Here is a 51,700-nt window from a genome sequence, read left to right on the forward strand (position 1 = left end):
ATTGGTCATTCACGTGGCAATGATCTCCATTTACTGCTAAAACAGTGAGAGTCCCTTCTAAGTCCTAGCCAACAAAAGATGCAAATAGAAAGAGCAGCATCAAAGATCAGTTTAATTTTTCAGAAAGTATCAATTTCATTCTCCTCCGATCGAGTTCAACCCTATGGACGAAGGCGAGGAGCCTTGGCTGCCGTACTCTTAGTTGCTCTGATTGATTTAAATCAACTTTATTTTGAGAATTTCATGAGTTATTGGAAATTGTAATATTTTGACAAATTCAAAAACTTAAACTAAATTCGATATGGTTGTAATATGTGGACGTATGCTTTTGGAATGATGACATAGTAAATCTATGAACTTCTTATGGGGAAATTGTCTTTTAATACAACAGTTGACGTAAATACTCCTTCCTAATTCCCCTTTTGTTTGTTCTTTTTCGAAAAGTGTTATGTTTGTAGGACGGAAGAACTACTATGTTCCTGTAAATAGTTCTCAAAGATTTTCCCACAATCAAAAGAGCTCAATTACATTTCTTAATTGGTGCAAAAATCTTATGAAAATATTTAAAACAATATATACGTTTCACAAAATGCACATTTTTCTAGAAGAGACAAACAAAATAGAGCAGAAGGAGTACTATATAAGTTACTAATAATCCAATACTACATAAGCTTTTGGATATTTTCCTTGAATTTAAAGTCAAGCTGACCATTACAACCACAATCACAATTACAATCTTGATAGACATGAGTTCTTCATAAGGAATGTCCTAGGAATTTCTCAAGGATTGGTGATAAGCATCATGTTCTTGAATTCTTCGAAATCAAGCACCCCATCCGAGTTCGTATCATACCTCTTGATCATGCTCCTGCAATCCCCGCCACAATGCTCGTTCCAAAACCCTAATTGTGACAGAACGCTTTGAAGCTCCTCGCAGGAAATGACTCCATCACCATTCAAATCGTACACCTCGAAAGCCTTGGCAAGATCACTCTCCAAATCATCATTTTCCTCTCCCGCTTCACATTGATCATCACCTATGTTTTGCTTGAGGATGGCATCATAGAAGAACAAAAAGTCAAGACGGTCGAGACTCGTTTTCCCCACCAATAATTTGAGCTCGTCTCGGCCAGTGTTATGCACCCCAATTCGCCCAAGAAGCCAACTGAGCTCGTCAAGGCTCACTAAACCATCACCATTTAGGTCCAGCTTTTCGAATATCCGGTGTAAGTCATTGGTATTGAGAGGAGACATGACCGTGGTGAAATATATATATATCGAAGAAATCAAGCGATAAGTATTTGATCGATTGTTGCAGCTTCAACTTATGGATATAGAATAATAGAACTAGAAAAGGATGTGTAGATATATAAATCTATACAGAGAGGGAATTTATGTTGGCCTTTCTTACACGGGTTTGAAGTTGGAAATCAACTTGAGAATGTTCTTGTGGCTTGGGAAGCTTTGTGGAAGCAGACTTGTACGTGAGAAGAACGTAGATAGATTTGTACCACACTGCAGCTTTCTTTCCTTCTTTGAGATCTCTAACTTTTCAAATGGGGTTAAGAAAGTTTCTGTTCTGTTGTGAAATACTAGTATATATAGTATATACTATCTAACAATGTTAGTACCGTCCCGTTTAAAAAGTCAAACAAAAATACGTGTAAGTTTCCAAAGACTCATTCTCATAAGTGATTTTTTTTTAAAAAAAAAGTCTTAAAAGTTATAAAACTGAGAATTAAGTGTCAATATTGAGGCTAAGTTCCGCTAAGATTGGACTTTTTCTTGTTCTATTTTTATTCAAATTTTTTTCACGTTTGTTAGTTTTGCGCCTAACTTTTGTGGATTATTGATTCGTCTCCTCAAAACGAATCGTAAAAGTAAAAAATTGTGACTTTTATCTAAATATTTTTTAGAATATCCAAGATAAAACCCAAAAAATCAAAGTTATGGGCAAAACTAACAAACGTGAAAAAAAATTCAATAAGAACAAAATAAGAAAAAATCCAAAAATCTTAGCGGAACTTAGTCTGAAAATCAAAGATCACTTTAATTATAAGAAAACATGCATTAAAGATTAGAATTCCAAACCCTATTAACAAACTGAAATCCGAAATTGACTAATACTATAACGGAAGGAAAGAGTACTAAATCGATCTTCAACTGTATTCCATCAAGAAAAAAAGGTGGAAGCTACCTTCCAATTTCCTAAGCCGCCAAAGCTACAAAAGGATAAGAATCCAATCGCACTTGGTGTAACACGCTATTCTTCCCGTCAACCCAAGCGGTTGGTCATATGGTCTTAAGATTTAAGGGTTTGCTAAATATAATGTTTCGGCTTTGATTTTTCTTGCTGAAAACTCTAAGGCCATCTCATCTCCACGCGAGTAAGTGTTTGAAACGATTGTATGAATTAGTCCGAGCTTTCGCGAAAACTGGTTTGTGACATCGTGTATGACCCAAACAAAAACAAAAAAAAAAAACACACGCTTAAATGGTCAACTTTTTAAGTTAGAAAAAACCACATTTCACACCCTTCGTCCTGAATTTACTTTACAGTTTAACCCTTCAATTCCAATAGCTTAGGCCCATAGTTATGACCCTTTCGTTCATCTGGTAATTTCAGGGAATGTGACTCTATTCTTGCGAGGTCGCTTGTACTTTTCCCATATGACGTACTTGTTGAATAAGCCTTTGTTGTTACCAGTCCACGTCAATAATAGTAGAATAAATTATAGCATGATTAGAACAAAAGAGGAATTTTCAAGTGAGGGATCCCTCATTTTAACAAAATGAGGGATTTTCATTTTCCAATCAAATTTTGAAAATCCGAACCGTTCAATGTGTGCAGAACGTAATTTTAAGGGTCCTTGTGAGAAATCAGCAAAAAAAATGACCGGGAAGGGCGTCATCCGAGCAGTTTTTTTTAACTGTTCAATGAGAACTGTTCGGATGAAGCCCTTCCCGGTCATTTTTTTTGCTGATTTCACACAAAGGACCCTTAAAATCACGTTCTGATAACTTTGAGCGGCTCGGATCATCAAAATTCAATCGGGAAGGGGAGTCCCGCATTTTAATAAAATGAGAGATCCCTCACCGGAACCTAACTCTAGAACAAAAACATAAAAGAATTCAATAGCCTACTCATTTTTCGAAGAACCACTCCTAAGGAAGTTTTTTTTTTCCCTCCCGGTAGACTAGAATTGCATTAAACATAATTACTCCGAAGAGTACATCTTTGGGGTATTGAACCCCGTAGCATCTGCATGAAACAAATGATAAGTGGATGGTTGTCGATGTTGTTACTAGTTAGCAGAAAGAAGTTGTACAGTGCTATCATTTCAACATCCAAAGAATCCAACTTTAGGCTTTGTTCGGTTTAGATTTTGAGAAATTTTTTTTAAGATAATGAATGAAGAGATAGATAAAAAAAATGATAGTAATAATAGAGAAGAAAATTTATTTGCGACGGGAGGGAGAGATGGTGAATACCCATTTCATTGATTTTGCCAAACCAATTTTCACTTGATTTGCCTGGTAAAATTTGAGTTGGAATGGTTATCTTTTTTTTCTTTTTAAACATAGACAATCTCATGCTCGTATAAAATAAAAAATTATTCGGAAGCTACAAATGTCCAAATCCCGGAGCTCTCCGTCCCTCCGTTGGGTACGAAGACCTCAACATTCGGGGCATCCGTGTAGGTTGGGTAGATACTCACAAGTACATTAAAAGTTTCACACAGTGGGCAGACGCAAAAAGAGTTGAAGACGACAACGGTAATTTGACCAGCCTCACCGTCCTCTCCTTTGAGCAAACTCATTGAGGGAGCAGAAATACCCACGGAGGGCAGACACATAGGGCGGAAAAGGTTCCACGCATGTACCGAAACTCTCTGAAACCGGAGAGGAACAAGAAACAACAGAACGTATTAAAAATTTAAAACAGGAAAATAAAGCTCTGGTCACCCGGGAGGCATTTTGTTGGGGTGACACCAGAATGCAACTAAACCCTCCAATCCCCACTCTCACACTCAAACAGCTGAACCAAATCCGCGCCCAAATCCTAACATCAACCAAACCCACAACCCTAAACTCACTCCTACGCTCTCTCGCTCACTCAAAACACCCTCAAAACGCCCTAACCCTCTTCACCCACATGCTCCAAAACCCTTCTTCCCACGACTACTCCACCTTCACGCACGCCCTCAAGGCATGCTCCTCCCTCCGCGCCCTCTGGACGGGCCTCCAAATCCACGCCCGCGCCGTGAAGTCCGGCCACCTCGCCGACATCTTCATTCAGAACTCAATGATTCATTTCTATTTCCGCGAAAGCGAAATCGTTGGTGGTTGCAGAGTGTTCGACGAGATTGTGTGCCCCGATGTTGTTTCGTGGACATCGATCGTTTCGGGGCTTTTTAAGGCTGGGTTTGAGAGGGAAAGCATTGTTAGGTTCTGTGACATGGATGTGGAGCCTAATGCTGCTTCACTTGTTAGTGTTTTATCTGCTTGTTCTAGGTTAAGAGCTGTTACGCTTGGTAAAGCCGTTCATGGGTATTGTTTAAAGAATTTGGTTGAAGATAATATTATCTTGGATAATGCAGTTTTGGATTTTTATTTGAAGTGTGGGTCTTTAAGGAGCGCTCGGTACCTGTTTGTTGCGAAAATGTCTGATAGGGATGTAATTTCTTGGACTATAATGGTGAGTGGTTTTGCGAATAGGGGGTTTTGCGATGAGGCGGTTAGTCTTTTTGGGGATATGTTGGATAGAGGACAGGTTGAGCCGAATGAGGCTACGATAGTCAGTGTCTTGTCAGCATGTTCTTCGCTTTCTGCCTTAAGTTGGGGTCGATGGGTGCACACCTATGTCAGCACACGACATGATCTTATGGTGGATGGCAATGTGGGGAATGCTTTGATCAACATGTATAGCAAGGGTGGCGATATGGGTATGGCAGTTAGGGTATTTGACGCGGTTATACGCAAGGATGTAGTGTCGTGGAGTACTGTTATTAGCGGAATGGCCATGAATGGCTTTGGCGTGCATGCTTTGCCCCTGTTCTCGCTCATGTTAGTTCGTGGGGTATGTCCGGACGATGTAACGTTTCTTGGGTTATTATCTGCTTGTAGTCATGGGGGAATGATTGATCAAGGGTTGATGTTGTTCAAAGCCATGACTGATGTATATGGAATTGTGCCGCAAATGCAGCACTATGCTTGTGTTGTCGATATGTACAGTCGAGCAGGGCTGTTGAAGGAAGGGGAGGATTTCATTCAAAAAATGCCCGTGCAAGCAGATGGAACAGTTTGGGGTGCATTGCTTAATGCTTGCAGAGTTCATGGGAATGAGGAGATGTTTGGGCGGATCTCACGTCATATTTCAACTGCTGAAGCTGTGAGCATTGGAACTTATGCTTTGTTGTCCAACACATACGCTAGTTCCAGGAGGTGGGAAGATGCGAGTGAGGTTAGGGATGTGATGAGAAGTATGGGGTTGAAGAAGATGGCTGGATATAGCTGGATTGAGGCTGAGACATCCATCCCAACGTAATGACTTCGACAAGCGCATGACAAATGTGCGTTGTTCTTCTTATTGTTTATGGTAACAAAGCAAATGTGAGTACTGTGAAAATAGGCAATTGATGCGTTGTGTCTACACTCCGATACTGCCTGGTTTTAGTGTTCCCTTTCTGCAACATGCTCTGAGGTTTAGAAAAACTGCTTCATGTTTTTCTCAGGTCATCTATTGTTTGGTATTCGTCGCCAAAACTCGCTTGGTGGCTCACCTCCCAGCTAGAAGAATGAACTCCAGGATAAGGTAAAGAAACATATTCTCTTGTTCTCTCTCTTCCTTATTCTCTCCTCGGGGTGGGGGAGATGTTCTTATGGCTGATCCTTCACCGATTGCGTATTACAAATTTGTTTAGGACTAACTAATTCAATCGTCAGTACACACTTGTAAGGGCACTAGGATCGCTATCAGATACCCTCCACACCTTTAGATGCAAATTATACAATAGAACTGTTAATTCTATTTTTTTTTTTAAAGTAGAGTATGTGCAAAGATTAAAAAACTAAAAAAAAAAAATCTGAAATGTAAGGAAGAGGGAAATGATTATTCCGATGACTCTCATTATCCTTTTTTTTTTTTGAAAGTAGAGTAAGCACAAAGACTAAAAAACTAAAAGGATCTGAAATGTAAGGAAGAGGGAAATGATCATTCGAATGGCTCTCATTTGCATCTTTAGAGCATTTCTGTACTCTGTCTCAATGCTTGCTATCCCAGTGCTTTTCTTTTTAACTCTTCGATACAAACAAACTCCCATTGTAAATCTGTCTGATTAAGACTTGTAGTGTTTGACATGACATGGTCACAGCTTGGCTATGGAACTTGATGATGAAGATGGTTATAAAGTCGCTGTTTGCTTTTACGTGCAACCTTGCCTGGCAATGTGATAATTCAGGTAAGATATTCAACTGTGAAACCTTGTTTTTTGCTGTAACAATGCGTTTTGTATGCAAGAGTCTTCAACAAAATATGTATTTGCACTTTCAGTTGTATGGAGTCACCACCACTGCAAGGCATAAAGCCCTTCTCAGGTTATGATCCTAGCTCGGGATATGACTTCAGAGTTCAGATAGAATCAACTACAGGAATCAAATTAGGTTGCAAATCATGACGATGGAACCACCAGTGAGTTATGTAAAGTTTTAGCAAATGGTTGGGAACTTTGTGGGACTGGTTAACAAACGGGGTATTGCCACAAGACGAGAATGAAGCAAGAAATTCTTTAAGACTAGCTTATAGGTATGTAATCTTTGGTGAACCAACTGGTATTGAAGAAGTCTTTTGGGGGTATTAATGAGGCATTTTGAGAATACAAGGGAAGAGGGAGATTATGAGAGAGGTTCACGGAGGTGATTGCGGGAAGATCAGACTTCAGAGTCAAGGAAGACTGAAAAGCAAAATAATTCATCTTGTTCACCACGGCCCAAAAGCTATGGAGAGGGCTTTCAGGAACTTGGACAAGGCTGATTATCTCTAAGATGACAAATCATGACCACTTTTTAGTGGTTGGGCTTCTTCTCTGTGGTCAGGTGGACATCTAGATCGGTTTCTTGTTAAAGGCTAGTGGGGTTCAAGGGCCTGAGGACATCTAGATCGCGTCAGTATTTCAGTGCTCTTGTACATATTTCAACCTCCACTTAACTAAACATAATCTTAAAGCTGTGAGTATGGAGATTGACACCTTGTGCCTGAACATTTTCACTTTGACTGTGAGTTTTCCAAACATGTGTGAAGGGCTCGACTATTGGTTTTGATTTTGATTGTGGTAATATGTTAAGTGTTGCGGAATGGGTGACTGGATGGTTTACAATGATCGTATTCACAAATCCATAGTTGCCATGCGGTCCCTTTGGCTCCACAGAAAGGTTTGATGTCTCAAATTCTTGTATTAAACAGAAGAAAACAACCTGCTGAAATCCTTGTTCCTGGATCCCAAGAAGGGGACATGGGTATTAAGGCAAACAGAGGTATAATGAGTGCTGATTCTAGTGAAGGTTTAGTAAAGATTCTCATTGATGGAGCTTGGCATAAGGACACTCTTCGTGCAGCAAGAGCTTGTGTTGCCACCATCCTCTTCTTCCCTTGGGAAAATTTTTGGTTTTTCTCTTGCTGGCTGTTGCTGCACGAAGAGTGTCCTTATGCCAAGGACCATCAATAAGAATCTTTATATCCAACTCAGAATCAATTGACAATGAATGAAGAGGTTCCAAATGTTATTAAGTGATCACCCATTCCACTCCAAAGCAACGTGAGACTTTATTTCCTTAATAAAAGCTTGTTTGGAAGCTGTTCAATGGTGTGTTCGAGTGCAGATTTTTCTAAAGTTGCAATCTTAACGGATAGCCTCCTCTTAGTTCGATCACTGCGGGAGAAAATTGTTTTGGAAAATTGGTCATAGTTTGTTATATAAGACATGCTATCGGCTTGTAATAGTTTACTTTTGTTTTCAAAAAATTACTCAAGTAGATGGAACGATTCTTGTAAAAAAAAAAGGATGGAACGATGGTCAAGCTTGCTCATAACCTTGCCATTGTTTTTTTTTTTGGGTAGATAAACCTTGCCATTGTTGCCAAGCTGTTCAATGAAGTTTATGGTGTTCTCAAAGAAAAAAAACCCCTCAACTTCGTTGGGCTAATTTTTCCCATGGGTGTGCAAATCTGGATATATATATATATATATGCTTTTGCAGCCATGTGATTCACATGGGTTGCACAAATATTATTTCACTAATATTGAACGGTGTTTTCAGACGTATATAGACTCTCTATCCCATTTTGGGTGCGGGTCCAAGGACGGGGCTCTTCTTCAAAATTTTCAGCTTTAGCATTCCGATTCCATTTCGGGCCTCCTTTAATAACCGAAATAATCTGTATAGTCGTTTATATATTTCAGCCGCGGTTCTATTTCATTTATATATTTTTCACTATCCATGTGTAGCCACTTGGCTTAAGATCCATCAATTTTTTTTTCTTTATTTATCTTTTTACTCATGCGGTATGTCACTTTTAGACTGTATATATTCGTTTGCCTATTTTTAAAAAAAAATTCAATCTGATTTTAAAAAAAGATCCATATTATAGAGCTCGTTGAAAATTTTAATTTTAAAATAATCTTAAAAACTACTCCTGTATCTCCGAGTCCTGCCTCCTCAAACCCCTCCCAAGTCCCAACCCAACGGATAAACCTCCCTTCCCTTCCCTCCCTCCCTCAACCTTCCATCCCAAGCAATGTCCATTCTCGACTCCTCCTGCACCTCTTCTCTCTCCAAAACCCTCTCTCTCCTCTCTCCCATCCCTAAACCCCCTCCCCCTCGTTTCTCTCTCCACAAAACCTCCTCCCACTCCCACTCCCTCTCCCTCTCCGCCGCCCACCGCCAACGAAGCCTTCTCCGCTCCCTCTCCCGCCTCCGCACCGGGGAAATCGAAGACTCCGAAGAGGAGGAATTCGAAGACTCCGACGGCGACGGCGACGGCGACGATGAGGAGATTGACGATGCTTTTGCAATCGACGTGGAAAAGCTCGAAGAAGAAGCCAAGCTTGTCGTCCGAGAGTATTCGGATTCTCTGTCTCGCGAATTGAGAATAGGTGTGAATGAATAGGACCCTCCATGTCAACTATCTGTTTTAAAAAGTTTTATTCTTTGACGTCGTTCTAGGTCTTGGAAGATAGAAAAGGGATGTAAAGAATTGAGTGAAGGCTCGGGTCTATGGTGGTTCGAGTGGAGAGTGGGGGGAGGTTTGAGGGATTTTCTTATTCGAATTTAGGGCTGCAAACGATTGCCAAGCTGTTCGAGAGCAGTTTGAGGCTTGGCTTGTCGTGGGCTCGGTTTTAAGTTCTTTTAGTAAACGAGCCGAGTTCGAGTTAGTTGTACCTCGGTTCGAGTAGAAAGCTTTTGTTTTTTTGTTATGTTTTTTTTGACGTAGTTCTGGCTTTTGGAAGATACAAAAGGAATGTAAGAAATTGAGTGAAGATTCGAGTCTCTGGTGATTTGAGTGTGAGGGAGGTTTGACTGTCTTTCTTACTCAATTTTGGGGCTGCAAACGATTACCGAGCTGTTTGAGAGCAGTTTGAGGCCTGGCTCGTTCTCGTTATGTGCTCGGTATCAAGTTTGTTTAGTAAACGAGTCGAGTTTGAATTAGTTGTAGCTCGGTTTGGTAGTAAAATCTTGATTGTTTGTGAAGGTTTGGCTCGTTTATGGAGGCTCTTGTAGTCAACGAACCAAGCTCGAACACCTCGATAATCTACGATCCGAGTTTGAGTTGTAGCTCGGTTCGAGTAGAAAATCTTGGCTTGTTTGTAAAGGTTATGTTCGTTTATAGAGGCTCGTGTAGTCAATGAACCAAGCCCGAACACCTTGATAATATACAAGCGGAGTTCGAGTTTTGTAGCTCGGTTTGATTATAAAATCTTGGCTTGTTTGTAAAGGTTCGTCTCGTTTATATAGGCTTGTGTAGCTAACATACCAAGCTCAAACACCTCGATAATCTACGATCCGAGTTTGAGTTAGTTGTTGCTTGGTTTGTTTGTAAAGTTGGGGCTCGTTTACAGAGGCTTGTGTAACGGACCAAGCTCAAACACCTCGACAATATACGAGCCGAGCTCGGGCCCAATTATTTGAACGAGCCGAGCTCGAGCCCAATTATTTGAACGAGCCGAGCTCGAGCCCAATTATTTGAACTTGCCTAGTAATGACTGTATATGCTTTCTTGCATGTGTAGTTTTGTGAAACTACATATTATGATGGGGTAATGTATTTGAGGTTTGGATGATATTAATTAGCGGATGAATTTCACAAGAAGGAGTTAAGTGTACATTTTAGATAAAATATAGGATGTCTAGTTATATATGGCTTGTGAAAATTTAGTGGAAGATGGATTAGAGGTAGAAGGGATGTACATTGTGCGAATTATTATATCTAAAATTACTCTTATTACATCGATCGTAATTTACATGTTCCCATTTGATTTCAATAGGTTCGTAACTTTATCACCTTATTGAACTGGTATATCATGTAAATGCCCACGTGTCCACGCGTTCATTTCCAAATTTTGGATGCATATCCCTCAATCCGATGTAAAGTCTTTCAGAGTCTTGACATTTGGAGCCAATACCCATTCCATAGTCCATGTAATGGAGGAGTTGCACTAGAAAACACGAGCAATAGAGCAACTGGAAATGAAAAAGATGGAAATTTTGTCAAACTTCTATTGTTGAATCATTTTCATTTTCTTATGAATATGAATCTTTCAAAACTCATTTGGTAGTTTAAACTTTAACGTTGTGGTACGTTTTCAGGCAACTTGTGATGACAGTGTCTGAAAACACTTTTGCCAAATTGGGTTGTTGTCTTGTAGTTCATTTGTCAGGAAGGAAATGTAGTTTTCAAGTTGCCCTCAATTTTTTTGGGTCAGCTCATGTTTCGCTTCTTGTTGCTGAAAGGCACAGTTGCAAATAATGTTAGTTAACATAATTTTCCTACTCAAACTTTCTTTCTTTTCAAAGTTTTCCTTTGTATTTTTTCGCTTTTACTTTGGTTTAACATGGAAAACCACAGTTGATCTAGAATTTTATGCTTCATCTAATGCTGTGTAAAGGGTATTGTTTTTTTTCTAGTGGGAACATATTCCAACATAAAGGAGTACAATTGATCTCTGTCTTCACACTTATGTTTTCCTCTTTGGTGTGCTTAATGAAGAACCCATTTATCAATAAGGACTACTAAGAATGTAGAGAAGTTTATTTGTTTCCCTATTGGCCTTCTATGCTCCTCTTTAGTAATTATGTATTGTTAATTCATACGAAGAAAATAGACGTTTTCCTTAAGTTTTCTGTCTTTTTGTATTGTTTATTTTTCTCCTTTTTGAGATGTTTTTACACTATTGACATTTTTAAGAAATGATTTCAGAAGATGAAACAACTGATCGAAAACAAACTCGTGGAAGGCAGAGGAGGCAAAAGAGTGCCACTAGAAATGTCGGTAATGATTATTTATTGGATTGTTTCTGCAAGTGGCTGTTGATTTTGTATGTTGTTTAGACTGTTAATGGTTTCTCAGTAGTACTGGGTTCTTTCATATGGATACTATGTATTTTCAGTGTAGTACTGAGTTCTTTCATATGGATATTACATTTTTAGTGATGCATATTTCAGTTCAAGCATTATATTTCTGCATGGTATACATAATATTGTGTAGAATTATATTATTTGTATGTGTTTGGCTCCCTTATAAAGGATAGCTTAGCCACACGTGGTTGAGAGTATAAGTAATTAAGTTACCCTTCTCTCTAATGGCTTAAGCATGTAGTTGAGCGGGTGGGAAACAATTTGACATGGCAGCTGAAAGAGTGTCTGATAATTTAAGTTACTCATAGATTAGATGGTGGTACATAATTAAACATGGAATTAGAGTTCAGGTTGTGGAAGGCATTTGATTCCAGTCACTTCGTTGGCATTGCAAGTTGACGACCCATGTATTGTCCCTTTCTGGGGATTGCCGCTTTTTGTTGTGTTGTACGTTAAGATGATTGAATCTCCACCTCAAGGTGGTGCATGGTATTCAGAAAGAAAGTTAAAAATCCTAAAAAGACCGAAAGATAAAATAAATAATGCCAAGAACTCTACATTCACAAAACAACTTTTAAGTTTGGATGACTTGGGACAATTAGGTAATATTAGTTTCTTGGTGATGAAGTTGAGGGGATTTGCATAAATTTTCTTCACCTTGTGGGTTCGGTTTTGCTATGAATCAGAGGTTATTGGGACTAGTATTTCGATTGGCTGGGAGAAGTGTTGAGCAGTCTGGCAAAGTCTTTATTGTAAACTGGATAATAGGTATGCATTCTATTTGTTAGAAAAGTCAGGGGCCTTCCCAGGCTTAAGCTATAGAATTCTTTTTCCTGATGTTCTGATTCTTTCCCTCCACACAATCTTTCTGGAACTTCGTCGTATAATGTACTTCATTGTGTCGTCTCTTACACAGAATATGGATGATCCGTGTAATTAACAATCGACTTCTTCACAAATTTGTTCGTCAAGAAAGTTTTGAGAAATTGAGAATAAATTTTTGAACTTCTTCAGTGCGGTTAGTTTTGTTGATTTAGATATTTAGGAATGCATAATCCAATCTTGAAAATTACATATCTTGATTTATTCTGATGAAATTAAACTGGATCTCTTTTCTGACACTTTTGGTGGGAACAAAGTAAAGTTCCCTGCTTTGTGGTGCTGACTCACTGGACATTTGTTAAATCCTATACGCAGATTCCGGATAATCTCCTTCAGAAAGTGACAATCATAGGAAGGCCAAATGTTGGTAAATCAGCATTGTTTAATCGGCTTGTTGGGGTATTTCATAGTCATTTGGACCTTGTTCTTTTGCTTTACATTCATCAAGCATGCGTGTTCACTTGTTACAAAAGTTCTCCTGGTTATGTGGTCTTCTCTTCCTGTCTTGTATGCTATATCTTTCAGGGTAACAAAGCAATCGTTGTGGATGAACCTGGGGTCACTAGGGATCGCTTGTACGGTAGATCCGTCTGGGGAGTGTATGAATTTATGGTAGTAGATACTGGAGGTGTTCTCAGCATCGCTAAGTCACAGACTGATGTTATGGAAGAGTTAGCCATCACCACCACCATTGGCATGGAGGGGATTCCACTAATGACCAGGGAGGCGGCTATTGCGAGGATGCCCTCAATGATTGAGAAGCAGGCTATTGTGGCTGTGGAAGAGGCATCAGTCATTTTATTTCTTGTTGATGGCCAGGTATGGTACATTAATTGTAGGCTGTCTGAACGTAATATGCAATAATCTTTTTTTTTTTTGTTGTTAAAGACAGTTACTATTTGTCAGATTATATATGTCCTTCCTCTCCTTGTATTTTATTTGATGACAACAAATTCAGTTTAGTAGTAAGGGATTGTTGTTTTCCTAATGTTTAAACTGTGGGAGTATTTTGCAGCTTTGGAACATTTACTGGATGGTACATCATGCATGTCTACTTGTTCTTGAGGATATCCTTGGCCCACAGATCTATCCTCAGTCTATAGGTCCATACCACCACGGCCTTGTTCGTTTGGGGTTTTGAGGGAGGTTTTTAAGAGTAATGAGTGGAGAGAGATAGATAGAGAAAATTTATTGGTGACCGTGTGTAAGGGTATTGAGGGGGATTATAGTGTTTTTCATAAATTAAGCCTAGATTTGTGGAACAAAGCTTCACTTATGCCAGAGTTTTTGACATTTCTCATCATAGGGTTGTTCTTTAGCTTGATTGCATTAATTGGCTTTCTTTGTTGAACATATCCATGGTCCATCCTCTTTATTGGCTTTCTTCTGGTTGCTCTTTCTCTGGTCGTCTTTTGTTTTTTGTGGTAGATTTTGGATACCTATGTCTCCTCTTTTGGCTTTGTTATATGTTTTCTGACCATCAATTCCACTGCCTTTCCCCTTCATGCAAGCTCGGGCATTGCTTATGCTACTTCGCTAAGCTCAATGAATTGATTTTACAAGAACCACTTCCCATTGAACTTGGGTATATTTTCAGTGTCTTTGTATAAGAGTTCAGCAACAAATAGATTGCTATTGGGCCTTTTTAGTTATTTTGAAACCTATTTCTAAATTCAAGCAACAATCAAATAGCATTATTATTTTTTTAAATATAGAGAACTGATCAGTTACCTATATCCATCTGTCATGTCTTTTTTGTCAAGTTTCTGCTTTCATGATTGAAGGTGTACTTCTATTTCGAAGGTACAATGACAAAAAACTTTTGCAGGCAGGTCTAACAGCAGCAGATGTGGAAATAGCCGACTGGCTGCGGAAGCATTACTCGCACAAATGTGTTATTCTTGCCGTGAACAAATGTGAATCTCCGTGTAAAGGATTCATGCAAGCATCCGATTTTTGGTCCTTGGGGTCAGTTGTTCTTGTTCTCTCCTTTCTCTACCCTTAAGTAAAAGTTTGTGAACCTTTTTTCCAAGAAATTAAGATACGTACAACGTTCTCTGAACATACGATATTGGACCATTTACGGCTTTGATGTTAAACTGTAGTTAATAGCTATCTTGTTTGATATCTATGCTTGTCATGCGAATGTAGCAGTTATGTGCTCAATGTGCCGGAGATGAGATAGATATCATGGTGTGGTAGTGTGGTCCATGGTATGCTCTGCTTATATTCCAGGCAACTAGTTTCTCTTGAGGATAACATGTAGGGAAAAGAGAACAACACGACTTTTGAGTTGACGCATAAGATACGGTTTAGTATTTCTCTTTATCTGAGGAGAATCAAGCCTGTGTTTATGAGTTTAGCATACAACAAATTCTTCTTGGTGTTTTATTAAGACTTTTTTTTTTCTTCCCTCTATTAAAAGGAAAAAGAAAAGAAAAGAGAGGAGAGAGCAAAATATCACCAAGTTAAGCATTTCTCAATCTCAACCTGATATGGTAACCTCCGGAGATAAGATAGTACCTTGAATTTTATGTCCCATTACTTATCTCTTACTGAATCCAAGATTTGCTAACTATTGAGGTTTGATTGTAAGTTTATACATTGGGACTCTTTACTTTTAAACTCAACTTATATAGGAGTAATTGACTCAAAGTTTCACTCACAGGTGACCTTGTATAACAAAGCAGAAAATACAGAAAATACCCATGAGTCCTCAAAGAAACGCAGAAAATCTTATCAAAAGCATCTAAACCAGAAAATTACTAAATCATAGAGCTTTCTAAAAGCAATCATAAAGTCCAAAATTACTTCTGCTTCTTATTTGACGAATTTCCATTTTTTTGTCACATTTTGAAACTTTACTTTTCTCTCTCTTTTGGGATGCATGACTCATTTGACACTATTTTAAATTTCATTTAGGGCCTTTTTATTGGTACAGGATTTTAGTTTCCTCCTAGCCGTGTTTGGTGCATTACATATCCTTTCATACAGGATGCCTTGCCTTTTGTATTAATCCTTCGAGTTTTTTGCTTGTAGAATGGTTTTTCTCTGAAACATTGAGGTAATTCAACTATAAGTTAAGAAATGGCTTGAATAGTGAAATGCAAAACAATCTTGAATTTTAGTATCCCGGGGAACTCGTTTATTATGGTTGTTTTTCTATCTATTGTATTATGAGAAAGCTAAGTTGGCTTAGGTACTATGATGAAATAGCAATTTCATGTTACTTTTGCAAGTTTACGATCAATTCCACCTATACTATGGAAATGGTTTCAAGTTTTGTTGTGATGCTGAGGGGCATTGCTCTACAAATGTGATCCAATTTTTTCCTTAATTACAGATGTATTTTTTTTGAATCCTCAACTTTGTCTATTTCCAGATATGTATTAACAGTATTATCCCAGTTTTTCTAATTCGCTGATGCAAGTAGCTAAAATAATTCGGTTGTAAGAGAAGTGGATGATGAATGGTATTTGGTGATTACTGATTAGATGCATGACCTGAAGGCTGTCTGGTTATTCATCTGTCTGTCTTAATCAACAGTGCAATTTATTTTACCCCCCACTAGGTTTCAACCAATGCCTATATCTGCTCTTACGGGAACTGGAACAGGAGAGCTTCTTGATCTTGTTTGTTCAGGACTGACCAAAATTGAGGTAATTGGTTTCTGAAAATTTGCTTTCAGTTTCATGCATAACAGTACTGCTTTATTGAATGACTTTCTCTTATTTGCACAATTCCTGACCAATGATTCTGAGCTAAGAAGCACGGATATGGATACGGGATACGGACACGATATGATATGGATACGCGGATACGTGATTTTTTCAAAAAGAAAGATACGATACGTTAGGGGATACGTTGAATGTAAAAGTAAATAAAAAATATATTATATATAATTTTTAATTTCTAAAATTTCATTAATGATTAAAGTTTTTCATTACACAAGTTCACCATTTCACATGCCGAGAGAGATATATTCACGTATAGTTATATATATAATTGTGTCTATATAGTTATATATATATTTACATACACACAACGAGAGAGAGAGAGAGAGAGAGAGAGAGAGAGAGAGAGAGAGAGAGAGATTTACAAGGTTGTTGAGAGAGGATATTGTCGGTGTGTTTCTGGTGTCGATTGGTGGGTAAAAAGAAAAATATAGTCCTACTTGCAATTTTGACCCATATATTTTAAGTAATAACATATTTACCCTCGTATCCGAAACATATCCGAGCATATCCAACACGTACCCGCGCGTATCCAAAACATATCGGATACGTATCCGGAGTGTATCCGCACGTATCTGAAACATATTGGGATACCCAAAAATAATTCTAAAAGCAGGATACTTTAAAAAGCGTATTGGATACGTATCCGGAGAGTATCCGAGAGTATCGGTATCCGATACGGATACGATATGTGATACGGAGGCCAAAAATAGAGTATCCGTGCTTCATAGATTCTGAGGGCTGCATTATGATTTGTTTGTTTCCATATCTTTTGTTGCATCTGTTTTGACTAATATCACAGTGACGAAGAGTATCCTTATACCATTACCAAGATACTGAATATGTGCACGGTCATTCTGGGAAGATATTTTGGATAGTTGGGACAGATTACACAAGGGGTTTGATGTGTGGTTAATAGGAGCTGAACGAGGGAGATTGAAGAAGACCTTTTTTTTTTTTAGCAAAAGAAAATTCCATTATCATAAAGATAAAACATGAAATCGGTACAGCAGGAAAAGAAAAGCAGAGAAAGAGCTTCAAAGAGTACACAAGACTCTTCTAATGCTGGTACTCCCAAAATCTCAACCTATCCCTCATGCTCTCTTTTTTTAATAATGTAAACACAAATAAGAATACTAGAGGTTGACCAGATGCCAACAAAATATCCTAAAGCAACCAAAATCCTTCCATATCTGCAAAAGCGCCTAAAATCACTCCATTTCAACATCTCCCCAATGCCCCTTTTCGGATGACCATTGCATCCGCTCTGGATTCCCTGCCCTCTGCTGTCTTCGCTTGATCAACGACACCAAAAACCTTTACCGGTATATGCTGGTAGCTTCACCACCGCTCCAGCTGCCTTCCGAAACCTCCCCATTTCTGCCGCCAACCACCAAACGTTGCTGGAGCCCGCCCACTCCATGTCCCTGTGCTTCTGAAACCTTTCTCTGAAAACTGAATCACGGAAACCATCATCCTCCATTCAACTGTAAACCCATCACCGCCAAAAAAGCAGCCAGCATCCGTCAGCTCTGGTTTAGATCTCAGTCTAACCCTTTGCTTTCCATCACCTGATCACTAGCGCCATATCCATACTGGACCTAACCACCCACACTGCTGATTTGCACTGCCACCGCAGCAACACCCTCGCCATGGTTTGCAATATCGGTGTCATGGAAGGGTATCGGCCGATATGTAATGGTATCGGTGGTACTGAGTCTCATTATATTGCGATGCGAAGGAAAATCACATGACTAGCGGTGTGGCGTAACGATATCGGTCATTACACAACGACTGTAGTTAAAAAAATATTTCCGATAACACATGCCACAATGTGGTTACCAGTACATACAAAAAATATGTTGGGAACATGAACCGATACTAGTAGGAGTAAATGGTAGATCATGAAATAAGTCAGCGCGTGTCTGCATTTGTATGTATATGAGTAGAATTTCTGAATGAATTGCCATTGTGGACAAGTTGCTTTTCTTATTAGGAATTAGGACTTTAGGAGACCAAAGATTAGACTACATGTTTCACATGTTAAAAGAACCAATGAGATTATTGAAGCCAATGGATGTGATTCCAAGTAAAATTGAATTAACGTAAGTTGAATTCATCTATAGTAAATTCAAACTGGGCCTCATTTGTTTGAGATGGGTTGGCCATGTCCTATGAAAAGTTAAAAACAACTAATATATGATACGTGTGCGGAAAGTTGTTTACATATTATGGCATGTACTCTAGGTTAACTATGGAACTTTGCTAGTCATGCGTTGTTTCATTTTGTAGAGTATGTTGTTTACCGCCCTTCAACTTTTCAGTACTCTTGATAATCATGTAAAATATGTATCATTAATCGTGCGACTTAGTTGCAGGCTCCTTCTGTGATCTGTAAAGGAGACTAGGGAGACAAATTCACTCCAAAATCTCGCTCCCGCACTCCTAAGTCAGAATCTCCTAGGAACCTTGCTCGGTCGCTCCCATTGAGAAAATAGCACAACCCAACTAGGATAGAACCTCTCAAACATGTGGACCCCTGAAGAAATAAGTAAAGATCCACCAAGCAAGAGAAAATATGAGGTGTGATAAGATACTAGAAAAACATATACTTCATATTGAGAAGATAGTAGAAAAACATGTAATGAACTCAAGTACTTTATCCATGGGAATAAAGCATTTGCAATTGACTCTATTTTTGCGGGGATCGCCTAAATGATAAGCTTCTATGATCGGCTATTGATGAACTGATTGAGTTTCACCGAGCTTGGGTCCTATGTAAGACAAGATTAGTTAACTTATATTCGTTGTCTTATTCCTAAACGCACCCTGGCACTCCTAAATGAGGAGCTTCTATGATTTACTGCTCCCCCACCCTCACCACTCTCCTGCTTTGTGCAACTAAGACCGTTTATTATAATCATTGTCTTATTCACAGGACTCGGAGGATCTTGTTGACGAAAATTATGTTCCTGCTATTGCTATTGTTGGCCGACCAAATGTTGGTAAAAGTAGCATTTTGAATGCTTTAGTTGGAGAGGACAGGACAATTGTCAGTCCAGTAAGCGGTACTACTCGTGATGCTATTGATACAGAATTTACTGGACCAGATGGGCAGGTTTGATAAGTTCCAAAACACAAATTGCTCTTATATTTTAATTATGATTTTTTTTTTGTCAAGTGTTAGGTTCTGAGCGATTGGAAATAGCATTGGCTGAAGAAAGTAAATATTTGATTTGGGACTATTACACTGATTATTCGTAGTAAATTTGTTTATCAATGTACCGCCATGCTGCTCAAATTGTTAAGCATTATTTTCCTAGATTTAGCTGCATTATGTTCATTATCTCATATACATTTTAGTTTTACCTTGTAAGTTTGTTTAAATTGCGAGTTACTTTCCTTCCGGGGAAAGCTAGTGACTCATCCTCCCCCTACTCAAATGCAGGCCTCTAGGACTGCCTGAAAAGGTGGAGTTGTAGATGTTACTTTCAATTTTACATCATTCCAGTAGTTCTCTGTTAAGAATGCTTACTCTTTTATCAACTTGGCTATCTTGAATCTGAGTTGGCGGTTGTGCTCGGTTCTCTGTGACTTGAGCAAGGTGAATTCTGACACGACAAGTAAACACATTTTTCTTTTGATGATCGTAGTTTAGAAAAAATTGTGTTCTGGACTGTCTGATCCTCAAGAAGTTAAGAGCTACTGAAGTACGAGTTGAAGACAAGTAGATGCAATGAGAAAAGAAAATAATAAAAAGTCTCCTCATTGTAGGGCTTTTTTAGATTTTGAATTGAGAATGAAATATGAAGAGACAAGACAGATGGCTCAGTGCTAATAGTGAGAACTGCCAAAGGTTAAATCTGGAGAAACTTGATGGTTGGGCCTCTGTTCTCTAGTGCTCCAACAAATTGAAATGTCTTTTAGTAATAAGCTAAGATGGACTAGGTTGAAAACTGGTGGTTGCTGCCATTTCTGTTTTGAAAAGAAAAGAACAAAAACTCCTAATTGTAGGGTTTTCAATGAGGAGTTTTTTGAGTTGTAGAATTGATGATTAAATATGAAGATGAGGTAGAAGGCCTAACGGAAGGTAGAAAGGCATGCTACTTGCTAAAGCTTAAGGGTTTGTTAAAGTACCATTGATGTCAGGAAAGTCTACATCTGTAGTGAGTATGAACTCCATTAGTTGGCTAATCTCTCTTGCTGCAAATTTTGAATATCCACAACAGTTTAATTTGATGAATGCCTTCCTCAAAGGGTGCTTGGAGGAGGAGGTCGATATGGATAATCCACCTGATTTCTCAGTTCTCACAACTAACAGAAAAGGATGCAAAGCTTAATACAGCCCTTATGGGTTAAGGCAATCCACTAGAGCCTGTTTGATTAAGTTTTTCAAAGCTATACAGAATCTAGCTGCAGCCCTATATAGTGGAAATAAAAAGGCTAATGTTTAACTCCTGATATAAATATTGGTTAGATTGTGGTCAGTCGATGATATAGAGTTATGCAACGAATAAAGACCTAAACTGGCTGAAGAGTTTGAGATAACAGATCTCGAGAGAGATCTGTTTTAGGAAATGAAGTTGCTTTGTCTAGGACGATTCCTGACCTATTGACGGAGGCAAGAGCGGTGGGTTGTGATCCTGTTGATAACCTGTTAAGTAAGAAGTCAAACCGATTCAAATGTGGTCGGAATTTGATATCCGGCTTCACATCAGCGTGACAGGAATAGTTCATTGGCTATATAAGTGAGTTTTCATCCACCAACTGTAACGGCATTGTCCACTTCGGGCTAGGGCAGCTAGGCTCTCTTGGCTTCAAAGTGCGTTACCACTCGGAAGCGCTATGAACTTTCTTATTATACCCCAAGAACTTTTCCTACCTAGTTGATGTGGGATGGGGTGTTAAGGATAGCTGCATCAGTAGTCTTATGTTAAGCATAAGCCTTAAATGCAAATGAAATACCCCTTTGCTCCCATCCGCAAAATGAAACAAAAGCCAAGGCCAATAAGCATTTTTAACTGAAGTGTGAACACGAGTTTTATAGTTATTACTGGCAGTAAGGTTTTAACTCAAGAACCTAGGATATAAGGACCGATGGGAGATGATAATGTTCTAGTAGCGTGCCTGCGCACTCTTGCAGCAATTTTTTATTATTATTTCAGTGGTTTTGGTGGTGGAACAGAACAAGGAATTGCTTCTTGTTAGTTTGAATCCTTGTAATGGTATCTTGTCAGTGTTATCTTTCCTCATAGAGGAAGCTAGTCAAGTTCTTTGTGCCTTATTTGATTGAGCACTGCATTAGTAGAACGATGACATTTTTTGTGAACAATCCTAATTTGCGACCAAAGCGTGACCTTTTTCATTACTACAGTTTCTAGTTTTGTTCTCCCACTCTTTATCGGGGTGGTTCTATTCTTTTCTTGGATTTTATATCGGCACCACTACAAGCTAACCCAACCAATTAGCATACACAGTTATAGACTTAGAGGTCTTTTGACAAGCTTTTGAACATTTGAGTGAGGCATTTAATTTCTTATCGCATTGATGCTTAGTGGAATCATTTACTCTAGTTGATTGCACGCTTCAGGGAGCGGACTACTACCAAAATTACGTACTTACACTTCTTGGGTGGGTTATCAATGTCCCATGATTATAATCTGATCACTGCTAAAAAATATAAAGTTCATGTTGCAGTTAGTTCTTGGTTTCCTTTTGCATGCTTGATGTTGTGAAAATCTGACATGTCGACGTGTTTCTGTTTTCTGGCAGAAATTCCGGCTTATTGACACTGCTGGAATCAGAAAAAGGGCTTCAGTAGCTTCATCTGGTAGCACGACAGAGGCTCTATCTGTTAATCGGGCCTTTCGTGCCGTTCGTCGCTCTGATGTTGTTGCACTTGTAATAGAAGCCATGGCCTGTATTACAGAACAGGTGATATGTCTTGAGCTTTTAAATAGATAGAATGTTTCTTGAGAACCAGGTTTGAGTGCTTGGGTTTTGAGGTAGATTGGAGAGTGAGCTGAAATTGTGAGGTATATATCCTAAACTGCAATTGATCTTTTGATAGCCGACTCAACATTCTGTTAAAGTTTGTCGTCGGCAAAAGGTTTAACTACTTGCGTTAGATGGGAAAATGAAACTACGTGGATGATGTCTAGATGGATGCTGTCAATGTGTTTCGGTGTGTTGGCTTTCCTTCTTCCTATCTTCTTTTTGCCAATAATGACATTGGTAAAGTTAACTGTTTTCCTGAATAGGATTGGAGGATTGCTGAAAGGATAGAAAGAGAAGGGAAAGGTTGCCTGATTGTTGTGAACAAGTGGGATACTATACCAAACAAAAACCATGAAACCGCGACACATTACGAGCAAGATGTTAGGGAGAAACTCCGCAATCTTGTATGGGCACCTATTGTCTACGCAACTGCAATAGCTGGTCATAGCATTGAGAAGTATGCTTATATCCGACGTGATCTTTTTTGTGCATCATTGACCGTTCATACATTATTTTCTTGAGCCTGTGATCCTGTTTTAGTTCTTACCTTATTTAACATATGACATGGTTGAAAAACTACCCCATAGAAACTACGAGATGTAATTGCATCACTTGTTTTCGTCAGATGTAGAGCTATGTCTCCGGTAATGCAGCTCTCTCCGGTAGGTGGACCGATAATGCATACACAACACTTCACTTGCTCTATATATTGTGGTACTATGACTATATGATTCTATAGGTTCACTTTATGAGGATGCGCTTGTTTGAAGAACTAGAAAGCAAAGAACGCAGAGTATGATTTTAGAATTATTCATGTGAAACACATTTCTAGGAGCATTATGACCATTTTTTTTCCACATTTTCTCTTGCCGAAACTACGGTCTCTAGATCTTATAAAATATCATTTGGTTTTGTTTCTACTAAAGCACATGGTAAAGTAATCTCTGGTGCTTTGGATTACTAAATAGTAAATTCACCGTTTTAAAATGACAATGTTTGGAAGTATGGTCCAAACCTCATGTCCCTAGGGTATTGACTATTTCAATAAAGTAGGAAAACATAGATCAGAACTTTTTTGGTGGTTACGTGACATTCTCGAACTCTTACTCATTTGCTATTAAGGTTAGGGTCTTTTGATCTTTCAGTGGATGTACTTGTGCGCTAATGCTTTTATAAAGCAATCTAAGTCTAAGATGAAAACAGTTTGTCTTTCTTCGGTCAGAGACACAAGTTTCTTGCTTACGCTCTAATTGTCGTTAGCCATAAGGAAGCCTTTTTTTCTCTTGGTGCAGGATTGAAATGATGTTTTTATTCTTTAACTATGTTTGTGCAGTATCATTGTTGCAGCTAGTATTGTTGAAAAAGAAAGATCAAGAAGGCTAAGCACTGCAATATTGAATCAAGTTGTACGGGAGGCTGCAGCTTTTAAATCACCTCCAAGGACCCGAGGTGGCAAGAGAGGGCGTGTTTATTACTGCACTCAGGTACACTGTTCCTACAGAGTTCAATTATTTTTAGTAAATGTTTATACTATACAATTTTATCATTAGTTATTGCCTTGCAGTAGTTAAGTATATGTATTCCTTTTTTTCCTAGGTGTTACCATATGTCAACTGTGTTATAAAGTAAAGTAAAGGGAGACTTAGCCAAATGTAGGATGCTTTTTCTTTCATGTTGTTGATTGAAGGCTTGGAAAATAAAAAGAGCTCATTCGGAATTTCCTATAATCACACGAACAACTTTGTTGGAGTAACACTCATTTTCTCCAACCTTAAGTTATTCATACTTTTGGACATTAGATATTAATTGTATAATTATGCTCCACTTTAAGTCTCTTAGATGCAACCTGAGAACGTCTTGGCTTGGGTGTCGGAATGGATGGGGGTTCTTTAATGTTTGGGAGCTTATTAAGGAAGTTTTGGAGTTGGAAAAGATGTCTTTTGCTGTCATTAAGGCAAGTTGGAGGTCAAAGATGCGTATGGAAGTGCTCAAAAAAGCGGGTCACGTGGAAAGGGGGAGAGGGAGGTTTATTTTTTCTTTGGTTACCAAGGAATTGTTGAGCTTCGTTTTCACTTTATTGGCATAAAATTGGTTCCTAATAGGGAGGTGGGGATGTTGAGCAGCTGAAGGGGTGGTTGGGGTTAGAAGGAAAAAGGTGGAAAGCTTGACTCTTTGCACCTTTATGTCACTGTGGTTGTTAGGGACAGTGGAATAGAAGAACCTTCCAAGGAGTGGGGGAACACCCAATGATTGTTTCAAGAGTCATTCTTTGGCTATTTTGTTTATTGGGTGTCAAGGAAGGTGTTCACGAGCATGGATTACTTTGTTAATTTCGTAGGCTCCTTACACCTGTAGTTGGAGTGGCCTATTATTTTAGTGGCATTTTCTGGTGGTTAGTTTTCAGTTTGGTCCCTTGTTTTGGTTACGAGTAGTTTTTCCTTGATTCTCTTTTAATTTTCACAGTTATAATAATTCACAGTGCTCTAAATGGCGGCCGCCGAGGCGCTTGGAGGTGCCCTGCCGCCACGCCAATACCCCTTGGCGTTTGATTTGGCGCCCAGGGAGGTTTGGCGGTGTTTGGCGGCCGCCTAGGCGGCCTTGGCGGCCATGGCAGTCTCGGTGGCCTTGGCGGTCTTGGCGGCCTTGCCGGGGCTTGGCGGCGTCATCGGCGTCTTTGGAGGCCTTTGGCGGCCTAAAATGTATAGTATTAAATTAATGGAGATCAAGTTTTGGAAGGGTATGGAGGAGAAGAGTTAAAGGAAGGAGATGAACTTTGAACTTGGCATTAGGGATCTCCGATCTCGTTTATTTCTACTTATTGTCTTATTCAACTTATTTGCTAGTTGCTACTACTTAATTTCATTTAGGTTTGTACATTAAACTTTGCATTATGGTTATGTAGAACTTTGAACTTGCATTATGGATACATAGAATATAGTTTGATTGGATAATGGTTTGTTAAAATAAAAAAAAAAACGCCGAATTGCTTGGCGCCGCCTAGGCGGCTTGGCGCTTGGAGGTGGGTCTCCGCCCTACTAGCGCCAAGCGCCATTTAGAACATTGATAATTCAAGAAAGAGATTGCGAGATGCTAATAGTAAAGACCCTAACCTTGATATTAGTTTTATCTAAGAAGAAATTTAGCTGCAATTGATCATCTTGTTCTAAGGGGAAGTGCTACTTGGGTTCTAATAACTCATTTTTCCTATGACAAGATTAACCTCATCAATCCACCAAGGTAGGCCTCTAGGATAGCCTGGTGTTTTAAGGTTGTAATAGGCACCACTTGGGGGCCAGGAGTCTGTATTGCCTTGTGGGTGGTTGCAAGTATCTGGAGTTTTCCCTGCAGGGGTGGGTCTTATCGAAAGTGACCCTACCTTAGAGAGATTTCTCCTCACCAAAAAGAAAATGAAACTCATATGATATTTCATTGAAGCATGGGTTGATGAGTCAAAACTTGAGGGCCTACATTTCCCTATTATTTTTCTTTATTAGAATGATGATGTTTACTTGACTCATTCCTTTTGCAGGCTGCTATTAGGCCACCCACGTTTGTGTTCTTTGTAAATGATGCAAAACTTTTCTCAGAGACATACAGACGTTACATGGAGAAGCAACTACGATCAGATGCGGGGTTCGCTGGAACACCTATTCGTCTCTTATGGCGCAGCAGAAAAAAGATGACAAAAGATGACAGTAAGTGTGAAGGGTTCATTTTTGTGATAACTTGTTGGTGGTCTGTCCTTGGTAAACATTGTCCCTTATTCTCTACTTTTAAAACTATTTCTATTAATTGATGGGGGTTAGTTCATGAGAAGCTACACACTTTTTTCTTTGACTTTTCAAAGAAAGCAAACATATTGGAATATCCTGCAATGAAAGAATAAGCAAATTATATGGGAGGGAGTATTACTTTTGCCTATGATTCGATTTTGTTTTGTGGAGCAGACACGGCTTAATTGGTAGATCTCAGGCGTGTGCTGCTTTGCTTTGAGGTGTTGGTCTACAGATAAATTTGGATAGTCATAATTCATAAACTACCCATTTTTTGGGAGGTAAGCAATAATGAATCGCTAGCAACTGATTTCGGGTGTAAGGTTGGATCTTTTCCTTCTTCTTACTCGAACATTGGAAGCTTCTTTCAAAGCCAAGGTACTATGGGATGCAGTTATTGATAGATTACGGTAGAGATTGGTGGTGTTTGAAGAGACGATACTTCTCTGAAGGTGGAAGAATCACTTTTGAAAAGATCATGCCATCTAGCCTTGCTACTTAATTTATGACTTTGTTTGTATTCCCGATTTCAGTGGCTAATTGGTTAGGAAGTTGCAAATGGATCTTTTGTGGTGATAATTGGAGGAGGAATTTAGTAGCATTTGGTTGATTAGGAAACTGTCTGTACTTGTACTATGGAACTGATTGGGGAGATTGGTTCTCTTTGGTGTCTTCTATTTGTCACGGGGTAGCTTTATGAAAAGGTTCAAGGAGGACATCGTACGTATTTTGGTTTCTCAAGTTTGGTAGCAGTTAGGCGCGAAGGGATGTGTTGTGGTCTCATTTGTAATGTAGAATAGAGAAGCTTCAGGTTGTATTCCGAGCTATTTATCGCTTGGTGGTGAATAGGAACACTTCAGATGATTTGTATAGGAAGGGGCTTCAATGTACTACAACATTCTCATTGAAGGGATTTGGATGTCTGGAAGATCAACGAGATGGTGGAGCTTGTGGAGATGCACTAAGGCTTACCGAGCCTTGGGACAGGGGAGGACATATTGAAATGGAACTTGGCTGCCTGATCTTTTCAAGTCAAAGTCCCTTCAGCTGGGCATACGTGAGTCCAACTTCAACTTTTCATTAAAAGGCTATTTGGGGCACTTGTGCCATGAATGGTTGCCTTATTTGTGTGGAAATAAGATCCTAATAGTTGTAGGTGTGATTCAGAGGAGGAAACTAGTTTTGAATTTAGGCTGCCATTTGCAAAAGAGATGGCGAGTTGGTGCATCACCTGTTTATTCCTTGCCTGGCGGTTTGGTTCTTAAGCCCTTGGTGCTCATTGTCGTCTTGATTCAACATGGAATACTTGGAGAGGGGCTAAAGTTAGAAGAGTAAAGATAGATATGGGAGGCTTTAGTTAGTCTTCAAGATAGTTGGGATTCAAAGTAAAGTAGTCATTCTGTTGATCATTTTTGGGCTTAATAGTTGACTTACATGGATATACGCTGGGCCATTTTGTGTTTGGCCTCTTGAATTCAGGTGGCATTCCCTTGATACCTTGTTTTGAAAATACAAATCCCTTTTTCTCAAACATCTTTGTATGCATTACATTTATTGGAAAGAACCTTTGACTTATAAGATAAGACCCATCCTCTTCTTTGTCTTGGTGGCATACCGCACCTTGCCGGCCTTCTTAATTGGGGCCATACTTGGTAGATGCATGTCCCAGAGCATGGCTTTTCTCCTTAGCATCTACTTTGCAGAAGCCTACGCCAACTTTTTCAATTATTTTTAGAGGTTGACGTCCCTTAGCAGTGTCTGAAGGGCCTTCTTGAGCTTCACCCTATCCGCTGGTAAATCTTTATATCCATCTTGCCTTGGCATTGCTCTCACAAGAGGAGTACATCTGCTTCCGGTTGGGCTATTGCCCCGGATTAGAACAACTTGTACCCAACTCCGTGGTATTGTGCCATTGGAAGGTGGCCAATGGATAGGGGATATGAGTGGCTTGCTGTTAATTTCTTCCCTATACCGAAGAGAGGCCAGAGTGGGATGCTTAAATAATTACCCTATTTTGTCAGTTGTTTATCCCCTCCAGTCCATCCGCACTCTTGTCCTGCTCACTGTATATGGGGTAGAAACAGACACAGAAAAACCTAAATAGAAAGGCTCCAATATCCAGTCTTTACCCTTGGCCTCGCTCTTACAAGAGGAGTACGTCAGCTTCCAAGGCCCGGGTGAGTTATTGCCACATATTAGAACAACTTGAACCCAGCTCCGCTGTATATTGCCGTTGGAGGGTGGACAATGGATTGGGGATATTAGTGGTTTGCTGTTAATTTCTACCCTATACAGAAGAGAGGCGGGAGTGGGATGCTTAAAAAGACTTAATTATCCTATTTTGTCAGTTGTTTATCCCCTCCAGCCAGTCGCACTCTCGTCCTGCTTTCTGCGTATGGGGTAGAAATAGACAGAAACCCTAAATGGAAAGGCCCAATATCCCCTCTTCATTGTCTACCTTCCAATGACATGGCTCAGGCCATTCTTAGTTCAGGCAATGGTACATCTGGTGGCTCACCTGTGTGAGAATGTTGCCCACGGGAAGATGTTGATAAGGTTCACCAAAAAGATGCACGAAGTTCAACCATTCTTCTATCTTGCGACCTAGATGCTTATGGATCGGCTTTCCAGTACCATAAGTAGGTTTATTCTACCTATGTATATGCTTGTGGTTTCAGTTTGAACATCAAATGGTGCCAAGGGAGCCTTGAGCACTGTATTATACAGTGTTCTAAAACTCGGAAATACTCGGCGAGTACTCGGTACTCGGTACCTAGTACCTAGCTAAGTAGAGTTAGGGCTACTCGGTGGAATTACTCAGCCAGCCGATTACTCGGCATTACTTGGCGAGTACCCGGCGAGTACCGATTACTTGGTAAAACGAGATTACTCGGAAGTGGGGAGAAAATTGAAAAAAAACTGAAAAATGGGGTAAAATACATAATATGTTAAATTTGAAGGGTCGTTAGTGTAATTTCAGTATAGTTTTATAATTACCCTAATCGAGTGAACACACCAATCAAGCTACTGCTGCTGTTCCTCTTCTTCTTCGAGGAATAATTGACTACTAATTTCGTACTTCGTTTTATTTGGTTTGAACGTTGAACTTTGTAATTGACTATTAATTTCGTACCTGGTTTCATGTGGTTTGAACGTTAAGCTTTGCAATGGACTAGTAATTTTATACTTAGTTTCATTTGGTTTGAACTATGAACATTGAACTTCTCATTATGCATTATGAATATCATTTGGGGAACATATACAAAAAAAAATCCAAGTAATTTCTACTCGCGGAGTACTCGGCCTACAAGGTACAAGGTGGCCGGCCGAGCGAGTACCGAGTACCGAGTTTTAGAACATTGGTATTATATCTTTTACTATAATTACAAAAATTGTGTGATTGCTACTATGTGGTGTTATTGTCTTTCTTGTATTCTTCTCTTTGTTCTTTTTCCCTATTTTGGTGACTACCCCATTCTACTATATCTTGTCTCGCATTAGTGCATTATATTAATTTTCCTCATGTTGCTTTTTATTTTCAGGAAGGGCTGCAAGAAAGCAAGAAAATTCATTCCCACAGGACGGAAAAAGATTGGCAAAAGCCTTGTGAATTGATACAACGTTCTGTCACCTGATAATCACGTGGGATTTTGGTCCGCAAAGCTTCAAGTTTCAAGAGTTCTCCTCACGTAACTGAAATCAATCCACTAAAATTCTGTTTCTCAGTCCTGAAGTGGTAATTATCTGAGCGTACTCCTTGTAGAATCCAATCCGTTATCTCCCTTGGTATAGCCAGGTAAGTTTTGAGCAGCGTAAAGAAGCCAATAGTATGGATAGGTTGGAAGGAGAATGCAGTAATATGTATAGTAGTTTTGTTGTTAACTTATTGAAACAACGACTTATCGTTCCATTGGATTCTGTATTTTCAATCTTTGGCCACATCTTAAAAGGGACAAGTTTTTCAAGGTTGGTGGAAATTGTACAAGGATGTGCATGTTTTATGTTCATTGGGCATGTTTGTTCCATGTAATATGCAGCCCCTATCAAATGGTGCCCAAATTTTGTAGCAATGTGGTCACTGGTCACCGCAATATTACAGTTATGAGTTTTATAATGGTAATTTTGTAAGAAAAGTCCGTGTTTAAAGAAAAAAGTCTGCTTCGAGGATTTTATACTCGAACCAAACCAAAATATTTGCCCCAAAATAGTGGGCAGTGGCAGGTGCATATTTTGTACTTAGTAGGGGCCAGAATTACATGTATTGACATATTAGTAACAAAAAAATATTATCCATAATATATATTGCCACTAGCTAGTTTTGAGAATTAGACGAGATTGTGTGTAAATGTGTAATCTCATACGACTAAAAAATAGTATTCTATATAACTTTTTTAGATTAACCTAATAAACGAGTATAATTAGTGAAAATATTGGAGTTCTGTACGGCCTTGTGGGTTGGGGGAATGCACTGCAGGCTTTGTAGTGCAATGGAACGTTTGCTCAAAATTCGGCTAATTCGGTGCACTTGCTCTAAGTGATAAAGTGCTAAAATCAAAACCAAAATGTTGTTAAGATTAACAACATTTGTTTAAAAAATAGCTTACATTGGAATAACCAAACTTAGTAACCTTTTAACAACTCATCAAATTTTGACTATTTGATAATCAAAACTAGCTACCTTTTGTCAATTATCAAATTTAGTTGTCCACACATTTCTTCAATCAAGTACATCATCATTACACAAAAACCTTCTCTTTCTTCTATTTTCAACATGTTTCTAGGAAAAATACTTTTAAAAATAGGTTTAATTTTTTTACAATAACAGTTTTTTTATTAAAACTGTTTTCCCAACATTGGTTTTTTGCAAAACCAGTTTATTTCAAAAATAGTTTTTCTATTAAAACTTTTTTTTTCAAAAACTGTTCTTTCGAAGAAAAAAACTTTTTTTTTCCAAAAACTGTTATTTTAAACTTTTTCCCAATTTTTTTAAATCAAAGTTTTCAAAAAACTATTTTGTCTTTTTCTAATAATCTGTTTTTATTACTTTGAAAACTATTTAAAAAAATTTATTTTCTATGTAACAATTTCTAGATTTTTATAGTTGAAAAAGTGATGTGGCAAGTTTTGGTTATTCAATTTTAATTGTACCATTGTAGACCTCTACATTGTTAATCTTAGTAAACCTTTTAAATGAATAACCAAAACATAATGTGACAACTTTTGATTATGGAATAACCAAAATCATAGGGTTGTTAAAGTTAGCAATGTTCCCTTAAAAAAGTGCTCACAGTGGCATAACCAAACTTAACAACCTCTTAGCAACTCATCAAATTTTGGCCTTTGGATAATCAAAACTAGCAACTTTTTGCCAATAACCAAAACCCTCTCTCTCTCTCTCTCTCTCTCTCTCTCTCTCTCTCTCTCTCTCAACAATGTTTCTAAAAAAAATATTTTTAAAAGAAGTTTTTTTTTTTTTACAAAAACAGGTAAACCGTTTTTCAAAAACTGTTATTTAAAAAAAAAACGTCTTTTTTTTAAATACTTTTTTGGAAAAGTGTTTTTCAAAATAAAAGTTTTCAAAAAATTATTTTCTATTTCTAATAACATGTTTTTATTAGTTTGAAAACTATTTAAAAAAAAGGATTTTATATGGTGACAATGTTTAGATTTTTATAGGTTGAAAAGGCGATGTGGCAAGTTTTGATTATTCAATGTTCGATTATATTACTGTGGACATATATATTGTTAACCTTAGCAACGCCTTAAATGAATAATCAAAAGGTAATGTGTCAACTTTTGATTATCAAATTTTAATTCGTCTACTGTGTATGCTCTTAACAGTTCATCTTGGTGCAAAACTCCTACTTGGTGCCTTTGCTAGCATGCACGGACAAAAAGGTGAACACAAAATTAAGTAACTTTTTGCACTGTAATGTCCGTGCACCGTAAATTTTGCACTGTAATGTCCCTCCCTCGATCTCTTTCTCTTCGGGAGATACGTGGCAGAGGAGTTGTTTTATTTCTTTTATCCCTTCTAGTACTTAAAAAGTAAGGAATTATTTTTAAATTTAAAAATAATAAGTTTATTAAAATAATTTTTTTAATTTTTATTGTAAGGTTTGATAGATCACATCGACGTCTATCAAACAAGATTCATATTATATATTTTTTTATTACAATAAACCTATTTTTTAAGCTTAAAAATTGCAAATAAAAATATAGTTAAAAAATTAAGTGTTCCAATTTTCAATTTGTTTGAACAGGTGCCATGATCTTATTTTTCTGATCATTTTATCTTAAATGGTCAATGGATTTTTGGCTCTAACGCCTTTCAATGGACACCCTAAGAGAGCTCTGAAACTAAAACCAATTTTTCCGTTAGTTTTATTCACGGTGTTAACGATTTTACCAATTTGGAACATAAAACAAACTACATGGTTTATTTGGTTGCAATTGAAACTGGAGGGAAGAAATTGAGACAACCGTAAAACTAGAGAGACGTCTACGAAAATTTTCCCTATACAATTTGCTTCTCTGTCGAGAATAATTAAGAAATTGAAATATGTAATTAAACAAGGGAAGGGAAAAATATTGAGTAATGATACCAACTTTTAACAATATGATAATCAATATCAATAGTAATCCTCCAAGGTAGAGATGGTTGTGGGCGCGCGCGAGAGAATTAAGGGATGATTAGTGAACAAATTAAGGGCATTTGACATGTCACTGCCACGTATGCAGTAATTATGCATGTCATCAATCTCCGTTAATGAGTTAACGGAAAGGACAACATTGGAGTTTGTTAGAATATGTGAGGATAAAAATGACCCAAAATTTATTAAAGGGACGAAATTGAAACTTGGTGCATTTTACGAGAACCATAAAAGTAGATGAGCTTATTATCGTAACTAGTGAGTTGCTATGATCGAGATTCTGTATGGAATATTCGGATTTTTTTTTAGTAACGCAGGATTTCTCGGATTAGTTTGCGCCCACCTCGGTTCAATTCCTGTAGCTCCTCTACAGCCATTTCGCACGCTTACGCGTGGGATGAGATAACTTTAAAAGTTACTAGCAAGAAGAATCAAATATGAGATCTTAAGAATGATCAAACTTCTAGATCTCAAGATTACTTGGCCAACCTCTTAAAGGATATTTTTTATTTTCATTAGAAAGATTTTTTGTTCGTTCTTTTTCTTTCTCCTACTTCAATTAACTAGTAATAATTCAGGCAAGTTCAAACCTTCAGCCATTGTTAATTCAAGTCCTACCAAGATTGTGGCTTGAATTCCCAGGGTCCGTGGCTGAGATATTGCTTTAGTAGTTTTGACATTTTTATTTGACAACACCAAAATCATCAATTTCTTTCTCGAACAATAAAAATAAATATGCCTAAGTACTACCTTCATGAGTCATATCACCTTATCAAGACCCTCCAAATCGAATTACTGAAGTAAAAATTAGCAAGTCTAAGATTTAGAACGTAAAAACGGAGTATTAATTTCACTTGTCGAATTGCGAGCCATTCCCATGAAAAGTATCTTTGCGTAAATATATAGTACATTTAGCTAGTATAGATAGGTTTGTAATCCTAGGTACATATTAAGTTTTAATTCAATAAATTTCAGGGTTCTCTTTGTATTCCTTGCAAGCAAAAAGTTTATATTTTTTTCTGATGAATTCAAAAGTCCGTCTATTAGAACGATATGTAACTCATTCGTTTACTAGACCAATATCTAGTTGTTCTTCCGTTATGATGTTGCGTCTCCTAGGCGCAAATAATACAAAGATAATCAGTTTTCTTTCTAAATCAAAATGAGAATTAGCAAACATAAGCTAATACGTGCAAAAGTATGAATATGTATTCATCTTTATGTGCAAGATTAATGGCTGTGCATTCGCCATTTTCAAATTGGTGCACAATTGGAAGAGAAAATAGAAAAATCAACAAAAATAATTCATAGAAATAAGTGCTGGAGGATTATCAGACATTTTCTCTCCCGCTATTGTTCTAGTACGTACGACAACTACCTACACATACAAACTCACTCGCATTAAGTATCGGGCTCAAGCAGAAGGGTTTTGTTGATATCAATATCAACATGTCTTCGAGTTCCTGGACTCGTTAAAACAAAATGAAAAAATCTCGTGATTCGAGTTACAAATTCCTTTGAACGGAAATGAGGAATTAGCAAAATTAGGGTACTTTAATTTATTGTGGTTTGCCAAATAGTTAATACAAATTCCTTGGAACCACGTAACCAAAATTCGGGCCTTGTTACTGCTGTTGATCGATCAGGTGCGTAACCAGCTGGATGATTGGAATGCTCCTCTTGCTTCCCATTGGTCCCCTCCCCTTCCTGGAATGCTTAAGCTGGCTAATCGTGATCCATGCTGCGATTAAAAAGGGCTGTCTCATTCTAAAATGACAACAGCAGGGGTGCAATTGGCAGCGGTGCCGAGTGGATATCCGATCGGTCATCTCGGAAATTGACGGCTCGAATCTTAACCGAGCAATGGACGGTTCAAATCTATATGTGCCCAGATTCAATAAAAACCGTCTGTGCTGAAATGGACGACTGGATGCTGCTCGGCACCCCACTTGGCACGGGGTGCTTGGCAGCATCCCCGAGTCCAGCCTGGGGTGGATTGGGCCTCTTTTCCTAACCACGGAGAGGCTATGGCAGTTAGGCTAGCTGCCACTTTATTGCAAGCAAACAACATTTCGAATGCGATCATTGAGAGCGAGAACAGAACAATCATTATTGAGAGCGACAACAGAACAGTAATTCAGTTATGCTCCACTGAAAATTAATGTTCCTCCAAGGAAATGCACTACGTACAGTTATTTGTAACATTAAGGATATGGAAAAAGCTCCAATATACACTCCATATGACTAAATATGTTACGTCTATTTTGGACAAATGTTGTGTCTCTAAGTAGTAAATGTTATGTCTCTTAATGGTTAAGGATGCATACGGTATGCACCGTTGTGCCTATTTGATAAAATGTTACTGTCTATTGGTAAAATATTACGTCTCTCAATGGTAAATGTTACGTCTCTCAGTGATAAATGTTGTTGTATGCTAGGTGTGCACCGTAACCGTTCCCTTAGGTATAGCAGCTTCTTGAAAATTTTATTTTTTCCTGGGTTCCTAGCTAAGAAAATGTAATAGGGCCGCTCATTGGGTGAGTCACCTGTCACACACCAATCCAAACAAGAGCCAAACCTAGCTAGCTAGCTCCCCGGAATTGGAATGCGATAAAACATGAAAAAGTTCCTTTATACTACTCCCTCCGTCCATTTTTTAGAGTTCAGTATTCAATTTTGGGTTGTCCCTTAATAAGTGTCCATTTTGTAAAGTTAGTAGGTAAAAGTTGGTGCATTGTCTATTTTACCCCTAAAAGTAGATTTCTTTTTGAAAAATAAGTAAGTAAAAGTGTAATGATGATGGGTAAGTAGGGAAAGTGGAAGAAAAAGTTGATGTGAAATGTATAATGATGATATCTTTTTAATAAGTTGGAATTACGAAGCATGACACTTAAAAAGGGACGGAGGGAGTATTTACAAACATACCCAAGACACACTCACTCATATTCACATGTGCAAAACTAATTCATACATACTTATACTCACTCTATGATTACAACCTCTATTTCCTATCAGTGCTACTCTTCATTCCCATTGCCGTTGATCGAAATCGGATGGTCCACGATGGTGCCGGTCCATGTTCCTGTTCGGGTAAACCGATCGATCGGGTGTGAGCGGTTAATGAATTATGATAAAATGTAAACTTATAGTTAAGTGTCAATCGCTAAAAATAAAAATAAAAAATTAATGAAGGCTCCCAAGTCCCAAACACTCAGTCAGTAGCTGAACTTGTGTTAATGAAAATTCAATTTGGTATCATATGTTATTTAGTTAGACGTATTACTTAAATATTGCATGTTTTATAGGAATAAACACGTAATTGTGTTGGGATTTCCATCTCATCAAGGGATCGTCAATCTTCTCTCTACTTCAAGTTCAATGGGGTGTTTTCTTTTACCAATGTGTTCATTTTTACAATTGTCCTTTCGATTATTTGATAGGCCACTATTCTGCACAGACGCCGATAGACACTTGTGAACCTGGTGTCTGCTAACAAGCTCAAACACCTCTTTGCGTTTGGCACATCAGGAACACAGACACGTGTCAAACACTTGAAAATAGGAACCAAGTAGTAGGACACGTTTTGGAGATGCTTGAACATGCACTGGACACGCGCAATAGACACGCACCGGCCAGAAACGCACCGGCCACGCACGAGAAAAAAAAGGAGGATTCAATTTATTTCCTCCGTATTTTATTTAGATGTTGGGGTACATCAGTTAAGGTTTATTCAAATGACAATTGTAGAAACAAACGCACTGGTAAGAGCCAGAACCACTTTTGTCAACACAAACTCCGTTTCCATTGCGAGTCTGAAGACATCGTTGACGACAAACTGAAAGTTGGCAACCATTTGGATCCAACACAACTTGGCATCTTTTTACACCTTTCACTTGAACCACCACTAGTACAACTGTAACAATAATATTCATAAGAAAAAAGTCATGTTAATCGAATATGTATGGATATCAACTCGATCGTATTCAAAATACAACCAATTAATCAGTTGGGTATAGAAAGGCCACACAACCAAAAGTGAGATTCTACCACTTGTCTGGGATATCGTATTCCCTTCTGACTTTCAGCATAAGAAGACATATATATCACTAACCGTAAGAAGACACAACAAAAAATACGAACAGCATAACAAAGATCACAAAATCGCGTAACAAAGTAATACTATACAATAACAAAACTGTACCTAAAGAAGACATAACAGTTGCAGCTAACATACGCAGATCAGGTGGGAACAAAAAGGCAAGAATGCGACTACCCTTTTCGTGGGCAACTTACCTGAAGAAATGGATGAAGAATGGCTTCAACAATTATTTACAGAGGGAGGAGTACCAATCGAAGTCTACATTCCATCCAAAAGGGCAGTCAAATTCAACAAAAGGTTCGGATTTGTGAGATTCAAAACGAAAAGCGAAGGGTTGAGGGCAATACGGCTATGGAATGGTGTTTCCATCAGAGATCACAAACTAATAGTCAAATTCACGAGATTCACATGCACAAACAACGAATTTGTGCACTGGAACAGGACACCAGAGCAGCAACGGAACCAGTACAGTAAGCCAGGTGCAGATCCAGTGAAAGAGAGAACTCAAGGCTCAAAGGAAGGTAAAACATACACTGATGCTGTAAGGGACAAAGGTGTTGGTTTGCAAAAGCCAAAATGTGTGGTAGCCAAAAATCCTCCAATCAGACTAAAAGAATTAGGTAACGAATGGCTACACAGAAGTGCTGTTGCAAAAATGTCCCCAATGTGATCCGTTCTAGATATAGATATAGAATGTTTTGGGATATCTAGATATATCGAGGTAAGGCCGATGGGAGGGGATTATATCATTCTTACTTTCTCCAGTTCTGAGGTAAGAGAATCCATCTTTAAAAATGATGAGTTATGGTTCAAGGAATGGTTCATAGAATTCCAACGTTGGGAAGAATCAAAGTTAATCCAGCCCTCGCGTCTTATATGGCTTAATTGCTATGGTCTTCCACTGCATCTTTGGAATGTCAATTCATTCAAAGCCTTAGGTCAAAGATGGGGGAACGATGTTCAAATTAGTGATGAAACAGTCAAAGGTCTCTCCTTTGCCGTGGGCAAAGTTCTTATGGATCTCCACAAGGCGAATGGAAGCTATAAATGAAGTCATTGAGGTTGAATGCAAAGGAAAATATTTCAAGGTTAGAGTAATGGAGGAACAAATGTTGATCAACACCATTCTCAGAACAGAATGCTCATGTACTGGAATGTAGAATTGAAGACCAGAACAAGCAGAAGATGGAAGAAGAGAAGGAACAGGTGGCAGAAACAGAGGGGCCAAGTATGCCCAACTTGGAGCAGGTGGATAATGACGTGGAGGCTGTGCCAGACACGCATGAAGAAAAGGATACTGGTGATGGAAGAAAAGGATACTGGTGATGGGACCATCTCAATCAAAACAACAAAATGGCAAATTGGTGTTTTTGAGAAATATTCAAGAAAATGATTTTGTCACTCCTTTTTTTTGTTAACGTCACTCCCTTACAAGAGTATTTTTGGTGTCACTCCCCTCCAAGTATATTTTTGCACCAAAAATACACTTGTAGAGGAGTGGCGTTAACAAAAAAAAGAGTGACAAAATCAGCAGCAATATTCAAAGCTCACAAGTTCAAAATCCTCCGCAGTTAGCATTTAATGCAGAAAAGGAGCCGTTGAGAGACTCTATGAGTTCCTCTGGGATACCAAATTCTATGGTGGGAACGAGAGCTGCTATTCCCCCCTCCCCTGACACACACCCCTCCCGGCCCCACCACCCCTTTTCCGGAATTACCCCGCCCCTTTCTCTCTCTCTCTTTCTTCCTTTTCTTCGTTCTTTCTTTACAGTTTCTTTCTTTCTTTCTTTCTTTTCCTTTTCTTTCCAGTTTAATTTTTTTTTTCATTTTATTTCTTTTTCTTTCTTTCTGGTTTGAATTTTTTTTTCTCTTAATAGGTTCGAGTCTAATTCTAGACTTTGTAAAGTAATTAAAAAAAAAAAAGTATTTTAATTGATCATGTTTATACGACTGTTTTTTTTTCTTTTTTTGTCCTTTATAGATTAAAAAATATAGTTACGAAAATAAGTATTTTAATTTTCAATCCGTTTGAATCAGTGGAAAGATGTTATTTTTTCTGATCATTTCATCCTAAATGGTCATAATAAATTTTTGGTTCCAAAGCCTTTCAATGGACATCCTAAGAGAGTCTTAGAACTAAAAAATAAGTCTTAGGGTGTTTTGTTGAAAGACCTTAAAAAGATATGAGTAATTAAATAAAGAAATAAATTAAAATAATATGATCAGAATAAAAAAATCTTCACACCCGTTCAAACGCATTAAAAATTGAAGCACTTAATTTTTTAACCATATTTTTTAATATATATAAACGGTCTAAAAAAATTAAGTGCTTAAATTTTCGCTCCGTTTAAATGGGTGCATAGATCTTGTCAATATAATCAGAATAACAAGATCTTTGCACCGATTGAAACGGAGTGAAAATTTGAGCACTTAATTTTTTTAGACCGTTTATATATTAAAAATATGGTTAAAAAAATAAGTACTTTAATTTTTAATGCGTTTGAACAGGTGTGAAGATCTTTTTATTTTGATCATATTATTCTAAAGAGACATAATCAAATTTTGTCTCTAAGGCTCTCATAATTACGTTTCTGCTCCATAGGATTACAAATTGATGGTGAGAATTTTTTTTTAACCCAAACGTCGCCGTTTGGGGCTAGCAGAGCCCAGACCAATTAAAATGGCGGAGAAAGGTAATTAAAAGGGCTGAGGGAGGGTAAAAAAGGAAAAAAGATGTGGGACCGGGAGGGGTGTGGTGTCAGGGGGGGTGGGAAAAGCAATTTACGGTGGGAACTGGTGCTTTTAATGGCGTGGATGAATATCCAAGCATCAGAATTCAAAATGCTGGTATCAACTTGGGCTCCATTAATACTATTGGCCCATCTTTGATCCATAATGACCTTATTAGTAATGGGCTTCATTGAAACACTTTGGGCCAGTTTCTCAACCCAATGGCAAACATCCCAAAATCCGTCCCAGCATACATGGAAGCTGAAGAGGCACCAAAACAAGTCTCAAAAGAAAAGAAGAAGAAGAAGAAGAAGAAGAAGAAACAGATGACAGATATTCTGGGGTTTCCTAATCAACTCAGTCCACCTCTAAACCTTGGAAGAAGAAGAAAGAGGTAAGGGAAAAGTGCCGTGTACAGATCAGCTGCAGCTGCTGTTGCTTTGTCTGTCTCTATCTCTTCCAGTGGTATTGAAAATCGTAACAGAATCCTACTCTATGAAGCACAAACAGTTTGGGCAGTAAGATGAAGTTGTAAGCAAAATATATGGTATGGAGGTTCAAGATGCTGAGAACGCTGACGGCCTTCTCTAATCAACACAAGCTGCAAAAAGGATCCTCCTCTTAAGCCACTATGAAGCTCATGTCATGGAATATCAGAGGCTTGGGAAAATAGGAGAAGAGGGGAAATTTGAAGAAATCTGAGGCTTGGGAAGAAAGGGGAAATCTGAAGAAAACTTTAAGGGAAAGCAACATAGATATGTTATTCAAAAGTCCAAACAAAAGGTATTACCGCAGAATTTGTCAGCTCTCTCTGGTGGGATGAAGACTTTGAGTATGCTGATGATGTGGACGCTGAAGGCTCTGCAGGTGGATTGCTAGCTTCATCTTACTCAAAGGTGTTTGCTTTGGTGTTGTTGCGATGGCCACGGCGGTTCTCAGTGGCGTTTCTCTGCTGCAGGCTTCCATTGATCGTTTTTGGGATCCGAATCGGCGGGTTCGCGGCGGTCTTCTGGGAGATCCAGCCGTGTTTTGCGGCGGCGAGGGCCGCCGACGGGCTTCAAACTGTTCCGCCTCCGTTGGTGGTAGAATAGTTTGGGTTTGGTTTAGGGGGCCCGTGCTTTTGGGCTTTGACCCATGTCTTTTATGTGATGTATCTGTAATGATCTGAATATTTTAGACTCACATTGGCAGTTGGGCTTCGGCCTATTTAGATGGGCTATGTTTCATATGGGTGTTCTTTTTTATTGGTTTCTTGTCAATCTTAGGTTTTGAGTCTCGGATTGGGTATAAGTATTCTTTTGAATACGAATGTTCTTTCCTTGTCTTATTAGTCTTGTAATGTCTTCAAAATTAATGAATTTTTTCACCTTTAAAAAAAAAACATATGATGTGTTAGTATTTTAAAAATGTCCAAGAATTTTCAAAATCTGTTTATTTACGTTGTCACCGGCCCATTTGCAGTTAAAACGTGTTGTTATATTCGTTGTTTAAGTAATAAGTAATTCAATACGTTTGTGATGGAGAGATTTTACCAAAATAGTAGTACTGTGTAACTTTGAAAATAATCAAACCATTGCAGATCCTTGTTGGCTCGAGCTATCTTTTAGGTTCAAGTTCATTGCTTCAAAAAGCCTCTGGTACAACGCCCAAAAAAGTCTTGATAACTAAAAAATGTCTAACTAATGCCAAAGAAATGTGAATTTATTATAAAAATAAAATAAAATGAGCAACTATTTCATGATTTACCGTACACAATTCGTAACTTCACCAAAAAGAAAAGGTGTAATTGATACCATAAGAATATGTATATAATGAGCTGAAAATATTCGTACCATACACCAAAAACATGTATCATGCCCAAGAAATACGAGTATCATGCATCCACCAAATTAAAACTGTGTGCATGTATCATACACTTTCAAGATATACCCTCTACGTAATTAACCAAAAAATACATAACATGTAAAGAAATAAAATAAAATGCGACACATATAAACTTTGGAGTCTCCTTCAAAGAGTTATATAAAAAAGAAGGGGAAAAAGAACAGGATCACGAACCTGTCAAAAGTAAGCCAAAAAGTCTGAAATCAAAGTAAGAAAACTTAGCCATCGCAACTTTTAGAGTTCGTTTGTTAAGAAAGAATCGGACTTCCTTGTATTTATAGAGTAGATATGGCTCATTGGAATCGATTATAGATTATCATTTAATTGGAACAAATTATGGTAATTTGGGCACATTAATCAAGCTGAACAATACGCCACCTTTTTTTTAAAATTTTTTTTGGTAAGTCTGCACACAAATGCTATCAAAGATTTCTAGTATTACTAATTACCAAAAAAGAAAGAAGAAGATTTCAAGTATTTTTCTTTCAGGTTAATTTAATGAGCAAATCTCTGGATAATTCATATATGGTAAAGCAATGAAAATCTAGATTAATTACACCTATTAGTGTGGATCATGTGACAATGCTCGATCCAGAAGCAATGAATAATCACGTAAACTGCTGGGATGTTGGCGGAAGCGCACCAAAGCCGAGATTCAGAAACAAAAATAGTATTCAAAGCGACAACAAACAAATAGTAAATGACAACTTATTCTTGACTCTCTCTCAAAATCTCCAAACCCTAGCCGCCAATAGTCCTTTCCCTTCACCCTTCTAAGGTGGCGGGAGGGGAGGGATCATTCCCCTATGAGCTCTCTCCCTCTGCTCTTTTTCCCCCACCGTCGAACCGTTTTCTCACTCAATCACGCACCTGAAGTTTGGGCGTCCATTGGGAACTTTTCAGCCAAATCGTTTTCTCGTGGCTACGTTCCGGGGCTTCGGTTTCAGTGGTTGCGGGTAAGATGTTGTCCACCACCGTTCTCAGCCTCCATCTTCTCAAATCTGGCCGTCTACCGCATTTGCTGGGCGACCACCTCCTAACGATGTGTATCTATTTTGTGAAGCAGAGGTGGTGGTTACAAGTCTATCAAGGTGGTTGCGAAAGAGTGGTGATGGATCTCTCGACGGTACTTCTTTTATTTTGTTTTTTTGTTTTAATAATGTCCTTTCTTTTGGGGGTTTGTCCTCCGGGGTTTCTTCTCATTCTGTAGGGCAGCACATCTATGCGCTTATATGCTCTTTCTGTTGGAATGGTCCGATCTGTTGACTCCAAACCTTCCCCATGGGGATCTTTTGATGAATACTACCTCTCAACTTTTAACAAAAACAAATAAATGACCACGAAAATAAACATTAGCACAAAAGGACACACAATTAAAATGGTTCGGCTAAAAAGAAGTAGATTCACGGGAGATGCATTCATTCTTTCTTATGTGGTGGTAAATTGAACAAGAACTGAAAGAGAGGTCTTGTTGGGCTGAACTGGTGTCCAAGAAATATAGCAATGGTGACTCAAACTGGTTTCCCCACGCCTACCAGCTTCTGCATCATGTAGATTTGGAGAAAGACATGCTCTGTGGGTAATTTGAGTTCTGGTTTAGGCCAGCTTATTTATCAAGGTTTCAGATGAAGGTTGATGGAAGGTCTACTAAGTTTTGGGAACATAAATCGATTTGGGATTCAAGCTTGAAGAATGAAGATGGCTTTTCTTACTGCCAGTGCAGAAAAACTCTCTAATTTTCAGAAGTGACTAAAGGTTAGCTTTGGTTCTACTGATGGTTTTCAACTGATCACAACAGGTCTTGGGGATTGGTTTTACCATTTGATTGTTGCTTTCGTTAGTTTTTGTTTATGATTGTGTCTGTACAGTTCGTTTTCCTGTTTTCGGTTGGTTTCTTGCCATGTGCCAACCTTTGCTTTTTTAGGCTTTCTATCGGGTTCTTGGTGGCATATGATTAGCGTGCTGCATCTCCTCGCTTTGATGTTGTCTTGCCTTGAATCTGTTTAATCTTTGTAATTGTATATCAAGGATTAATAGTCTTTTCTTCGCCTTTCGGGAAAAAAAATTCAGAAGTGATTGGGGATGGTTATGCTGGGATTGGAATCTACAATTCAGAAGGGTGCTCTTTGTGTGGGAAATAGAGCAGTTGGGGATGCTGAGGCAAAGACTAACGGAGCAAATTCTCAATGAAAACAGGAAGGATCAGATGCTATGAGCATGGAATGTAGAAAACATGGACTCTGTCAAGTCTGCAAATGGGAAGAAGAGCAGCATGCACCTAACCTTGCATTTTGTTTTTTCGCTCGACAGTTTGTTTTGTTGGGCAGTCAAGGTTGTCCGGGCCAGCTTACACGCACCTCGACTGATCCCTTCCCGGTCTAATCAAAGGCATGTCATCCACGCCGGGACTAAGGAATTCACAATAAATTCACATGGGATGTCCGGTCAATTCTAATATAGTGGTGGGGCATTACGTGGGTGGTTCCTCCAAACGTCGAAACTCTTGTTTCATGGTGGTTTGCCAATAAGTTCTCAAACCTTGAGAAGGACTGCTGGGAAATAACTCTATGCAGGTTTATGGTCCCTATGGAAAGCTAGGAGTATTGATCTCATCTTCAACAAAATAAATCCTGTTGCTAGTGAAGTTGGGGAGCTGATCAAAGTCAGTATCGCAATATGGATCAAATCAAAACACAACTGTTAAATATGAGAGAAGAAATATTTTATTGAATTCGATGATAGAACTATACAATGAGGCATATATTTATACAAGGGGATGGAGTCTAACTATGTAAGGGAATCATCCTAATTATAATGAAATCGTAATCAATTACAATAATCAAGGAAATCATATAATATCGTAATCATATTAGGACATGATTATGATATTATATGATTACTATATTCTAACATCCCCTTCAAACTCAAGTAGGTCTACCAACTTGAGTTTGAAAAGACCAAGAGAAACCAGAAGCAACCAAGCCAAAGAAAAACTAGGAGCAACCAAGCCAAGAAAAAATTAGAGGCAGCCAAGCCAAGCCAAGAGAAACCATGGGAGCCAAAGAACAACCACGAGCAAAAGAAGCAATGACAGAAGAGATTTGAGGTGAATCCGAATGAGCAAGTAAGTTACATGTTAGTACGAGTGCCCATCGGACAGCAACGAACTTTAGGCTGCCCACCGAGAGCGAAAATTCCACAAGACCTAGATCTTATAGCTCTGATACCATATTAATATGAGAGAAAAAATATTTTATTGAATTCGATGATAAAACTATACAATGAGACCTCTATTTATACAAGGGGAGTGAGTCTAACTATGAAAGTGAATCATCCTAATTATAATAAAATCATAATCAATTACAATCAAAATAAAATCAAGGGAATCATATAATATCGTAATCATATCAGGACATGATTGTAATATTATATGATTACTATATTCTAACAACAACATTAAGGAATATTCTGTGGAGATCATCAAAAGCTTGGATGAGATTAGGCTAGCAAAAGTTTAGGTCCTGGTTCAGGCTTTGTTTGGTAAAGTTGACAATTTTTTGTTTATTTATCAAAAAATAAAAACAAAAAACATGCTTAGTGACCATAATAGTTTTTGTCTATTTTTTTTGGGCTACCGAAAGTATTTTCAAAACAAATAAAAACGCAATTTTCGTGTTTCTAGATTTTTCATAAACTAGTGGAATTAATTATGTATTTTGTAAACAAAAACAGTAACACAAACATATTTTTGGTATCTGTTTCAAAAAATATTGAAAACAAAAATAAAAAATTGGAAATAAAAACGTTTACAAACAGAGCCTTAGTTTGGAGTTCAGGGCTATGCTTCTTCGTTTCGATTTTGCTCTGTTTTAGTTCATCCAATGGCCTCATTGGACGTTTTAGATTATTTCCCTTTTCTTTTTCGTTCTCTATGTACGGTCTACTATTAATTTTATCTATCCTCTACTCATACCGAAAGAACAAACCAAACGACGCATACTCATCACCCTCTCGTTTGGTATTAATTGGTTCCATTGGAACTTCTTCACCGAATTATAAATAAATACAAGTATCTCCAGTCGAGCATACTCTATCCCCGGACATATTCGAGTCCCTCTGCCAAAAGGCACGTATGTGTATGGCACAAGTTTGTTTCTTTCAAACCTAGACGGATAAAACTTTTCGAGTTTGGGGAAGTATGCAGGATCTCTGTGAGTTGAGTGAGGACTCCAACGGGCCTACAAAAATATCATTTAAAGTTTGTTCATTTGTCTTTATTTAAGCAAGGCGTGAACAAGTTCTTTACAGCAGTAACCAATCGTGATCGTCCAAAAATGTTCTGAACGGTTTGGATTTTAATGAAACTTTTCTCATTCTTCTCCGGAAACGTTTCAATGCTACATTCCAAGTATATCTAATTTTTTGAATGTCGTCCAAATTAAGTGACTCTCCTGCCCCTTTGGCTTTTTCAATCTCCATTACTTCTGAAAAGATGAACAGAAAACAAAGTTTATTATGATTGCAGAGGACTCGTTGTAAAGGACGAAAGTGGTCCTAAAAGGGGGCCAAATATTTATTTAGGTAGTTTCAATTAAGATGGGCATCGTGTTTTGTCGTGTCAGCTCGTATTTATGTCAGAATCCTCTCAATTCTAACCTAACTTGTTTAGCTTTTTGTATTATCGTGTCGTGTCATATTTGTGTTCCGTGTCAGAATTAGCCGACCTTAACCTGCTAACTTCGTGTCCGGTTTGTGTCGTGTTATCGTGTCCTTCCATAAATTCCCACCCCGTGTCGTGTCATGTCATCTCGTATTTGTGTCAGAATTCTCTCAACCCTAATCCGACCTATTTAGCTTTTCGTGTTATCGTATCGTGTCATATTCGTGTTCTGTGTCAGAAATAGCTAATTATAATCTGCTAACTTGGTATCGGGTTGTGTGAATCGTGTCGGGTCGGAAATTCCCCTAGTTTCAACTACCCGATTATTTAGATCCGTGATTTTTTTTTTTTTTAAACTCGATAGATCCGTGATTAACTTTGTCTAAATATTCGTCAAGTTTTGGAATTTCTTACTTTGTCTAAATGATCTGAGTTGTTTATTTTAAAAGTCTCAATATGTAAATTATTTTATTTAATTGGTTATCTGTAGCTATATAACTGACTCGTATTTGTTTTGAAAGACATGGCGCTGTTAGAAGGTCCCAATTAAGGCTGCGTTTTTGTAAACTTACAAGTCTGAAGTTTATTTCGGTATTTTTTTTATTTTTCATAACTTTTTATTTAGCTTTTGGGATTAATCGTTCGTCTCGACGAAACAAGTTGGAAAAGTACAAAAATATGGACGGATGTTAAAAAAATTCAAATAAATTGGCATTTTAGACAAATAAGACAACTATTTGATACTTTTTTTCATCTTTAGTGGTTTGATACTCTTTTTCATCTTTAGTGAATTTTTTACACACTCACACAGAAGTGTTTGTGCTTTACACGCACTGAATGTGTAGTGTGTGTTAATCGCCCACACACTTATGTGAATTGGGTGTGAGATTGTAGGATTTTTGTACCCACATTAGCCAACCAGTCAGTCAACCACCACATTAATTTTCAAATTTGCTAATTTTTTTCATCTTGATTTATTCAAATATGCGCAATCAATTGGTTAAACAAATTAGCGAGTCCACTTTAGTCTATTGTATCAATTTTGACTGATCAAATCAATCAATTCATTTTAACGAATTGTATCGATACTAGTGCTTACGGCACTATTCACCCCGCATACTTGGGCCTGGTGATAGCTTTGTAATTTAGGCAAAAACGATGGGCATTTTAATAAGTTTGGAAAAATGTTTCTAAGCCCTTGAATCAAATCAATCTCAATCATTCTAACAACTTGTCCACATGCCCGTGTGTTTTATTATATAGATATAGATGCTTAATGATCATAGTCAATTACCAACACTATTAGTTACTCCATCCATTCAGATTTAATATTGTCCCTAATTCTATTTTAACCGGTTAAAAAAGGGTTATATCTTTGAATCTGTAATGAATTTCATATCGAATATGGATCTTATTTAATAGATCTCGATTAGTTTCATAATACAATGTTTTCAAAATCATGTAAAATATTATAAATTAAAAGATATAATTAATTAAAAAATAACATAAATTTCAAAAAATAAAACTATTGAATTCGGACGGGGGAGATTACCTTTACAAATTACTATTGCTTTGTTTGGATTAGAATTTGAAATTTGAAATTTTTTTAAAAAAATAGTAGGGGTAATAAGTGGATAGAGATAGAGGAAGAAATATTGAAAATATATGAAGAATCTAGAAGTAATCTAAGGGAAATTTTTTTAAAAATTATTTTTAAATTACAAAGAGAACAAAGCATATATTATGAGAGTTGTGCTATATGTACCGACCATGGTGAGAGAAAATGTACCGACGGCCACCGGACGGCCGATCCGATCCGTCCAAAAATTTTAAAAAATAAAACCGAGTGGGCCCTCGCGAGAATCAATGGCATCCGAGGTGTGTAGGGTACTTGATCCGAGCACCCCTTTTTGTGTATATTTATATATACGTGTATATACACGAAAAAGGGGTGCTCGGATCAAGTACCCTACACACCTCGGATGCCATTGATTCTCGAGTAGGCCCACTCGGTTTTATTTTTTAAAATTTTTGGACGGCTCGGATCGGCCGTCCGGTGGCCGTCGGTACATTTTCTCTATGGTACCCGTCGGTACCAATAGGATTTCTGATATTATTATGATAAATTTCAAAATGATTTGATGTCGACCGATCCGTTCATTATAGTAGTCAAAATTAGAGCAATCAACCATTTAATCATCACTCTGACAGACTGACATTAACTGATTGACTAGTCTTTATCGCAATAATTAAGTCAAAATTAGAGCAATCAATCATTTAATCATCACTCTGACAGACTGACATTAACTGATTGACTAGTCTTTATCACAATAATTAATTATCAGAATTTATTTAGGCCCCATTCTCAAAAGCGAAATTACTCCCTCTGTCCCTTTTTAAATGTCTTCCTTCGTATCTCCAACTTATTAAAAATAAATTATTATTATATTTTTCACATCAATTTTTTCTTCACTTTTTTTACTTACCCATCATCATTACACTTTTACTAACTAACTTTTCAAATTGGAATATACTTTTAGGGATAAAATAGACAATGCACTAACTTTTACCCATTAACTTTATCAAATAGACACTTATTAAGGGATAGTCCAAAATGAAATACTGAACTCTAAATAAGAGACGAAAAGAGTAGTACTTATTCTTTAAGAATGTAATTTTAAGCTAAAAAATTATGTATTTACGTGAATAATTTTTCTATCAATATGAATCTTATTTGATAGTCTCATTGAGATCTTTTATAAAGTGCAAAAAAAAAAGTTATTTTTTATTTACATTATTTTTGAGTTTGAAAATGTGAAATAAATATTTATTTTTTAAAAAGGTGTTATGAAACGTGGCCTTACTATATGTCATGTCAATGGAATAAAATGATTCCTATCACTTGTTGATTATTTAGAGGAAAATAATTTTGGTACTCCAATTTTTTATAATGGCACTTTAAAATTTGTCTTTTAGTGTGCTTTGGTATGTATAATTTGTACACTAAAAAATAAGTTTTGGAGTTTTGTCATAAAAAATTGGAGTGCTAAAATTATTTTTCTTTTTTTAAATTGAATAGTCACACTTCTTCAAGTCAATTGTAGGTCCTACTAGAATAACGTTTAATTTGTTACTTACCATTGGTTTAGGCTGTTTAGCCCTTAAATTGTTGCGGGACCCGCAGAGTACGGGGCTAGCTTTGTTGTTGTTTTTTGACATAAAGATATTTTTGGGTGCCGGGTGGGTACAACGTAGTACCCGCTCGACTCATCTTGGCTGTCCATTTTAATTTTGGATAGGTTGGATTTTGAAAGAGAAAAATGAGAGAGAAAGAGGAGAGAGAGTAGTAGGGTGAGAGAAGAGTGAGAGTTTTAATTTGAGTCATCCAACACACTTTTGAATAATCTGAATGGACTGCTTGGGCACCACGTAGACATGGCCACGTGGTACCCACCCGGTACCCAAAAATTTCTCAAATGTAAGAAAGACGTAGAGAAAAACGTGGGGTGTCGGCAGGAATTTGTGAGGGTTGAGAGTAGGGTAGTCCCTTATATTGCCTTCATATTTATGTAAGAAGAGAACCCCACAAAATAATTTTTCATCTTTCTAGGACAAAAACATTTAAGAGTATATATCAAAGGAGAAAATCTTTTTAGCGGCTCTTTACGGAACCAATTGCAACCGTCCAAAAGTATTTGGGATGGTCCAAATATTAATAAAACTTTCCCAGGAAAACATTTAACTCTTCTCCGAATTTTTTTTATTTAAATCGAAACTGTTCAAAGTTGAAACAGACGGTCGAGATAGCGCGGAGCAATGAATAACAGAAGGTTAGGTACAAGTAATGAAGAACTATGACCGGCTAACACTCAAAACTAAAACACAAAAATCATCAAGAAGTGCATAGCAATATAATTGCAATCCAAGAGGTGGTCTGGTGGTTAAGACCGGAAATTTTGGGATTTGCTTTCTCGTAGGTTTGAAGTTTTTCAGGTGCTACTCTTTTTGATTCAGTCTATATTGTGCTTTGTTCCGGCTTTAATTGGACTCATGACAAGTTCGCGGTAATATTTAGTCTCCAAAATTAGTCGAGACGCGTGAAAACGGACCTAATACCTAACTCTTACGGAGAAAGAATCCATAACAATTGCACCACTGGCAGGCAATATCGGCGGAATTCTCTTATATCGCCTCAACAGTTTGTTAACGTTTTGAGTGACATTCGTGCTAATCCCCCCCTCTCCCCCCCCCCCCCTCTCTCTCTCTCCAAATTGTAGAATTCATTTTTTTACACTCTCAAAATGCAGGACCATGCTCAACTATTTTACTATAACTGGATTTAACCCGCAATGTGAGTTATTGCGGTTAAGGTCGTCAGGATCTTGACGGAGGCAGAGCCTTGGCCTCACTATGGGCTGTGATGGTGCAACTCGTCATCATCTCGGTGTAACTCAGTGGACTCGACGTGACTCATTGACTCGGGTGATTTTGGGTATGGGTTTTGGACCATGCAAGCAGTTGTTATTTTGTAGTTGACTAGTTGGTGTTTTCTTGTTTTTTGTCAGTTTTTAGTTTTAGTTTTCAGTTCTACTCGGCTGTGTCGAGAGAATGGAAAAAGCTGTAGTTGGTTCGGCTGGGTGATTTGGTTATCGGAGTGGTAATCAATGCCTGCCGTGGGCATGGGTTTGTAGGCCGGGTTCGCCGGCGTTTGCTTTCATGCGTCATGAGCTCGCCGTGACAGAGGGGGCTTGCATCGAAGTGGCGTCCATTACTAGCTCGTGGCAGCGAAGGCTCGCCGACGCTTTTTCTTAATCATGAGGTGGCCGGCGTTTGGCTTTTGGATAGCAGATCCTTGAAATTGGTGGTTGTTTTCATGTGTGCCTATTCTTATGGTTTGAGTTGGTTTCCCTTAGGATACTTTATTTCCAAATCTTTGACTGGTTCTATGCCTAAAATTTTGTTGATTTGCTCTCGCAGTATGTGTCGTAGAGCCTGCTAGTGCATGTGCTCAAATTTTGATTATTTTGGTTCTTTCTTATATTTTGTGATGAAATGTTTGTATTGTCTCCGGACTTTGAAATAAAATTGTTGTTGTTCAAAAAAAATGATATGGGAAAGTCTAGTGACACTCTCGTTTTTACAACCAAACTTACAACCGATTTATCACATTGGCATATAGACTCCATCATTTTGATGATAAGCACATTCACATTATAAAGCATGTTGAAAATAATAAGAATACAAAGGATCATAATTATAGAATGTCGATAAATGCATAACTAGAACATAAAACTAACTAACTCACGCATCAGATAAATATGTTCTAATCATGTATTTATCGAAATCAAATAAACATAAATTCGATCTAGCGTGACCAATATTTCAACGAGCCTTACGAGGTGAATGTTTCCGATCATCAAAATGATAGAGCTTACATGCTAATGCGACAACTCAATTAATTGTAGGTTTGGATGTAAAAATGGGAGTGAATAGACTTTCTACACTGGAGGGAGGTGTTGCGCAGCCCCGTGTTGTGCACGACAAATCACCACCACTCTGGTCTCATGCGCTTTGATGATTGGAATCGTTCACTTCGTAGAGCTCGTCGAGTAAAACAAGTGCACCAAAAATTAGCTCAATCGGATATCATTAAGTGCATC

General features: G+C 37.9%; 4 protein-coding genes across 10 annotated transcripts; 2 read left to right on the forward strand and 2 right to left on the reverse strand.

Annotated features, from left to right (window-relative positions):
- Window positions 1-450: 450 nt before the first annotated feature.
- LOC131314593 (probable calcium-binding protein CML44) lies at window positions 451-1,556 on the reverse strand. The gene is made up of 2 exons (XM_058343351.1): window positions 710-1,556; window positions 451-636 (listed from the first exon to the last, which is right to left on the reverse strand). Exon 1 carries the CDS (start codon window positions 1,252-1,254, stop codon window positions 781-783), a length of 474 nt encoding a protein of 157 aa, XP_058199334.1. The 5' UTR covers window positions 1,255-1,556; the 3' UTR covers window positions 451-636; window positions 710-780.
- A 2,262-nt stretch (window positions 1,557-3,818) lies between these two features.
- On the forward strand, window positions 3,819-7,394 carry LOC131314596 (putative pentatricopeptide repeat-containing protein At3g05240). 5 transcript variants are annotated; one of them, XM_058343358.1, is made up of 4 exons: window positions 3,819-5,613; window positions 5,736-5,815; window positions 6,375-6,461; window positions 6,554-7,394. In XM_058343358.1, the coding sequence occupies exon 1, from the start codon at window positions 3,998-4,000 to the stop codon at window positions 5,546-5,548; it is 1,551 nt and encodes a 516-aa protein (XP_058199341.1). In that variant the 5' UTR covers window positions 3,819-3,997; the 3' UTR covers window positions 5,549-5,613; window positions 5,736-5,815; window positions 6,375-6,461; window positions 6,554-7,394. The 5 variants fall into 5 exon arrangements, with proteins under 5 accessions (XP_058199341.1, XP_058199340.1, XP_058199338.1 ...); XM_058343355.1 differs by having other exon boundaries at window positions 3,889-5,573; XM_058343357.1 differs by lacking the exon at window positions 5,736-5,815 and having other exon boundaries at window positions 3,888-5,573.
- A 1,307-nt stretch (window positions 7,395-8,701) lies between these two features.
- LOC131314594 (uncharacterized) lies at window positions 8,702-30,022 on the forward strand. Of its 3 annotated transcripts, XR_009196455.1 has the most exons (13): window positions 8,714-9,151; window positions 11,472-11,539; window positions 12,827-12,910; window positions 13,037-13,330; window positions 14,340-14,479; window positions 16,083-16,170; window positions 19,184-19,363; window positions 22,018-22,179; window positions 22,506-22,699; window positions 23,576-23,726; window positions 25,772-25,937; window positions 29,558-29,751; window positions 29,812-30,022. XR_009196455.1 is itself a non-coding variant. In XM_058343352.1 (12 exons), exons 1-12 carry the CDS (start codon window positions 8,794-8,796, stop codon window positions 29,623-29,625), a joined length of 1,953 nt encoding a protein of 650 aa, XP_058199335.1. In that variant the 5' UTR covers window positions 8,702-8,793; the 3' UTR covers window positions 29,626-30,022. The 3 variants fall into 3 exon arrangements, 2 of the variants coding, with proteins under 2 accessions (XP_058199335.1, XP_058199336.1); XM_058343352.1 differs by having other exon boundaries at window positions 8,702-9,151; window positions 29,558-30,022; XM_058343353.1 differs by having other exon boundaries at window positions 9,095-9,151; window positions 11,472-11,543; window positions 29,558-30,022.
- A 6,306-nt stretch (window positions 30,023-36,328) lies between these two features.
- LOC131314597 (defensin-like protein 155) lies at window positions 36,329-41,624 on the reverse strand. Its single transcript, XM_058343360.1, has 2 exons — window positions 41,555-41,624; window positions 36,329-36,581 (listed from the first exon to the last, which is right to left on the reverse strand). The coding sequence occupies exons 1-2, from the start codon at window positions 41,604-41,606 to the stop codon at window positions 36,388-36,390; spliced, it is 246 nt and encodes an 81-aa protein (XP_058199343.1). The 5' UTR covers window positions 41,607-41,624; the 3' UTR covers window positions 36,329-36,387.
- Between the last annotated feature and the right edge of the window lie 10,076 nt (window positions 41,625-51,700).

The sequence above is a fragment of the Rhododendron vialii genome, chromosome 13a (genome assembly GCF_030253575.1).
Source record: "Rhododendron vialii isolate Sample 1 chromosome 13a, ASM3025357v1".
NCBI classification, from domain to species: domain Eukaryota; kingdom Viridiplantae; phylum Streptophyta; class Magnoliopsida; order Ericales; family Ericaceae; genus Rhododendron; species Rhododendron vialii.

Bases quoted from the DNA above. Each gene is read 5' to 3' on its own strand.
- LOC131314594 (XM_058343352.1), top strand. From the start codon at position 8,794: ATGTCCATTCTCGACTCCTCCTGCACCTCTTCTCTCTCCAAAACCCTC. The intron at 9,152-11,471 runs GTGTGAATGAAT...AAATGATTTCAG, and splicing joins GTCTCGCGAATTGAGAATAG to AAGATGAAACAACTGATCGA. The intron at 13,331-14,339 runs GTATGGTACATT...AAACTTTTGCAG, and splicing joins TATTTCTTGTTGATGGCCAG to GCAGGTCTAACAGCAGCAGA.
- LOC131314593 (XM_058343351.1), bottom strand. From the start codon at position 1,254: ATGTCTCCTCTCAATACCAATGACTTACACCGGATATTCGAAAAGCTG.
- LOC131314597 (XM_058343360.1), bottom strand. From the start codon at position 41,606: ATGGCTAAGTTTTCTTACTTTGATTTCAGACTTTTTGGCTTACTTTTG. The intron at 36,582-41,554 runs GTTCGTGATCCT...TTATTGTTACAG, and splicing joins TTTTGGCTTACTTTTGACAG to TTGTACTAGTGGTGGTTCAA.
- LOC131314596 (XM_058343358.1), top strand. From the start codon at position 3,998: ATGCAACTAAACCCTCCAATCCCCACTCTCACACTCAAACAGCTGAAC.